The sequence below is a fragment of the Anolis carolinensis genome, chromosome 2 (genome assembly GCF_035594765.1).
Source record: "Anolis carolinensis isolate JA03-04 chromosome 2, rAnoCar3.1.pri, whole genome shotgun sequence".
Lineage (NCBI taxonomy): Eukaryota > Metazoa > Chordata > Lepidosauria > Squamata > Dactyloidae > Anolis > Anolis carolinensis.
In genome coordinates, this window is record NC_085842.1 from 104,098,454 (window position 1) to 104,170,001 (window position 71,548).

At 38.0% G+C, this 71,548-nt stretch overlaps 1 protein-coding gene across 3 annotated transcripts; it reads right to left on the reverse strand.

Annotated features, from left to right (window-relative positions):
• Positions 1–29,513: 29,513 nt before the first annotated feature.
• slc25a48 (solute carrier family 25 member 48) lies at positions 29,514–59,600 on the reverse strand. 3 transcript variants are annotated; one of them, XM_003223950.4, is made up of 8 exons: positions 59,230–59,600; positions 54,475–54,518; positions 47,686–47,757; positions 45,896–46,148; positions 42,288–42,545; positions 34,212–34,345; positions 31,299–31,425; positions 29,514–30,265 (listed from the first exon to the last, which is right to left on the reverse strand). In XM_003223950.4, the coding sequence occupies exons 1-7, from the start codon at positions 59,273–59,275 to the stop codon at positions 31,306–31,308; spliced, it is 927 nt and encodes a 308-aa protein (XP_003223998.1). In that variant the 5' UTR covers positions 59,276–59,600; the 3' UTR covers positions 29,514–30,265; positions 31,299–31,305. The 3 variants fall into 3 exon arrangements, with proteins under 3 accessions (XP_003223998.1, XP_008113728.1, XP_008113731.1); XM_008115521.3 differs by lacking the exon at positions 54,475–54,518 and having other exon boundaries at positions 59,230–59,596; XM_008115524.3 differs by lacking the exons at positions 54,475–54,518; positions 59,230–59,600 and adding an exon at positions 52,159–52,474.
• Positions 59,601–71,548: the final 11,948 nt, after the last annotated feature.

The following is a 71,548-nucleotide window of genomic DNA, read 5'->3' on the forward strand; positions in this document are numbered from 1 at the left end:
CTGGAGCTAACAGCGGCCGTTCACGCCGCTTCCCGGGTTTGAACCTGGGACCTTTCGGTCTGCAAGTTCAGCAGCTCAGCGCTTTAACACACTTCGCCACCGGGGCTCCTTAGAGCTAATAGTGTAGCTTCATGAATTTAGGTTTCTTTCTTATGCCATAATAGCAGGCAATTGCAGCTGCAAAATTCATCCTTTTCTTATAAGGTCTTTACTTTTTTGCCTCTTGCTCCCTTTCAGAAGAACTATGCTTTAGACCCACACCCACAAGTTTTGCATTTCTATGGCTATTCACACACACAGTCTATGTATAAATAGTCTATTCCTAGGCACTTCACTCTGTATATCTGAAGAAGCAGACTTAGTCTCAAAAGCTTATGCCACCAGCATTGTTCTTTCAGTTAGTCTCCAAGGTGCTACTTTGTAGATGGAGTCACAAAAATCACCGAACATGTACATTTTCATACCATCATAGTGTACAAACATGTACTCATAGCATGGACAATATCCATAGATCCAGATACTTATTACAAAATATTTACTCTACACCCACCGCTTAATGAGGTATAACATTGGTAACAAAAGACTGAATTACAATAACCATGGATCCCATATATTACTGTACCACCATGGCACAAAAAATGGATCCAAATTCTTGATTCTCACAGATTTACGTGAATTTTATCCATGTGTGATTCATAACCTACATAATTTAACATATATTTGAAGCCACAAATAATAACAAAAGTATCCTGGATACTCTACATCCACTATGTGATTGTGGCAGAAAACATGGACCCAACATGTGAATTAGATCTTTCACAGACCAAAAAAAGTGTGAAAATTCAGACTTTTAGTAATACTGAGAAGGACTAAAAAAACATATTATTGACGATATTGTCTATCTGAATCTCCATATAAAATATGCTAGCCAAAAGGTGGGAGAGGAAAAGTGATACCTTCTGCAAACGTTATGAACTAATAAGATGAAACAGGCACAATAAACACTGAAGAAACAGTCAGTAGGTATACACTTACAACAAGAAAGGAAATTCACTTTGAAGAGGTGGTAATTTCATGCTGGAAACCAATCTCAGATAGATACCTAAATCAAACTAGGACTCAAGCAGTAATTTGAGATGGGGCTTTCACATTCTGGATGTACCATACTCTCCAGTGTTTCATAGATGAAAATCAGGACACATGAAGCTGAACAACATCCAAGTGTGTGGCCTAAAAGGGGTAAACAAATTCCAAATTTCCTTTTAAAAAATTTCCATACAATTATGATTATTGTTTCAGTAAATTATTTGTTTTTACTCCCCAATTAATATAATTCTGAGATATTCGAAACCAGAGAAACTGCTTTCTATTTTAGTATTGTTTTGGCGGTGACTTTGATATATATGTAAGTACATAATTTTTGCTTTTTAGTGCTTATTTTAAATTTTGTTTAAATCTGAAGATGAATTCAGATTTGTTAGAGGACTATGATTGATATTTTGGGGTCTAAATGTAATAGTGTTTTTTATGATTTTATGAATTTAATCTAAATTGTTTTAGTCCTAATGATGTTTAATACTGTTTTAATATTTATATATTTTAAATTGTATTGTAATGCTTTTAATGTTAGCTGCTTTGATTCTCATTATGGAGAGAAAAAGTGGGATATAAATAAACATACTACTACTACTACTACCACTACCACTACCACTACTACTACTACTACTAATAATAATAATAATAATAGTAAAATACCATCACCAAAACGGATAATATTATGAGTTTCCTTTCTAGACTTTACACTTATATCCTTTCTTATTGGTTCTATTACAAAATGAAAGAACAGAGGAAATATATTTGTAGGTTTTAAATTATGTTGTATTTCCTTTACTGTAAGCTGCTTTGAATCTTTTTTAAAGGGAAAAAGCAGGATGCAAACAACAACAACAACTAGGTACTGAGATCTTTTCCATGGAAATGGAGGTGGAAAGCTTGGGAAGCCATGATTAGCATGTCTGAAAGAATAAAAGGCAAATATTTGCTGCTGTAGACTATATTTCAGAGTAAGAAACTGGCAAAATTACGTCTAAGTATTCTGTGCCTAAGGGTCCTTCTACACATGCTGTAAATCTTAGAAGTAACCAGGTTAAAAGCAGGGGGTGGCTAAATGATGTTTAGCCGAAGTGCGGAAGGGATTGGGTTAAGAGGTAAAAAGCATATGTTTAAAAGGTGTGCTTATAACCCAATTCTGGCTGAAAGATTTGACCTTTGCATGATTGTATATCCCTGCAGTTATGCAAACATGTGCTTTCCTTTCTTCCACCCTGTGTAGACTGCTTCACTGCACATGCACTCCTGAAACAGCTGATCAGCCGATTGCGCTGTCAAATGGACACACAGGTGGTTCAAAGAATGCACAAATGGAGAACAAATACAACTCTCTGAAACTCTTTCTTTTACACTTTATAATCTTAAACAGAGGTTGAATTAACAATTAGGGGAAGAGAGAGATCTGACCAAAGGTTTTTTGTTGTTGTTTTTTTAAATCCCTCTGTTATGCTCTGGGCCTCATATGTGCACATACGAATCTGCTTATATTTATATTAAGATACTTGCTGTGCCAGGCCACGCGTTGCTGTGGCAAAGTGGTGGTGGTATTGGTTAAAAATTGTTGTGGAATTTTTATTTGACATTATTTGTATTTTTAAAATTAACTTTATTGTAACTTATCTTTTTTATTTATTATATTTTATTATTTTCTTTTATTATTTTTATTTATTTTCTATTATAGTATTTTATTGTATTAATTTTTTAGTGTTTTTAATTATTTTTAGTGTTTTTATTTATTATTTTTATTGTATTATAGTAGAGTCTCATCCAACATAAACAGGCCGGCAGAACGTTGGATAAGCGATTATGTTGGATAATAAGGAAGGATTAAGGAAAAGCCTATTAAACATCAAATTAGGTTATGATTTTATAAATTAAGCACCAAAACATCATGTTATACAACAAATTTGACAGAAAAAGTAGTTCAATACGCAGTAATGCTATGTAGTAATTACTGTATTTATGAATTTAGCACCAAAATATCATGATGTATTGAAAACATTGACTACAAAATGCGTTGGATAATCCAGAAACTTGGATAAGCGAGTGTTGGATAAGTGAGACTCTACTGTATTCGTATTTATTTTTAATTCTTTTATTATTATTTGTGTTTTTTTTATTTTATTATTTGTATCTATTATATTTTATTATTTTATTATATTATTTTTATTTATGTTTTTAATTGTATTATTTTATTTGTTTTTTAATGTATCTTTTCTATTTATTTTATTATTTTTGTTTCTCTTTGTATTGGGTTGCTCTGAGTTCTGTGGTCTGCCTGGTCATGTTCCAAATGTATTCTCTCCTGATGTTTCGCCTGCGTGTATGGCAGGCATCCTCAAAGGTTGTGAAATGTGTTGTAACGAAAGGAAGTGGGGTTTATATATCTGTGGAATGACCAAGGTGGAAGAAAGAAGTGTTGTCTGCTTTAGGAAAGTGTGAATGTTGGAATTGGCACTGAATAGCCTTGTAGCTTCAAAGCCTGGATGGTTCCTGCCTGCCTGGAATGAACAAAATGTGGCTCCCAGTATTAAAAAAAATCTGTGAAATCAGGACAGTTAACTAAAGAACAGCACTGAGCAATCAGGGAATTCAAGACATGATGTATTGAGGGCCAGCTAACATCTCCCAAAAAAGGATTCCCCCTCCGAAGCAGGAAGTAAGCAGGCCTTGAAAGTGCAAGGGCATTCAATGGTAATTAAGGTGGCCAAGTGGAACGTTCACAGTCACCTCAGACAGATAAGAGTTGTCCCATCCTGGGTATCATTGCTGAGAAAGAAATAAACATCCCACTTGTCTGTTTTTAAACAGATCTCATAATCTCTGAGGATGCCTGGCATAGACATGTATGGCAGTTTGTCAGCAGATAGGGTTGTGAGGGAATGTGAGGTTTAATCGGTTTTTCCTGAATCCCTTCTTATTATCCAACATATTCAGTTATCCAACATTCTGCCGGGGTGTTTATGTTGGCTAAGTGAGACTCTACTGTATATTTATAATCATATTATCTGCTTAGAACTGGATTATATGAGGCCCCTTCTACACAGGTGGATAAAATGCACACTGAAGTGGATTATATGGCAGTGTGGACTCAAGATAATCCAGTTCAAAGCAGATAATATAAGATTATAAATGAGTTATATAGCTGTGTGGAAGGGCCTTGAGTCTACACTGCCAAATAATCCAGTAGAAATCAGATAATCTGTGGAAGAGGCCTAAGGGAGGCCTAACTCTGCCTGTCCCCTGGGCTGAGTGCATTGCTAGAAGACCACGTGGGCGGAGTTTAGCCTTCTAACTGGCAGCAATTGGATAAAAACAATTATTCCTCTCCCTCTAATTAGGACTTTATTTTTCTTTTTGTTGTCAGCACCTAGGGGCAAGGATTTTGGGTTGTTTTGCCAAGTTTTGTGTGTTTGGGTCATGTGGTTGGTTGTTGTGCATCTTTGCTAGTTTTTTCAGTTTTGTGGCTCCAGATTGTGTTTTTGTGTTGTGGTTGTGTTGTAACAACCGTGAGGCAAGGCTTTTGTGTTGTGTTGCCAAGTTTCGTATTTCTGGGGCGTTAAGTTCTGTTGTTATAGTCATGGAGCAAACAACTTTACTCTTTTATATATATAGATTCACATGTGGGCATATGCGGTCCAGCACATAATGGAGTGATTTTTTAAAAAACAAAGCAAACTTCCACCGGATGTCCCCTGTCTGCCCTCCATCTTGATCCATTTCAAAAGAAGACTCTGAGGACAGTGGGGGGCCATATCCCAGGACTGACAGGTGTATGTATGGACAAGTCCCGGGATTTTAAAACCCACTTTTAAAACACAGATTTTGGCGCTGTCTGGAAGTACCCTAAGAAAACTATGAAGTTCATAGGATCACCCTATTGTAGCGGAAGCCAGACTTCCCCTCTTCTCGGCTTCTCGTGTGTCTGTGCGGACGCAGCGGAAGTAGGAGACAGACAACTGGAGTTTTTTTTCCAAAGAAAGCAGTTTACTAAAGTTCATGCAGCTGCAGAGGTTCATCCCACGCACAACTAGATGCTGAAAAGGGAGAACCCCGCCAACAGGGTCAAGTGTCTATTTATACAATTCAATGGGTTCAGTTTACGACCGCCCACATATCAAACCATTGGTGCATATTTGTGGTGCAGTATTACATTTCTTCATTACTTTCGTTTCTCTCAAAACACATGATTTCGGGGAAATCATGTGATAACCCATCGGCTGTGTTCCTGGCCTGCTCGTACCTCCTTATATGGCCATTTCCTCCTACCCCTTCATTCCTGCCTTACTATGTTGACACACATGTGATATACAAATAGTGATTCCTTTATATTTTCTGCTGTCTCCTGCCCACTACAGTTGGATTGTCACACTCAAGGAAGCCATGTCCTTGAAGTGCAGGGTGATTGCTGAACAGAAATTTTGCAGATTTGAAAACCATTCTGTTGCTTTTGTTTCAATTTATTGAGTCTCCATAAATTGAAATTCACTTGACAACAATTAACAACAGCAATAGCACATAACTCCAGTGTGTTTGTTCTAAATATACCAAATCAGCTTTTTGATAGTTCAGTAAATTTATGATTCTGTACCTCTTTCTATGAATCCTTAAGCTATTAACTTTGAATGTATTAACTTATTGTTAAAAATTAAGAGAATACACAAACTCTAGCAACTCGAAGCCAAACTAAACATAAGGGAAATTAGCAACATTACCATGAGCTGGTGTTAAAGTGTAAGAATCTTAGAGTCAAATAAAAATTCACAGGCACAGCATGGGAAAGTTATTGTGGAAAAGGGGTACCTTGCTAAATTGTTAACATCAGTACTACCTATTAAAATTCTGTCTCTTATGAAATCTCATTTCATTTCAGATAAAATAATTCCTATTCTAAGTATGACATTTACGTAGACACTATGTCTGGATACAGCTGTTTGTGAGATTTCCTTTGCTCCAATTACCTGTTGCCACTGCTGAGTCCATCAAAGAGAGAGGAAACAGTAGCCTTGTGTTATGCTTAGATCAGTCTCCATGATCTGCTGAACCTTGTAACTTGGAAACTAGTTCCTGAGTTTCCTTCCTTCCCTCATATTCTCCTCTTTCACTTCTGTGTTACAGTTTTCAGATTGCAATCCCAAAGGAGCGTTGCCTTGTCTTTAATCTTTATAAATTGCTCTGGGATCTTTTTGTCAGAGGAATGGGCTGAAATGGTTTACATCATTATTTTATTTATTTACAGTATTTATATTCCACCCTTCTCACCCCCAAGGGGACTCAGAGTGGATCACAATGTACATATACATGGCAAACATTCAATGCCATATGGCATACAGACAGAGACAAAGACACACAGGCAATTTAACATTTTCCAGCTTCCATCTTCATGAAGGTATGCTTGATTCCAGCCACAGATGGAGCTGCTGCTTCATCATCCACTGTGACACCGAGTCCTTGATGGATTGCTTCCTCATTCCTTTCCGCATGCTGCTGGACGATTTTATGGTGTTGTAAATTAGTTAAATTAGCCTCTCTGCATAAGCGGTACCTACATTTCCTACTTGATAGATGCAACTATTATTCGGGTTGCTTAGGTCAACAACGAGCTGGGCTATTTTAAATGTTGGGCCCTCAATCCGATTTGCGCTGGCTTCGAACTCATGACCTCATGGTCAGTAGTGATTTATTGCAGCTGGCTACTAACCAGCTGCACCACAGCACTTGTATACATTTTGACATAAGATCACCTATTAAATAATTTGGGAATAGTGGGGAATTAAGGAGTCCCCCCCCCCAAAAAAAAAGGCTAGACTGGCACCAGTGCCAATCAAATAATTGGTTTTTATCAATGCCTTTCAAGCCTAATTATCTCTTTTGCACACATGCAATGTATGGTATTATTTTAAACTGTTTTCACTGGTTTTACATCGTCTTTTTTAAAAGTGTGAAATGATTTCATCTGCTTACAGACTTTAGGGTTCTTGTTCTAAATTAATTTTATTGTACACTCAGCTGAGATCCTTAGATATAGATTGGGATATACATATAGAGAGCCAACAGGGCTTAATGGTTTGAGCATTAGATCAGGACTCTGGGAGTCTCTGCTCAATCATGAAAACTCATGGGTTAATCTTGAGCAAACCATATTCTTTCAGACTCAGACAAATGTTCACAGAATAGTAATTCCCCCCCAGAAAACCTCATGATAGGTTTGCCTTAAGGCCACCATAACTTGGAAATGACTTGAAGTTGTGCAGCAACACATGAATATATAATTTGGGAAGTGCTAAAATAGAAACATGATAATCCATGGTTAAAGGAATTTCTGCATCTATTTGGCAAATTCATCCTGTACCCATTATTAATCATTTTCAGCGAATCATTGCTTATTCCTACACTGATTGAGCTAATGCCCATACACAGAAGCCTACTTACACACACCCTTGCATCCTCTCCCTTTCTTCAGTGAGAATCCATACACCCCCTTCAAGTTTCCTGTTAGTGGCTCCATGAATTTCATAGGGTTTTCTTAGGTAAGGAAGTGGTTTTGCCAGTTTCTTCTTCTGAAATCTAACCTACAGTTCCTGCTATTCTCCCATTCAAATACTTTGCTAACCAAGGCTTACCTGCTTAGCTTCCAAGATTAGTCATCATTCAGGCTAGACTCCGGCAATCAATAGACAAAATTGCATGATATTATGTTAGCTTACAAACAAGTTTTAGGTTGGTATTAATTTCTTTAAACATTGAAATGTTGGGGGTTTTTATGGTTATGACTTTCAGCTCATAGTGGGATGGAATTATCAAGGAGACAGAAGTCGTGAGATCATTAATACCTTCAAAGTAGGTTAGTATGTCAGGATTCAAGAAGGATACCTAGTACTTTGATTAGTCATAAATAGATTTCAAGGTCATGTGTAAGCAGTGGTTTTTTAGAGCAGAAGTGATTTTGTCAATCTGGTTTTCCCTGCCATTATTTATATTTGGAAAGACAATTTGTTTTCTTTAAAATTGAATCTGCAGATTCAAAAATTAGATACAGTTTATATTTAGATTTCCCAGCCAATAATGCTGTGGTCTAACTTTTAAATGCAATCAACTTTCTATTTGATTAGACCCAACCAAAGAGACAAATTGTGTTTTCAATATCAATTGAATAAATAAATTACTTGCTCAGTCATGCTGTCTATTCTTTCCTTTGATTAAAATAAACAGAGTGGACAACCTGACACTTAATCCAGAGAAAACAAGTGCACTTTGCCAGTAGAAGACAGATCGGGAATAGGGATTCAGCCCATATTCGGTGGCAAAAAGGGCATGATTATAGCTTGGATACTCTCCTCAACTCAAATCTGACCCTGGATGCTCACACGTTGACAGTGATCAGGAGTGCATTTGCACAGGTAGAACTAGCCTGCTAGCTGCAGGCATACCTTGGAATTCAAATCTGGTTACATCGCTTTCGGATTATTGCAATACATTCTATGGCCCCATCTACACTGCTCATTTAATGCAAAGAGGGGTTCGCTTTGCCATTCTCTGAGGCTGAGGCTGTGTGACTTTGGATTTCCATGGCTGAGGAAATAATCTTTAGAGTCATAGGTTATTGTTCAAACCACTATACTATGCTGGCTACTCATCCCAATATGGTTTATTGCCCTGTGGTCTCTCAAATGTTCATTTCTTCTATTGAAAAAGTTAAGATGGGTATGTCTTGCCCAAAAATTAAGATGGATTTGTCTGGCTAAAAGTGTGGAGGGGGAAGTGCCTTGGAATTCATAATCTTCTACTCTTGGACATCATATACTTGTGCTCCGGTGATGTAGAGTTGGGAGTATATTACAACAGAAACATTTCATCCCAAAAAAATGATCTTTTTAGTGGGTTGCTGTGAGTTTTCCGGGCTGTATGGCCATGTTCCAGAAGCATTCTGTCTTGACGTTTTGCCCACATCTATGGCAGGCATCCTCAGAGGTTGTGAGGTCTTTTTAGTATTTAAGAACCAGCAATGCTGCGGTAAGCCATAAGAGGGCACTATCACATTATTGATGTATATGAGCAGCCTTTCGGGGCTAGTTAGAAAACATGGTTTATTAAAACATACCATATATATATATATATATATATATATATATATATATATATATATATATATATATATATAGCGAGCCTCTGAGACAAGACTCTAAAAAACTTACTTAAGCATAACTTTTTTTTTTCAATTCTGACATAATTCATTATTCTGACAATGAGTGAAATTAATTCTTTGATTGTTTATGTACTATAGTAAAACAATTTTTCAGAGAAAGAGGGGATCTAAATAAAATATGTAAAAGTGCTGTTGAATTGTAGTTACTTTGTACAAGACAAAGATGCCATTGATATCCAGGAGATGTTGGTGTGTCTAGTGGGATGCATCTTTGGTTGGACTGGGAAATTAGATATAACACTGAGAACTCTCATAATCCATCAGCTCTTTCTCCACCAAAAAGCATACATTATCTCATAATCTTACGAAGCCAGAATAAATTCTTCTGCTAATGAATGTAGGAGAGTTATGGCATTTCTCAGTAATGTCAGATGTTAGTGGCATCTGAACTGGTAAAAACAAAATATTCCACTCTTGAGTAAAGGAACATCAAAACAGGCTGTTAAAACCTCTTGGAACTATATGATGAAATAGGCAATGCTGTTTTTTTCTCATTTCATTTTCAATTCATTTACTTTCTTCAGTCTGTTTCAAGCTATGTCTAGTATTCTGTGATGGGACCTATGCTCACATCATATGGCATCTCTGCCCCACCCCATTTGTGCAGCCTAAAATTATTTTAGGGACTTACTCAGATCTCAGGGTCATATCGAGAAAGGGTTGTGAAGGGAGAGAAGAAATTTGTTCTGTTTTGCTGGTGGCATGGACACTATTGTTTAATAACCCCCTATCTTAAAGTGATATCTCAATGAGCTTTCATTTGTGCAGACATGAGCAAGGCTGACTGCAATGATTATCATCATGGGGAAAAGATGGATATAAATAAAGGGATAAATGGATAAATGGCAGGAAATATGAATGAAATTGCCTCTGCGCCTGTCTCTGTCTCGGTTGCATTGAATGTTTGCCCTATATGTATATAATATGATCCGCCCTGAGTCCTCTTTGGGGTGAGAAGGGCGGAATATAAATACTGTAAATAAATAAATAATAAATAAATGATGGAAATGGTTATATTTTTATATTACTATTGGATGTATAAAGCCAGCATGGTGTTATGACTTGGATGTTGAACTAGGACTCCTGGGAGCAGCCATTGAAACCTATTAGATTACTTTGGGCAAGCCACACTCTCTGTGCCTCAGAGGAAGGCAAAGGCAAATTGCCAAGAAAACCCTATTATAGGTTCATCTTAAGAGTTGCCATAAGTCAGAAACTACATGATGGCACGCACTAATAACCACTGAACTATTTTTCAACAGTATGTTAACTTAAAGAACCTTGTTTTCTTGCATTCACATATATAATGCAGATGATGACAGTTCATTCTATAATATTTTGCATTAATCTTGAAAACTGATTCCGCTCAAATCAAATCCCAAAATGCACTGTTTATATGGGATTTTAGGAGCACTGCAGTCAGCTTAGTGGATTCTCATATGAAATCAATCATACTTTTTCTACTAGATAAGCAAGCCCAGCCTTAGGTTCCCAGTTTTTGGACTACGACTCTAATTGCTGACTGCAATTGGCTAGTTTGAATAAAAAGGGTTGTTGACATTATCTGGGGACTAGGGTTGGGAAAAGATTTTCAACTATGGGGGAAAAATCAGAACAAGTCTAATCAAATAGAAACTTGATTGCATTTAAAAGTTCAGATCATAGCATTATTTTTTGCAAAAACGTTGGTCTTTTCTGCCATTGTGTCTGTGTAGGTTCCCTCCAGCTCTTTTAAGTGGTCAAAAGCCTATGAAACTTTAGCCCATGAGAAGAAAATGTGGACAACATAATCACTCTTTTTCACATACTTGTTCTATACTTGGCAGGCAAAACTGCTCATGTTCACACTGACCTGGATGCAAGCCTAGAGGGTCAACTTTTGCCTCTTTTTGTCAAGTTATAATGAGTATTTTTTCATAGGAACTGAATGCTTGGAGAACTGATATATTGGATGCTTGTTTTTCTTCACATCGGAAGTTGCCTGGTATTTGGTGTCATCAGAACGTCAGTAACATGCATCTTTATCTCTTGTTTCTATATGAATATAAAGAAGCTATTACAGTTCTAAATTGGTAATGTGCTGTTGCAGATAATCACACTGATGTTTTATCTCTATGTGATAGAATTTACCCAAATTAGTAAAAAAAAAAAAAAAACAGATAAGGAAATAGGGACCCTTGGTATCACCTGGGGCTTGGTTCCAGGACCTCCTGTGGATACCAAAATCTGTGGATGCTCCAGTCTTCTGACAGCAAAATAGTGCAACTTAGATATAGTGGCAAAATCAATGTTGGCTTTTTGGATTTTAAAAATATATATATTTTCAAGATGTGGGTGGTTAAATCTGTGGGTGCAGAATATATGAAAATGGAGGACAACTGTAATGAGACTTGACAATTGACAAATTTTGATATCTATGGGAGTGCAAGGGAGAGGGAAACAAACCCCATTGTATAATTATTTTTTCTGTCATGTGTGTTTATTTCCAGATGGCTGAGGCTAGAATAGGATGTTTCTCTTCTTCTCAGTTGCTGACTTCTTAAAAAAGGCACAAGAGGTCAAAAATTATTCAGCTCCAGCATCTTCTCCAAAGCTTTTACAATCCAAGTTCAAGGTAATGTCCAAACTTCTCCAGAACACAAAATTGTTGCCTGGGTGGCTGAGATAATGACACCTTTGCTTTGTAATGATTCAGTGTACACAAATTTTCATTCATAACATTATTAAAATATTGTATAATATTACCTTCATACTATATGTGTAAGCCATATTCAAAGCTTTGATGAGTTTCATGTTTAGACTTAAGTCCTGTCTCCCAAGATCTCTTCTTGTGTCTATCTATATTTCAAAGAGCTGTTTCAAGCTATAGGGCTGTTTCAGCTAGATTCTTTTCTAGTAGTTTTCTTCTAGTAGTTTCCACCCGGTGGAAACTCAAAAATTTCCTTTTATCTCCATTTTAAAGAGAACTGATTTAATTCATACTTTCCAGATTAATGTTAAGACCAGAATGCAGTTATCTTTGAAACTTCTCTAAAACTGACAATGTAGTTCTAGATTCAAATGCATACAAAAATAATAATAGATAAATTTGTTTAAAAAGTGCAATTTACAAGGATTTTGAATTCTTTTATTAATTAGTAGAAAATCTGAAAGTTTTGTATTGATTGAATATGTGTGGAACTTACATGGACCAGAAGTAGACTGGTGTATCCACTTCTAAGTAGGACACCTTTGCTTAAATGATAATCATGGGGTGACTTTTTATTTGCTGCCAAATTGACATGTTCCACTGGGACTGTGAAGACAGTGGAGATGATAAATTGCAAAACATTTAGTAAATAGAGAGTTTAGAAATCTTCATGTATTGTAAGTTCTCTCTGTTCCTATTTTCTACATGTACACAAATATAACAGTTGAAATTATGTGGGGCATACTCACATGGCTTCGTTAGGCTTATAGGAAGGAGATATATCTGAATGACCTACTTTACAGAATCCTCATCTCTCTCGGCCCCTGGTGAGAGTGGAAATGTCACTTGTCTGATGGCAAAAGTTTGTTTTCCAGACTGTTCCCTGTTCTCTTAACCGTATAACCATATAAGGTTGACTTCTTGATCCTTTTTTGGGTTCGATTTTTGATTTCAAGTTGCAACATCTTTATGGAAATCAGTGGGTTCAGACATGGCAGTTTTGGGGAAATCATTTATGGTATGTGATGAGTCTATCCTTAAGCAGAGGTAGGTAAGAAATAAAATAGTTCATCATCATCATCTTCATCCAGGGTGAGAAAGAGGTGGCCATAGGAAGGTATTTTATGCCCTTTCAGATTCTCTCAGGTAGTGGTCAAAATCCATGAAAGCTCATACTAAAATCAATTAGTCTCAAGGATGCTGCTATTAGAATCTGGAATGTTACTTTAAACCAGGCCTGCATAACTTTGGAATAGTACCAAGCTGAAATTAAGAAAGGCTAAGTCTCTTGGGGCCGCAGATAGGGTTTTAATATCTTATTTTCCAAGTAAGTTAAGTAGGAATGTTGTTGTTGTTGTTTGCCTTCAAGTCTACAGGGAAAACCTAAGGCGACCCTGTCACAGGGTTTTCTTGTCAAGATTAATTCAAATTTACCTTAGTCTTCCTTTGAGGCTGAGAGAGTGTGACTTGCCTAAAGTCACCCAGTGGGTTCAGACCAGAGCTATAATCCGAGGTTAAAACCACTACACCACATTTTCTGAATTCTCCCTCCCTCGCTATCTGTCTATCTATCTATTTATCTTTCTTCCCTCCCCCTCCTCTCTTTTTCCTCCCTTTGTTTGTTTGTTTGTTCTCCCGCCCTCCTTCCCTGATCCATGAGGGGCAACCCAGTCTCCTCACATGTTTGTCAGAGACATGCCATTCCTACGGGAACAGCGTGAGCCTGGTGAACTGACAACAAGGTGCTTTACTTATCAAAATAAGGAATTAATTACAAATGCCTAGTTACTTATAAATAACTCTTTTCATGCTCTATTCACTATTAAATAGTGCCTTAATCAATTTAATGGAGTGTGCAGAGATACAAAGGTTAGCAGGAAAATCTTAACGCATTTAGATATGGTAAACATAAGAAGCTAAAATTCTGATTTGACAACATTTACGTTAGGGAGGGATTAACTAAGTTTATGTTAAATCACTATTTAAATTAAAATGCTTGCATTAAAAGTTTTATACTGCAGAAGATAGATTTGGCAACACATTATTCACTTTGTATCAACATTATCATAGACACAACAACAACATTTTAGCTTTTTCTGCTAAAGAGAGTTGGTTCTTCGCCAAATTACAAATCCCAGGGTTCTGTAGCTTTGAGTTATGGTAGTCAATGATGTCAAACAGTATTGATTCTACAATGTAGATGCACCCTAAGTTGGAGATTTTCTATTTCTTAATTAAATTTATTTTTAACTAAATTGACAGACTTCAGTTAAAATTTCATCATGAAGCTAATTACAGAATTAGACTGGATGAATGGTTTTTAATCTTGGACATTCTTAAAATTTTATATAATGTGTTTTTATTTTGTAATGGTATCTGTTTTATATGAACTGTTGTTTTGTAGATTGTTTTATATGAATTGCTGTTTTTACATTGTTTTAGGCATTGAATTTTTGCCTATTTACTGTAAGCCGCTTTGAGTCTCCTAGGAGAGAAAGGCGGGGTAAAAGTAATGTAAATAAATAAATAAATAAATAAATAAACTACTATTAAGAATCCTGTCCAATGATATCACACTACTGCTGGCATTCTGACACAGAAACAGAAGGGACCCATCACGCTATAGTAGGTAGTGGGAACATAGCAGGAGAGGGAGCGATTGTTTGATGCTATATTTAAAGTCTTACATAGTTTGGGTCCAGGTTTCTTTCAAGATCACCTGTCCTGTATAATCTCTTTGATACACTGAGGTCCTCTGGAGGACATTTACTTGTGAGCTAGGAGTAGGCTGACAACTGTCATTCAGAATATTTTTGTCTGCTTTCCTCAACTTGTGGAATGGCCTGCCAGAAATGATTTGATAGTAGAATATGCTGCCTGAGCTTGAAACAGCAGCATATACTAACTATATACTCATTCATGAGTCTAGAAACTTTAGTAAAAAAATCAGTCCCAAAAACTTGGGAAGAATGGATCAATGTAACCATTTATTTACTTACTTACTTACTTACGTACAGTATTTATATTCCACCCTTCTCACCATGAAGGGGGCTCAGGGCGGATCACAGAAATACATATACAGCAAACATTCAATGTCGTTTATATACAGACAAGACAGACAATTGTACATAGAATCTTGGAGGCTTGTGTTTGATTCTGGCCTGGGGGGGGGGGGGGTTGTGCTGTCACTCCATCTCCCTGCCAAAGAGCTTTGTTTGTAAAATTCTTCCTTTTTGATGAATCACTGACATTTTTTTCTGTGTGCCTTTAAAATACCTCCCCACTTTTTAAAAAGCAGTACCTATTAATGTATTCACAGTTTGCTTTTGAATCACTAGGTGGGCGAAAGCTGGGCAAAAGATCAGGAGCTCACCTTGATCTGGACTTCGAAGTGTCAAACTTTTGACTGGCAAGATTTACTGCAGCTGGTGGTTAACCTGCTATGCTAAAACCTGGCCTTGTCTCATTGACTCTTAACTTTTTTTAAAAAAATGAACCTTCCACTGCACAGAAGGTGCACCTTCCACTGCACAGAGAGAGGTGAAAAGCAAGAGCTTGGTCCATCCTGGGAGAACCTAATAGAAGCACCGACTCTCTCTGTTCTCTCTGCCATTGTGCTGCTTCTGGACTTTTACTAATGCTATGTTCTTTTAACTGGTTGTGTATTTTAATTGGCATTCTGTGTTTTAGCTGATATCTATCCTTTACTTTATTTTAATTGGTCGTTCCTCGCCTTGAACCATATAAGACCTTGTAAAACCACAACTTCCACAATTCCATCATATTGACCGATGGTAGTTAAAATGTTCTCAAACTGCATCAATTCTACTCTTAATTGATAACTTTACTAATATAGTTAGATCTTATTCTCCCCTTAATTTCTATTATGGTGACAAAATATTTGGTTTGTCTTGATTCTCGGATGTTTCATGTCTGGGCTATGCTTCCACATGAATCCTTGCTCTTAAACTCACAATTGGCACTGTTTCTGCAAATACTGTACACATAAAGCACCCACGCCTCAGATGCATTCCAAATTACCCCCAGAAATTTGCCAAATTGCATATTGTTTTGGAAACACAGTGCTTGATCAGAAGAAAGATATATTCCCTTCTGTAAGAAAAGAAAACAGCTCCAGGGGACTGACAGAAGTCAAGCTAACAGTACACTTGTAAAAAAGAAATATTAATTTTCCTTCTCTCACACTAGTATGCTCAGAGCAAAACAATGAAGAAATAATTCAGTGTCATAGAAAAATCTGGTAAAAGAAACTTTCCATTCACCAAAAAGTTCTTTATTAGCAAATAGTTCTAGTACAATTGAAGTCATTCATTTAAAAGATTCACCCATTAGGAGAGGGAGTACAAGAGAGGGAATAATGTAGATCAGTATGTCATATAATAATTGCTTTAGACTCCAGCAAAATCTTACTCTAAATAAATTCTAAAACAAGAAAGAACATTCCATCGGCCTATTTATTTAATACCCTGCCTTTCTTTCCAATTTACATCCATGCCCTCCATGTCCCTGCCCCTGTTATATCATATAACAGTCCTGGGTAAACTAGATAACAAGATATATCCAAATAATCCCTGCCTGTAAATTTGATGCACAGTGTTCATGGAGATTTAAATCTGGAGATCTTGCATGAAGTGCCTTACTAAAGACAACAACCGGCACTGAAAATATTTGAAAGGATAGACATGGAGCCAGTTTGTTTTCTGCTGCTCTGGAGACTAGAACACGAAGCAATGAATTCAAGCTACAGAAAAGGCAATTCCACCTAAACACCTGGAAGATCTTTTTGACGGTAAGTGTTGTTTGACAGTGGAATATGCCACCTCAGAGCATGATAGAGTCTCCTTTGGAGGTTTTTAAACAGAGGCTGAATGGCCATCTGTTGAGAGTGCTTTGATTTGTGTTCTTGCATAGCAGAATGGAGTTGGATTGGGTGATTGTTATGGTCTCTTCCAACTATATGTTTCTATGATTCTCTAGGATTGTTGAAAGGGAATGAAACGAGTATGGATTTATTTTTATTTGTTACTAATCTAGTTAAATGTTTTCTCTTTCTACTGCTTTTTTGTGTATGTATATATGTATGTGGATACCAAGAACCAATGTTTTGTTTCTAGAAATACATTGTTATGTAGTGTTCATCTTTTTGTTGCCAGCTGTTGCATATTTTGGTTCTGTGGATTTAAAGCCGTAATTATTTTATTCACTTTTGATTTCAAAATTGTCAGGAGATTTTGGTTTCTCATGATTTTGGTTTCTTATTTGGTGTCAGACTGCATTAATTCCAATGTAGATTCATCCAAGGACTTAGAAATCACCTAGGATGCACCTATACTGTAATCATGTATGCTGTTTTATTCAGTGTATGAAATCCTGGGATTTGTAGTTTGGTGAGTCCTCAGCCCTATTTGGCAGAGAAGGCTAAACAGCTTGTAGAACAACAACTCCCAAGATTCCATAACATTGAGCTAAGCCAATTAAAGTGGTGTCAAGCTACATTCATTTTAGAATCTGCAGCATAGTAGATTCACCCAAGGAAGCTAAGGTAGGATACACAGGATAGGGTCCTTGAGGAAAGGGTTACCTATTTATCTGGTTTTCCTTTCCGTTGCTGGAAGCTTTGATTTCCTAACACTTTGGTTTTTAAAGAAGCAATTTTAAGCACACAGTAACTGTAATGCTCATCTTTTTTCGGCCAAATTACAAAGAGTCCACTTTTTGCAGCTATCCATTACATTCACCAGAAAATAGTTTTTTTGTTTCAGAATTTTGAAAATAGAGGTGTGCGTTACATTTGATGGTGCTCTAGATTCAAGTAAATACAGTATGTTTGTGAGTGAATGATTTCCAAGACAGCTCCAACTTCCAGAGAGCACATTGACTCCTACTGACGATGGAACTGGACCATACTTGGCAGACTGCCCATGACAAACAAAAAATATTGGAGGGGTTGGGGGGGAATTGACCCTAGAATCTGGGATATATAGTTCACCCACATCCAGAGAGCATTCCAACCCCAACCAGGGATTGATCCGGATCAAACTTGGCATACATACCCAACATTCCCAGTTTTGAATACTGGTTTAATGGTGTGTTTTGGAGGGAATTGACCTCAGAAGTTGGGAAATATAGCTCACCCACATCCGCAGAGCACTTTGCTCCCAACTGATAATGCATCTTGACCAAACTTGGCACACATACCCAACATTGAATACTGTTGGAGTTTGGGGAAATGACCCACCATGGCAGAAGTTGTAGATTACCTTGCATCAAGGGAGCGATGGATCTGGACCAAACCTGGAATGCATACTCAACATACGCATCTTTGAAAACTGGTGAGGTTTGGAGGAAACTGACCTTTAATTTAGGGAGTTATAGTTCACTCTCATTCAAAGAAAGCTGTGAATCCCAATGATGATGGATCTGGACCAAACTCGGCACACAGCTCAACATGACCAACTTTGAATACAAGCAGGGTTGGAACAATGACAGATGATGATGGGAGTTGTAGTTTACCCATATTCTTATGCATTTTCTAATGGGTCCATTCTTAAATTCCAAAAGCCAACAATGAATATTTTGTATGTTTATTGTTATAAGCATTGGCGGGTACTTAAGCTTGTAATTGAATAAAACACATTTTAAAAGTCTCACGAAAGTCCAATTTCAGTCAAAAATGTGCTTTAGCAAATGTCAGTTTATTCCAGATTCATGATGAAATTGGCTCTACAAAATGCAGAGCTCCTTGTAGGCACCCATGCCTGCTGAAGGGCAGGAAATAATCCCATATGGGGAAATGCTGAAAAACACCCCTAGGGAATGGATGGACAGCAGAGGGGGTTGACTGACCCCCTGGAAGGGGTAATTAATTACCTCCACTCCACCCGTCTCTACCCTTTTTTTTTCACCCTGTGTCTCAAGTATGTTGATGCACATCTCTCCCAGAAATTTGGCCCGGGTGGGGTGGGGATGGGGACCTGAAGCCAGGTTCTGTGTTCAGTATAATAAGCTAGTACTCACTGTAGTTCTAGCTGCTATATTACGTTATGCACAATAATGAAAAAAATGTGGATTTACTTACAAGGGAAAATTGGATTTTACAGATGTTTGAATTGGTTGAAATGGACAAACTAATTTAATAAAATAGAAGTCTTTAGATACTTCTCAAAAGATTGGGAGACCTTTTATATATAAAAGGGAAAACATGAAGATGCTTATAGGATTTGAAGATTGTCATATAATAAAATTATAAGGCAGAAATTAATACTATAAGTATATTGCACAGTAGCAAGACGGTGGCTTTTTCATATAGATGTCTGGGTTGGGGAAGAAGTCAATTTTTTTCTTTTTATATGTAAGAGAAATGATAGAGTTGTGTAGTGTAGTTTGAGAGTTTGGTTTTAGGGAGGATATTAAGAACTTTGTTTAAAATATTTCTAATTGACTAGTTCTGTTTCATTGTATTAATATATTCATTTTAAAACCTTTTAAAAAAAAAGTCCCTGTCAGTGTTTTAGAAAACCTTCAATTGGCTAATTTTTTTAGAATGCACATTAATTCAATAACCTGGATCAAATCAGCAACCTTAACAATTCTTTCTTCCATCATTGGTGCATCACTTCATTTCCAAATTTGAGCAAAAAAATATACATGCTGTTATTACGATGTTTCAAACAAATAATCCATATTTACTATCCTATTCTTTACCCATAATGTCCAATAGAAACATTTCTGATCACATTACAAAATTCACATTTAAGATTTTTTTTTATTAACATAAATCTCAGACCAGTCATTTTTCACTGAAATATAATAAATAACATCAGTTTAGCACTGGGTTTAGCACTGATTACTCAAGCTGTTCCTTGCCAGCGGCCAAAGGTAGTTTTGTACTTCTTGTAAAAATTCCGTCATGTTCCCAACTGTATCATTCTTACATGTCATATTACTGGTAATGTTCTGTGGGAGAGAAAAAAATTAAAAACCAAACTCATATGAAGTCTTTCAAATGAAAACTCCAATGCCTTATATCTTTGTAGATTAGTGATTTTGGCATAAATAGTGCATAAATAGTGACGTTACAAGTTAGGAGGGCATATGTGTCAGTAATTCATGTGTTGGGTATTTTTAAAATTTTAAGTGCCGGCACACTCAAAACTGTGTTCTCCCCCTAGGTTTCTAAAATTCCAATAGTTTAATCAATTATAAAGCTGCATTGTATCTAGATGTAAAGACTAACTTTGCCTTATTCTAGCTGGATAAGACTAGTTTAGAGATTGGACCAACTGGTAGTTAAGATAAACAATCTCTTTAATTAAACAAACAATGAAAAAATATTGAAAGTTAATTAGTAGTTATTTGCCATTGTGATATGAATATATCCCCTTTAATTCAAGCAAATTAACCCCTGATTAATATGAACGTAATTCATTTTGTACACCCTTCCCCTGCAGTCTCTGGTTAGGGTTTTGCACTCTCACTATTTATGACTATGCTCACTGATACAGAGATGAAGGTAAGGAGGAAATGATATCTTCTTAATTTGGTTTGACTAATCAGCACATTTTAATACTGTTAATAAACTTTATGTCACACCCCCTCTCCCCAAAGGGACTCATAAGGAATCAGTGAGTGACTTTATTTGTAATCCTGAAAGGTTCTGTGATTCAAAACATGCATTACATTCATCAAATTTTTATCAGAAAACTTACCAGGCATTTTTTTGCTGTCATTATTGTAATCCTGGTCTTGATTGACCGGATGTTCCTAGCACAGCTGCGGTCTAACTGATTTCTGGTATCATTCATATCTTGAAATCCTTTCTGTAAGCATGGCCATTTACAAGGAGGCTGATGAATAATAAATGCTTTCTTAATCCAGTTGTAGATGTGGTTGCAGTGGTCATGTAATAGTGGTAGTTATAAAGCACACAAGACATATAACCATCCTGATAGCAAAATCCTGCCCCCCAAAATAAAAAAGACGTCTTGCATTTTTTAAACATTAGAAATTGACTTCAACCTATTGTTTATTTTAATTTTTACATTGTTCTAAATGTAAATTTTATTGTATTGTATGCCACCCTGAATTCTTTAAATAGAAGACAACGCAGGATATAAATGTATTCATAAATAAAATAAATAATCTTTGGCTTACATATTTTTGAAATTGTTTGCATATAGGATTAAACCTATCAATTCTTCTGAATGTTCTATAATATATCAACTCCTGAATTTTCCGTGTATGTCTGCAGACTGGATGAATAAACCCATGGCATAATGACCTTGACCTTGGATTGTTCCTCTACATCAGAGCTTTCCAAACATTTCATGTTGGTGACACACTTTTTAGACATACACCATTTTGTGGCACAGTTATTCAGTTTTACTTGCAAACGTTAACTTTCAGGTTTTTTTTCCAACAATAGTAGCAAAAGATAGGCTCCAGATTATACTGAATGAGATTCAGGTTTGTGATTATAGATGCAAATCATCCCAGGGCATGGTTCATACTATAACTTTATAGGGCAGTGTAGGTAGTTAGTTAACCCTTCCAGTCCTATTTTGTATATGGTTCTGGTTGCTAGATGTTGATTCTTTTAAAAAACAGGACTCGGAGAGGCTTACACGGGGACAAGCCCAATACAAATCACGTAACATCATAAAATCAAACAGTTAAAACAACAAGCATCACATTTAAAAACAAATTAAAGAGGTCATAGTTTAAAAAACATAATTGAGAGCAGGAAATATAAACAATCATCCACAGCATTAAAAGGTCCAATATAGACATAAATGGGCAAACAAACTGATAAAAAGAGTGTCTATATCAAAATAGAACATTACGTTTTGTGTTCCTATAGAGGCCTAATCCAATTGCTAATTCCAACTTGTCTGATAAATTGTTCTAAGACGTATCAACACTTGGATAGATCCCATTGATTCAATGGTATATTGTAGTTGCTCTTAGATTGAAACCATGATGTTGCTCTTGATATTGAAAACGTAGTATGAAAGGCATAGACTTTTAAATATCAATTTAAGGGCTAAATCTTTTTTTTAAATTTGAATATTATTTCAACCAAGCAAATTTTGCCCCTTTATTAAAGAGAATATTTTCATTTTTGCATACATATTTAGGCACTTCATAATAAAGACTTAAGGGAGAAAATGGACATTGATATCCTCTGTGCCTAATTACATTTGTTGTGTTTTTTCAATGGATTTCGGATTGTGTTATGGAAGTTTACCAGCCCAAACTTCTCATTGCAACCATCTGTATCATTGCTCCAGACTAAACCAACAGCATCTAAAGCTGATACTGAACAAACTGGGAAAGAACCTCGAGGAATACAAAAAATTCAGTCTTCCAGTTGTACTCATTGTGGTGGCTGACAAATACCATCATCCATTCTCCTCCCTCCCCAAAAGTAGCTGGACTATTTTCTTACCCATGTAGTAGGAAGAACTCTCAAATTTGCCTGAAAAGAAACAAAACAAAAATAAAACACATGTACACTCAGTATGGCTATTTGAAATGTAGAAACACATGTTAAAAGAGTAGTTCACTTACAATGTCTCCGCTAACACACTTGTTGTTCGTCCTCTAAAATGATAACGTTGGAAGAATTGTATAACAATGACCAGTTAGTTTGAAAACAGTTTTCAAAATAAAAACAAAATCTAAGCTTCTTTATACATCTTATACTTACAAGCTTTTCTACCAATGTACTGAGCTCGTTTGTACGGCATTGTCCTTTGACCTGTGCTAAGATGAAACAGCAGAAGGTGAGGTAAGCCAGCATCATGGCGTTCGAGAGCTACTTTCTTTGATACTGCCAAATTGCTCAGCAGACTCCTTTAAATGGAGAAATCTATAGACTTATCTTGTTCATGGGAAGGGGAAAAAGCTGGTCACAGTATCAATACTAAGTGCCCACTGTTTTCCTCTCTTCCAAGGTTGGGGTTCATTTTAATGCTAGGAAATGCAGAGGTGCACCATCTATGTTGTGGTTTCCCTCAAGATAAAATGCATAGATCTTTAAACAAGGTGATTAATTTAATCATTACTGAGTGAAACCACAATAGGAAACAATCAATGTATACTTTTCTACGAGAGCATGGCTGTTTTTGCAATCTTGGTTGATTCTTTCCGTTAAAACTTTCCCCACATTCATAGTATTCTATGTTTTTGTACAGTTACATCCTGAAGATACAGAATTCCCCTTGATTCCCACATGTACAGCAAACAACATGGGGTTTTCTTTGGAACCTAAGTTGGAAAATATGTCTATGTTGATGATTCCACTTGGCAGAACTGCACTATTGAGAATTAATGTATCTGAAACTTGCAAGTGCTGTCTTGAAAAAAGGTAGATCAGATAGTCTGTTCCTCTTATCTCTTCATTTATACCAATGCGAGTATCAAGGTGAAATCAATGTATATTATAAGCCCGAGGGCAGGGAATTGTTGTTCTTTCACTTGTATGGCGCCATGTGCAGTGATGATGGTATATAAACTAACAACAACGATGATATGGGCTATCAGACTCATATGATAAGAGTTTTATTTAGACAGTCCACCTCCTATAGTAATAAAGGAGAGAAGTAAACATGAGCCAATGCTAAGTTCATAAGGATGCAGTGATTCTCTTTGCTAAAAGGTACTTCACCTGTCAACCTACATGTCTGGGTTATCCAAATTATTATTTTCAGTTAAAAACATGATATATAACATATGCATTTAAAAATATATTAAAATTGAACTTATCAATTTATAGAGTTATACAAATATTGAGTGAAAAATAAATTAATCAAATAAAAAAATTCAGTTTTTTCACAGCTGGAAGAAAATTGCTCAGATAATTCATGAATTCCTTCAAAAATAAAATTAGTGAAGATTTATAGCCTTATTGGAGTGGTGTCAATTAAATTGAGAAGAGGGATATTTATTTATTTATTTATTTACAGTACAGTGTTCCCTCACTTATTTTGGGGGTTATGTTCCAGGACCACCCGCAATAAGTGAAAATCCGCAAAGTAGGGACACTATATTTATTTTAATATTTATACATTATTTTAGTAGTTATACACTATTTTAAGTCTTTATCAACCAATCGTGTGTTGATAAATCGCCTCCTTCTCCTTCCGTTGTCGCTTGGGCTCCCTTTCTCTCCCTTTGGTATGTCCTTCCTCCCTTCCTTAGGCTGTAAATTGTAATTTTTTAATGATTTATAATATTATTTTAGAGTTTATTGAAAAACCGCGAAACAGCGAATCCGGGAAAAAAACCACAAAGTAGTGAGGGAACACTGTATTTATATTCCACCCTTCTCACCCCGAAGGGACTCAGGGCAGATCACAATGTACACATACAAGGCAAATATTCAATGCCATATGAACATAGAGACAGAGACAGACACAGAGGGAATTTAATCTTCTCCAGCTTCCAGCTTCCTGAGGGTATGATCGATTCTGGCCACAGGGGGAACAGCTGCTTCATCATCCACTGTGACATTGACTTCCTCATTCCAAACGGCAGCTGGATGATTTTTTATGGTGTCGTAAATTAGTTAAATTAGCCTCCCCATATATAAGTGGTATCTAAATTTCCTATTTGATAGATGCAACAATCTTTCAGGTTGCTTAGGTCAACAACGAGCAGGGCTATTTTTTATTTTAATGGTCGGGTGCTCACTCCGCCACGGGCTGGTCTCTAACTCATGACCTCTTGGTCATAGTGATTTATTGCAGCTGGCTACTAACCAGCCTGTGCCACAGCCCGGCCCTTTATTCAGGTTGTTCTGAATCCAAACTCCTAACTAACCCTAACCCCACACTGCCACTCCCTGCACCACAGCATCACTGGCTTTTCCGTGCTCTGCCAAAGATAAGCCTGGTCTTTTTTCTGTGAATCTAGCTTCAAACAATTCTAAGTAAGCAAAAAAGATGATTCATGAATTTTGTGGTAATATTGCACAGCAGTGTACAAAATCACACTACTTCTTTATTTGAATCTGAAGGGTAGTATTATCTTGACATCTTTTGGGTTTTTGCTGACTGGAGGAGGGGGCTTGCCTAATGAATGAGAAACACAGAGGGCCAACTGTATAAGATCTTTGCTTGCATTCATCATGGAAGAGATCAGATTTCAAAAATAAATATTGTTGAGGGAAAATCTCTGCAGAGTAAAGCTATGAAATATTTTGCATGAGTTTATCATACATCACTATCAAGATAATGCAGAGAAGTAACCACAAGGAAGAGATGATGGTGCTGAAGATGCAGTAGAAAATAACCACAAAAAGCAGAGAATGGAGCTGCATGGTGGTTGTTGTTTTTTATGACTTGATATTTTTTCCCTTTCCAGAGATAAAGCTTTCTGGCTCACAAGAAGAAAACTTAAGTCACAACATTTTGTTTCAGGGATAAAAGAAAAACAGCTAAAGGAAACTATCTGATCCTCCACATCTGCGTCATCACTGTTGGAGTGCATAGAGTTTATCTTTATCTAGTTATCCAGCCAGCCCTCCCAAATTTACAGATCTGATGAATATATTTTTTATAGGAAGTTGGCCTATAGAGGACTTAAAAATTCCAAGAGATAACACTTTTCTAGGTATTTGTAGATCATCTAGTTCAGCCTCTAGAGTTGTGTTAATGGGTCTAGGAATTCCAAGAAAAGTGTTTTCTCAGATAAGAAATCGTTTTTTCCAAATTTGCAGTGGTCTTCTGCGTCTAATCCTAGTAAATGTGGAGGGCTGACAGTATTTCTTAGATTTGTGGATATACGTGCTTGACTACGTTGGATCAGTGCAGGAGCAGCAATGAATATAAAAGCACGATTATGATGATGTCACTGAAATCTGCATATTATTTCTTTTTTAAATTTCTTCATAGCTATGTATCCAAATAGTTTATGCTCACAAAATATGACAAAGTTTGGAGTGTTATCCTATACCACTCTGTATATCAGGCTTTCTCAACCTGGTGCCATTAGATAACATTGATTTTCCATCATGCCCAGACAGAGTAGCCCATTAGTTCTGTGGATGATAGGATATACCAGGTATGGGAGGAATTAAGTCAGGGATCCAAAGTGTCATATTCATTCCTTCTTTCTTGCACAAAAGCATTTCAATTTCTCACCACTGAGCAAAATTTATGTGAAAAGAAGCCTAATGAAACATTAAAGGCTCCAGCAAAAATGGCTATCAAATAAAAGCTACTCAGAATATTTCACACTTGCTGCACCATTCAGAAGCAGCACAAATGGTCATCAGTTTACTGCAAGAGTTGGTAACATGTGGTATTTCAGATTTTGTTAGACTTAAACATCCATCAGTCTTAGCTACCATAAGCATTGGTGAGAACTAAGGGCAATTCCAATTCAAATGCATTCAGAGGATCATGATGTACTCAGCCCTAGTTTAAGAAGACAGCCTTGAGACACACATACTGATGGCACAAGTCATATAGATGAAACCATTCTAATAAATGTGCCATGAACCTCATGGACTTTCTAAGTCAGGGGTTGACAAAACGCAGGCCACAGATTTCATGTGGCCCCACAAGGCTGGGTTTGTTTTTGGTATTTTTGCTCAAATATACATCAATAAATCAATAAATGTCTGTGTTTATCTTATAATTAGGGTGGGTGAATAGCTTTTTTGCCATGTTTTAGTCCTCTTCAGCCCTGCAGGAATTAAAAAGGGTTTTAAAAAAAATTCTTTACCCTTGAATGCTCCAAATAGTTCACTAGGTACATTATCTCCCACATTTTGCAGGGCCCCTAGAGAATTTCGGCACACAGGAAGTTTTTGGGAGGGGGGACCTCAAAGCACGGTGGAAAAACTCCAATATCCACTGGAGCACTGCTTCTTAAAATGTGGATCTGTAACCCAAATAAAGTCCCCTTGGCTCAGTGCTGGGCTCTTTAAAAACTGGCAACAGAATATGCCACCCATTTACACAAATCTGTTATCAGCAACATGCTGTGATTACAGGGGACTCTTCAGAAAATACTTCAACTATGGTCCATAGTAAATGTTTGATTTGTATACCTGTTTTATGTACCCTGGGTCATGCAACAATTTCTTAGGCAGGTGGAAAAGGTCACAGAAATTTTCTTGTTCAGAAAGGGGAAACAAATGGAAAAGAAGCCCTGCACTAAAGATGTTTGAGGACAATATTTTTTTGGTCTTTATTTCTGTGGAAGCTGGCATGACCCCTCTCACTTTGCTATAGGCTAATACAGCACTTCTCAAAGTATGCTCTGTGGAGCCCTTGGGGCTCCGTGAAGCATACTGAGGGGCTCCGCACGTCCCTCCTCCTTCAAGCTTTTCCTCCTCTTTTCTGCTCCTTCCCCTGCCTCCCTCACCACCAAAAACCTTTTCAACCTGTATCTGGACATAGAATAATAGCTTAATTGGGATTCTCAGGTCAGTAGCCCTTTTCTCATATGTCTCATTTCCACCTGCAGATCTGACAAGTTAAAACAAAGTACTATTCATAAGCCATCCATGTGATAGTTCCATATGCCCACACCCCCACCCACATGTTCTCCCTTAGGCTTGAAACTTCAGTAATGTCAAAAGGAACAGAAGGATGGCAGTAGAGTAATCACCCACTTAAAAAAAAAAAACTTAAGCAACCTACAAAATGGAAATACAAGTTGCCAGGGAGAGTGCATATTTGTTAGAAAAAAATTCACCAGGCTGCATCACAGAAACATAGAGCTGGAAAACATCAGACGATTCATCCAAGCCAACTCCATTTTGCCATGCAAGATTACAGTATCAAAGCCCTCCCCATAATGGCCATCCAGCCTCTGTTTAAAAACCTTTAGAGAAGGAGATTCCACTACACTCTGAGGTAGCATATTCCCTTGTTGAAACATTTCTTAACATAAGGAGGTTTCTTCTAAAGCTTAAGTGAAATCTCTTTTTCTGTAGTTTACTCTGTGTCCTAATCTCTGGAGCAGCAGAAAGTTGTCCCAATCTTGAATATGACACCCTTTCAAATATTTAAACATGCCTAACATATTGCCTCTTAACCTTCTCTTCTCTAAGCTGAAAATACCCAGCTCCCTAAGTCGTTCCTCATGGGGATTCATGTCTGATCTTTTACCATGTTGGTTGCCCTTCTCTGGACACATTCCAGCTTGTCAGTATCCTTCCTGAATTGTGGTACCCTGAACTGCACATTATATTCCTCCTCTGCTCTGCAACCTCCTCCCATTCTTTTCTTTCCTTTCCTGCTCCCTCCCTCCTATCCCCTTCTCCCCACAACCAACTAAGTGAGAGAATGTGCTCAGAGATATTTGTGGCTTTTCAACTTAATGCTGGTCTTGTGCCCCTACTCCCCATGATGCTTGAGAGCTGACTGTCATCATTTAATGCCCAAAAAATGATGTTGAGCACCTATCAGTTTGCTCCCCCCTCCAGTTTGAGAACCACCTACTAAGCAATACATTTTCATGCCATTGTTATAGATGGAATACGGGCATTGATTTATAAATGAAGAAATCAGCCTTCGTTTTTAAGCTAATCTATTTTGCATGAAGAAAGACCACACAAATCTGATGAGCAGGTAATATTCTATAGAATAGTAAGAAATGTGTCATCTTCACAGCTACTCTTCTCTCATATTAGGTTGTAGACCTTATTTCTTGCTATGTTTTACCTATATTTTTGGACATTTGTATTTTCAGTGTTCTGTTCATTATAATTTCAATTTTTGTTTTCTTTTTCCTTAAATGCATTGTGACAGTATACTCTTTCTCTATTTTTACATTCTGTCATTATTTTCCAAGTACTGTGAGGAGTGACAGATTTCTTGAACTCCTGATCAAATTACTCCTGTTCATCCTTTTGTTACTTGGCATTTTGAGGTGTCTGGTCTTCGATATATTCAGGGGTAAACAAGAAAAGTCACACATTTTAACAGCATGCTTTGAACCTATGTTTTTAAAATACTTCACATAAAGAAGTATTTATATAGTTGAAACATTACATCGTTAAAAACAACTGTGTGCATGATATTGTGCAAAAAGGTCAAGCAGCTGATATTGCCATGGTTGATGGACACTTAAGGGGTTCATTGGCGGGTGGAACCAGTTTGGTATTCATTCCACTCACCTCAAAATGGCTCTTTAGATTTGTTGCTGTGCTTGCACTGCTAGACTAAATAAAAAGTAGTGGCCTAGGCTGATTCTTATACAACTATGGTTGCAGAATTAATGCAGTTCAACTCGACTTTAAGTGCCATGGCTCAGTGTTATGGAATCCTGAGAGTTGTATCTTTACAGAGGCTTTAGCCTTCTCTGCCAAGGAGTACTGGTGTCTACAAATCCCAGGACTCCATAGCATGGGAGTTAAAGTGGTATCAAACTGGATTCACTCTTCAGTGTAAATGCACCCTATTTGCTGGCTGTTTTCTGAGACGAGCCAAATAAGTATTGAGAATATCTGGAGATCTGTGGCCATATAGATTGCTGATAAATAGTGATTTTCCTTTATTAATTTATCAATATTGTCTTACATTTGGTTTATCATTCAGTGTAATATACCATTCTCTATAAAAAACACACACACTTTGGATTAGGAAACAGCAACTGTGAGGGGGAAAAACATAATGACACATTGGGTCACACTTATGATATGGAAAAATCAATGGATTAGACTGGCCATTAAGCACTTGACGCCTTGAAGACATTATACAATTCATCCTTGTATTTCAATTCAGAAGACATCTAATCATAAAAAGACAAGGGATGAGAAGACAGTTACAATGTATTAGAAGCTATTTCATTGTATTGTTCTAGATCAATGGTTCTCAACCTGTAGGTCCCCAGATGTTTTGGCCTTCAACTCCCAGAAATCCTAACAGCTGCTAAACTGGCGGAGATTTGGAGTTGTAGACAAAGCACCTGGGAACCCACAGGTTGAGTAACACTGTTCTAGGTACAGGACCCCAATTAACCACTAATATCTGATGCTAGAAAGTGAATAGCTGGGTCTTAAGATTGTATTGTGGAAAAGTTTGGATGAAATTTTTTGATTGCAGCCTTTGCCTCAGAATTGAATTGACTTCAGTCATTCATATGTTGGATCAGCCATTACTGTTCACAAATAGCAAGTTATCTGGCATGAGTGGGTGTTTTTTCAAGGCAGTTTCCACATCCTGCATTGATTCCGTGCTGTTGAATTGGCTCAGAAAATAGCAATGATGAGGAGCAGACTCCTTAGGAAGAAAACAGAAATCCGTAAGAAATGCAAGGTTATAAGCTGCATACAGATAAAAGAATTTTAGAGACTGTTGTACTATAAAACTTTTCCTATCTATTGCACACATTAATTTTTGGCACCCTAGCACCAGAGGTTTTGCAATATTTTTATTTTTACTGCTTCCAGAATTTCAGGCTACTCCTGTGAATAGTCAAAACTTTATTCCAGAATCATAGCCATTAATAAGCAGCAGCCTCCTGCTGAGCCAGCTTCTCCCAACACTGCATGACCAGAATAGTTTTAGAATATATGTAACTTTTTCAAAAGGTGACTATATACGCAATTGACAGTGTCATGTAGCTCTTTAAAAAGAACATTGCGCAAGTTAGTTATCTTCACCATACAAGTTAAATAATACATTTTGTCATCTAGCAGTGGGCACTTAAACATGACCAAGAGAGGAATCAAATGAGCATCACCATTTCCCATGGAAATTAACAGCAATGTTCATTTTTCTTCCAATGGGAACAATTATGTGTAGATAATGAATGCAAACCCTGTATCCAGGACACTTGGTTTCACTTACCCAAGTCTGAAAAAATATGTTTTTTCCAGACATTTTCTAGGCCCCCAGCATGATTCTATGGTATTATTTTGCTGAAAGCTGACAATAGAGTTACACTGGAGGATCTATAAATGATGAAGAAATGTTCTCTCTGTGAATATTCTAGGTCCTCCAGTGAAATTCTATAGTATGCTTCCACTTTAAGTCATTCATTTCGGTAGGGTTTGTTATTTTCCATGGCTTCGTGTTTCTTTGGTAAATCCATTGACAAATTGCAGCCTTGGTTGGTTCCACATTGATTTCAATGAGCATTTGAGCACTTCTGTGCTGACCTGGCCCATTATACTGAAGAATGTTCTGCTGCTTTCAGTGGAAGTTTCCTTTAGATAAATGTTTTTGAGATCACTGTCTATTCTGATGTTATATTGCCTAGATTTATAGATGGAGACATTACGGCATCACTCAACGTAGTTATAAAACTGACCTGACTGTCAAGAATTTGCCTCTGCTTGCTTTCTGAGGGCTCTGAGTGAAAGTTCATATCCAAGAAACATGGCAGCACTCATTGGGAATCCACGCACGGCATTCACTGTAAAGCCTCTGAAAAAGACCTGGTCAGAACAAGACAGAAAAGGTGAGCCCAAAAGAGCAATATAATAGAGCAATATAATAAGTCAAATAAGGAAGGAAATGTAAAAACAGTAGCTTCTTGCTATATTCTGTAGAATTTATTGTTATGGCTTAGATAATGAAGATCAATTTGTTGATATCTCTTTTGTCCACAGGATAACACTTTGGGATATAGAAGTTAATATAAACTGAGTATTCTTTATCCTAAATGCTTGGAATCAGAAGAGTTTTGGATTTTGACCTTTTTTCCAGATTTTTGAATATTTGCATATGGGATTATCTTGGAGAGGAGACCCAAGTCTAAATACAAAATGAAGCAATATTTCATATATTCTTAAATGTAATTTTAATTATTTTGTACATGTCTGCATTGAACGACCAGGGAGCAAAGATGTCACTCCGCACCCATGTGGATAGTTTTGGATTTTGATGTATATCTGACTTCAAAATCCAAGACAATGGATACTTAACCTGCAATGTCCTATCAATACCTTGTAGCACACATAGCATGAATTAAAATAAGCTGAGAGAGCAAGAATTGCTTAAGGCTGCCCAGGATTTTTTTTTACAGTATGTTCTTGTATTTATGACTGTAGTTTTTAGGATTGCAACCAGATGGTATTTCTGTTGTTCCAGACTATTGTTGCCGGTTCCTGGTGCCAGCAGAAATGTTTCATTCCAACTAAGATATATCACAGGTCATCCAGAGTTCCTTGGCTACTCTTCCTCCTAACACTTGTGGCAAAGGTGGTGGTTATGACCGGGATCAGGATAGGTTTTGGTGGCAGATAGTAGTTTAATGAATAGATGTCATCATTCCTCTGTTCTGACAAACTGCAGGTGGGAAAGAGGTAATCACTAGCCCCTTTCTCTTACACCCCATGCTGGCTTTATAGCCAAAGCAAAGCCTTGCAGAACTTGCTGAATTGCTCTGGCTGTCGGTAGGCAAGGAATCAGCAACAGCCAGACAAGCAAGCAGTTCAATTGTAAAAATTGTTGCTTCTTTGTACCAGTGTGTGTACTTCTATATATGTACATTATGAGATATCTTGGAGATGGGACATTTATTTTTCATGTACACATAGCTTGAAAGTAATTTTATACAATATTTTTAATATTTTTTATATAAAACAAAAGTTTATGTGCATTGAATCATTAGAAAACAACAGTATCACTGTCTCAAATGCCCCAGTGAACAGTTTTGGATTTCAGAATTCTGGGTATGGAATGATCTACCTTTAACCTATCCTTTCCTGTTCTGTTTATCAAAGGGCTTTTTGCGTGTGTGTGATTCACTGTATGTATATCTAAAAGTTAACTCTGTGTTGAACGTTTTCCACCCTCTCCAATGAGCTGGGTTTTCAATGTTGTAAATGAATGTGGGGAGGTGTTCCATTAAATGCTGAAGCTGTGTTATTTTGGACAAATAACCTATCATGTACTGAACTGGGATTTAGCTTAGGGGAAAATGGCTATTTTCCATTGAGAATCATGAATGAAATGCATTGTCACAGCTGTCAGTGGCTTTAGGCAAAGAGAAGTTGGAAACATTTGTAGTAGCTTGATAAGACTGAGGCAACTGAGAAAAAAGGGTGATCGTTTAGATAAATGTGAAAACATACAACTGAAATTGCCTTGAAGTAAGGGATGTTGTACATCAAATCTCAAAATGTGTACTTGTCACACACAAAGTTAGTATATAATAAATCCAATTCAGGACATGTGTAGGAACTCTGCAGATTTCAAGGGGCAACTTTAAATTTAAGAAGTAGGAATTGCATAGAAAAAAGAGCTGAATAATTTTCTCCTGTTTCTAATTTTGAAGCTAGACTTAAAGCTAGTATTTTCCTTGAGAACAAGACTTCTGAATGAAATTTCAACTCAGAATTCTATACAGTAGAGTCTCACTTATCCAACACTCACTTATCCAACATTCTGGATTATCCAACGCATTTTTGTAGTCAATGTTTTCAATACATCGTGATATTTTGGTGCTAAATTCATAAATACAGTAATTACTACATAGCATTACTGCGTATTGAACTACTTTTTCTGTCAAATTTGTTGTATAACATATGTTTTGGTCTTTAATTTGTAAAATCATAACCTAATTTGATGTTTAATAAGTTTTTCCTTAATCCCTCCTTATTATCCAACATATTTGCTTATCCAACATTCTGCCGGCCCGTTTATGTGGATAAGTGAGACTCTACTGTAGTTGGTTTTCAAGTGAAGAGAAGCAGTTCTGGTCAAATTCATCTGAGTAATATGTACTACACTACTGAAATGCTTCTGTGAGGCCTATTGATGGCCTGTTAATTCCAATTAGTTATCCTGGATCATAGCTAATTATAAAATTACCCTAATTGGTTTCATTAATCATTCTTTAAGACATACTACCCCAGTGGCAAAATCTTTGTTAAAATATTGAATTGTTCTATTGAAATTGTTCATCTCCATTTGTAACTGTGACATTTGACAGCTATATTATTCTATTATTTAAGGAAAACTAAGAGTCCTGTGGGATCTTTAAGACTAACAAGTTTCTTATGGCCTATATTTTTGTGGTCTACATTCCCCTCCTTCAGATGCGTGAACTGTTATCCAGAATTTCAGGAGTTTATTCATATACATGCACACATAACACACCAAACATATGTTGGAGTGGGTTGTGGACAACAAAGGGAAGAGGAAATTATATTAGTTCACATTTGTTAAGTGAAATTAGCTCATTGTATCGAGAAGATATTATTTTGGTAGTGCTTACTTTTAGACCCTCATTGTGGTAGCTTTGGGAGATACAGTCAATGACTCCTCTGTATTTATTTAAATAAACCCCATCTGCTTGAAGTCGACTCTTCACAACATCCATGGGTGTAGCAGTTCCCCAAGATATTGCTCCTAGGAAATAAGAGGAACATTGTTTGGGTGCATGTGTGAATGCGTCGATGCGTAAGAAGATAGAAGAATGCAAACAATCTTCTGAATTCATGCATTAAAGAGAATGAGAGAAGGCTTAAGGAATCGGACTATTAAAGGTTAACAGAAGTTGAAGAATAAATCGGCAATGTTTTAATATACAGTTCAATGGAATTTGGTTGCTGGCTACTTGGATTGTTTGGGGAACTGGATTTTCCAGTTTAACCTACAGCACCTTATAAAATTGAAATGACGAATGTTAACCTGGAGTAATAAATCACAAACAAATCCCTTCTGAAACAGCTCCAGCTTGCCATTTGATGTCACCTCATCTGCTTGAGGCAAGCTTGTTGAAAGCTAAAGTGGGGCAAGCATAACACTTTAGTAGCTATATATTAGACTCTTTGAAGAATCATTTCTCCATCTCCTTCTCTGGACTGGAAATACTTTTTAAAATCAAATGCTTAAAAGTGAGTGATACCTCAGTTAACAAACTTCCTGCCGGTGATACTTCTTTTTACAAAGTATTTTTATGCCCATAAGGAAGGATACTTTGAGATGGGTTACCTGAGAGGTGAACAACAAAGAAGGAAGAAATGATAGAAGGGAGGATATAGAAGCAAGAGCAAGAGAAAGAAAACTGGGAAGAGAAGAAGAGTAGAAAAAGCAAAGATATACTAATGAACAGAATAAAGGAAATGGATGCAGCAGGGTCAGGGATAGTGGGTGTGCCACACAAAGAAGGTTGACTAGAGAAAAGAGTTTTATAGGAAATATACGGGTCAATTAGCCAAAATATAATATAAAAGCAGCTCTTGGGCTCAGTACAATGAAGCAAGAGGTAAAGCATGCGCAATTCATGAGACTTTTTTTCTGTATGTGCCCTGGAGGCAGCAGTATCAGGCCTGAAAAAAACCTCTCCCTGACATATGTGCTGTAGGCAAGACCACACATAGCTGTAATACCATGTGGAAATGGTAGAAACTTCTTTGAATACAGGGTGCATTTTGCTGCCTGACCAGTCTTTAAAATTGTTTCCTGCCCCTTCCTTTTGTTAGTCATGCTTCCTGTTTTTCTTCTTTTTAAAGTTTTATTCATATCCTGTGCCCATTTATCCTGATCCATCACATCAATTTCCATAGTTAGATGATCCAGGAAAAGTTCTGACATGTCACATTTTGGTGCTGTTACCACTGATTGGCACACACACTGATCCCAGATGTTAGCCATGACATCTCAAGGAATGGGATGCAGTTGACCCGGCAGCTGTAATTTCCAAGTCCTTGAGTAATAGCATTCATATTTCATTGAATATGAACTTAATTCTGTTCAACAAAAATACAAGTTAACATTTAAGGTGTTGAATCTTAAAATTTCTTTTTGCTGCTGCTGCTGTTATTATTGTTATTGTTAATGTTTCAGAGCATCATCAAATAGTATTCCCAGATCTTTGGCCGTGGGCTCTGCTAAGTTTACAGAAAGGGGGAAAAATCTTGTGGAGAGGCAATGGCCTTGAAAAGCTTGTGTGTGTATATTGCTCATTTGTTGTATCTGGTCTTACTGATTTGACTGGCACAATCTGAACAACAGTGGTTGATGCTTAATGTAGCATCCTTATCAAGGGCTTCTTCTTGTAACACTAACTCTGTAATATCACCTAGGTCAGTCCTCTATGACATCACAAGTCTTTTATTATCAGGTTTGGATCCTGAAATATCAGGGCAAGGAGTAGTGCTGTCATGGCAATGCTGCATCAATATGGTTTGTACGTTACACTTGAATTTGTGACATTTCTCATTAGTCCTTGTGTTTACTTAGCTTAGAGGATTACATTTAGGATGATCCCAGTGTTATGAAATTCTAGAGGACCTATTCATGTTAAACAATAACTACTGTATTTTGTTTTCAAGAGCATCTATGCTAACTTGCCAAAATCATTGCCTTGATTAAACTGACTGTCTTAACTGGACTTTTGCCCTTCATTAAAAGTAAATCAGCAGTGAGAAAGGTTAAGAGAAAATAGCTTTTTGTTATGAACTTAGGTACTATTCAACTGATTTCCAGTAAAAGTTGCATAACCATTCAAACAAATAATTTTATACATGAATAATATAGTTCTATATCTGAGTGTAGTTGACCAGAAGGCAACATGATACACTGGTATGAGCATTGGACTTGTAATCCGGGGAGCAGGTTCAAAACCCTGCTTCATTATGGAAAGCCCCTAGGTGACCTTGGGTGTTTTGTTTTTACACACTTTCTGCTCTAAAAAACCCCATTATAGGTTTTGCCTTAGGGTTGCCATAAGTTGGAAATTGCTTAATGGTACATAACATTTAGCTGTCACATGGCAGCACTTGTTGTAGTCTGGCAAGCTTCAGAGGATTTTTCTGAATGTTCAAAGAATGAAGGGAAGGATGGGTTCTAAAATGAGGAGTCTGTTCAGGAGGAATTGCAGACAGATGAGGCTGATGTTTAGAATTCTACAGATTGTTCCCAGGCAACAGGGGGAAATGAAAGTACCATTTACCTTGAGAAAAGACCTTGGGAAGATGAGGAAGTTTCAAGGGAGTGTAAATTAGACCTAAGAATGCAGGGTGTGAAAAGCAGGCAAACTAGGGGAGCTTCCACATAGCGGAAAAGTCGGCTGCGACCCAGGTTTTAAAAACTTAGGTCAGTGCAGACTGTAGTCTGCACACCAGCTGCCAAAGCCTGTGCTTTTGCAGCTGGGTGTGCAGATGTACTCCCCATACCTTCCGGGAGAACAACCAGGCACCCTAACCCCCTCCCCAAACCCCTTTAAAAAGCAACAAAAAATGAAATAACTTACCTGGCCGGCATTTCCATTCTCTCTCCTGGCTGGTAGGAATAACATGCCAGGTGAGCCATGGGGGGGGGGGGGGGGCTGACTGCAGTCCAGACAGCAAAAATAGTGGGTTTATTCCACACTTTCCTGGTTTATGGTGAATTAATTCGTGTTTTCCAAAGACGTCATTTAGACAGCCCCTTTTTTTGTGGCAGGAAGTCCCACATGCACCCTAGATGTTCCCAGAGGATTTGAGATAAGATCTTGAAGTTCAGGTGTGTTAGACATGATGTCATGAGTGCCTGGACAGGCTTAAATTAAGTGGCTTGGCTTCAGGTTTTTCAGAGGAAACAACATTGCTAATGGGGATCAGTCTCTTGTTCAAGATTCCAAGTTCATGGTTCCTGTATTGTCAAGATTTCTGTTTTATGTTCCTGTTTATGTTCCTGTTTCATGTTCATTGTTTTCAATACATCGTGATTTTCATGTTCACTGATATAACTTTGGATTTATTCTGTGATTCTAGATTCCTTGGGTTTGGTGTTTAATCTGGCATTTTTGGATTATTGCTACTGAACTTTGACTTTTGTTTATTACATTTTATATCCTGACTGTTTTTTTTGGATTTGCGCTTTTCCCCTTTTTATACACTTTCTTCAATAAACATTTTATTACTGGATAACTGGACTCTGGTGTGGTGCTGAATCATAGAATCATAGAATCATAGAATAGTAGAGTTGGAAGAGACATCATGGGCCATCCAGTCCAACCCCCTGCCAAGAAGCAGGAAATCGCATTCAAAGCACCCCCGACAGATGGCCATCCAGCCTCTGCTTAAAAGCCTCCAAGGAAGGAGCCTCCACCACAGCCCGGGGGAGAGAGTTCCACTGTCGAACAGCCTTCACAGTGAGGAAGTTCTTCCTGAAGTACTGAGTGAAAGAGTACTTCAGTGCTAGGGTACAACAGCACTATACAAAGAATTCTAGGGACCTACAAGCATTCGAGAATAAGGCAAATAAAATATACATCATTTTTCTGTAATTGAATGACACCAGCAAGAATCACAGAACTGAATGGACTGCTAATATGAAACTGAAGTCCAAGGTAAACAGATTTAGGGATTAGTACAGCAATTCTTTGCACAATCCAGAGTGGCTGGTGGATCCATCATTGCCTCTCTCCCAAATAGGACCAAGAGTGGCTTACAGCATTAATTAAAACAGTTATATGAACTAAAACTTAATCATGCAAAGTTTAAAAAACAAAGAAAATACCATACTAAAACACCAATATTTTAAGACGTTATAAAATCATTTTCCATGCCTGACATTTTCCATACTCACCACACATTCTCCATTAAAGATATTTGATGCATAATCATCAAATTTGACCTGGATGCCAAACGCCTGCTCACTTTACGTGCCAGCAGCAAGAGAACAGGGAAGGGTGTGAAGTTTTGTGTGATAAAGAGCTTTACAGCCTTGGAACAGCTAAGGTTCTCTTTTGTGTCATCACCAACCATACCTGGTGGACTGGGACCAAGAGAAAGCCCCCTTTCCAAGATCTTGAGCAGGCTCACATAGTGAGAAAGGGACTCTTGCTTTTTACCATAGCTGCTCTGAGATCCTATCCCATCACATATTTGCCTCTGGAATAATTTGGACAGGATGCACAAGGAGAAGCAGTAAAATCAAGCATGAATTTGCTATCCCTGCACCAATGAACCCATTACCTGTCTCTGGTACTACCATGTAGTTGAAGAGAGATATAATATGGTGTGCTAAGGCTTAATTTGCTTACTGTGGGGCCCTGCCAATTACTATTAAAATGTATGGAGATCAGAGGTCTCTTGGGAAGAGGTCTAGAAAGTTCTGCCATTATTTCCTTGCAGAAAATGGCTGTTCCTTTACACCTAATTCATGAGATTAGACTACATAATTTGTTAAAGAAATATATGAAACTAAAATACTGTTTGGAACTAGTGTGATTTTCTATGTTTTCAGTCGATTGCCTTTTTATTCCCTCTCAATGATGTAAAATGCAATCAATTTGTTCCTTTTGGAGCTGAATCATTCACACATACATACACACACACATACATATAGCTACAAATATAGGTGTAATGCAATTCACTTTAATGGGTTCTTGTAAACTTGTGCAGCTTGGCAACATTGAGTATGTGACTTTATCTCCACCTACTGGTTAACCCGATCAACCTATTTAGGAATAAAATAAAAATCTGAGCATAATGCCATTGCCATAATTTGTGATTTCTCTTGCAGCTGTTTTATTTAGTCCCTCATGAAGATGTGCCAAGTGGTTTGGTACATGCTGTTAAAATAATCTGACTTTATTTCATAACTTGAACAATTAAAATAAACACCATCCTGTCCATTTAAGCTTTACATATGACTCAGGAATATATGGAGTATCTTAAATTTCTTTCCAAGTAAAGAATATGATAAAAATAGGAGTCTTTACCCATTAGTGCAGGCTAAAACAACTTTTGAAGGGTTACAAGCTAAATGCCTTTAATATGCTTTGACTGCAATCAAATTGCTGGTCATGTTGACTGTAATTCATGGAAATTGGGGATACTAATTGGGATGATGTCTCTGAATTTATAAATGTCCATACAATGAGACTTCTTAAAGAGAAAAATACAATCACCTGTACAAGTGAGAACATCTATATACTCTATGTTATCTTTGAAAGTACAGTATGGGGAAAATTTTCAGCTGAAGAAAAGCAAAACTGGTTTTGCATTTTTTAAAAGATAATTTAGCTACATCGAGCAATTGCAAGATCCTATTGTAGGAAACTTTCCAGTCAGTTCAAAGAATATTTTCAGGCTGGTTTGCACGTGCTACTACAAGATAAAAGTAAGGGAAGGGTAGTTGCCAAATATGTAAATCAAAGTCAGGTCAAAGCAGCCATTGGTTGTATTCTGTGTGCATTATTGTCAAAACTGAACTCTGTTTTTGCCTATTTTTGCCCCAAGCATGTAGGACTAGGAAATCTCAAAGTATGGCCTTTAAAGGTGGAGAAAAACCCAGCTCCTGAGCTACCCAACTCAAGAAAGCCCTAAGGGCTTTGGATAAAGAGCAGAATGTATGCAATCCCTGAGTTTGCTTGACCAAACCTGAACTGAGTTGAGCTAAAGTCAGGAAACCTTTCCTAAGCTTTCTGTATATTCTGCTTACAGCACTGTGGGAAAAAGACGAGGGCTGAAACGTGCCTTAAGGAATTGTTTATGATATTCTTATTTACTGATGCCTTGTTCTGGTCTATCCAGCTCACATTCTAGAGGTAAACAGGTTCCCACCTCCCAGTGTTCCACAGTTTATTTCCCTTTCCTTTCTTCTTGTACAGAATCCAAGGTGGTTTGCAAGCAAAAACTAGAAAGAGTATGTGTATATATATATATATATATATATATATATATATATATATATATATGAGCCCCGGTGGCGGAGTGTGTAAAAGCACTGAGCTGGAGACCGAAAGGTCCCAGATTCAAACCCCGGAAGCGGCGGGAGCGGCCGCTGTTAGCTCCAGCTTCTACCAACCTAGCAGTTCGAAAACATGCCAATGTGAGTAGATCAATAGGTACCGTTCTGGTGGGAAGGTAACGGCGCTCCATGCAGTCATGCCGGCCACATGACCTTGGAGGTGTCTATGGACAATGCCGGCTCTTCGGCATAGAAATGGAGATGAGCACCAACCCCCAGAGTCAGACATGACTGGACTTAACATCAGGGGAAAACCTTTACCTATATATATGTGTGTGTGTGTGTGTGTGTGTGTATGAAAGTTAAAAATCAACTAAATTGTTAGGTTAAAAACACAAAATTATAAAACAATATAAAACATAATTAAAACATAGCAAAGCTCCACTGAAAGACCTGACATATGAATTATAAGCCCAAGACCTGCCTGAATAAAAAGAGAAAGGAGAACAGGGAGGGGGAAAGTTGAACCTACTGGGAGAAAGGCCCTCTCCTTTGTCCTAGCTAAAGATGCCTGGGGTGGTGGTGGGACTGAGAAAAATTCTTCTCTCAAAATATCTTAAAGCTTGGGCATGCTCATGCAGGGAGATATGGCCTTGTGGATAGTTTGGAACCAAGACGTGTGAATCTTTATGGGTCACTTTGAATTGTGCCCAGAAATGGAGCAGGGGCTGGGGTGTTGTTTATATGATCCCTGTAACAAAGTGGTTCTCAACCTGTGGGTCCCCAGGTGTTTTGGCCTACAACTCCCAGAAATCCCAGCCAGTTTACCAGCTGTTAGGAATTTTGGGAGTTGAAGGCCAAAACATCTGGGGACCCACAGGTTAAGAACCACTCCTGTAACAAGTCCCAATCAGTAGCCTAAGCATAGTTTTGAATGAGGTTTACAATTAAAATCGTAACTGTTTTGTTCCATTTCCTTTCCTCCATATATTTTCCCAGTCCAAATAGAAGGATCCTTTGAGATGAGGCATCTGAGAGTTGGACAATAAAGCAGGAAGAAATGATAGGAGTGAGGGAGGATATGGAAATGAGAGCAAGAGAATGAAAACTGGGAAGAGAAGAGGGATAAAAAAGCAAAGAAAAAGCTAATGAGCAGAAGAAAGGAAAAGGAGGCAGCAGGGTCAGGAAAAGTGACTACATCACAAAAGGAAGGTTGACTACATAAAAAGAGAGTTTTATAGGAAGAATATGGGCAAAGCTGCTTAAATGTAATATAAAAGCATCTCCTTCTAGTGAAGGAAAGTTTTGACCTCCCCACATTATCTTAATTCTCCGTTGTAGGACATTTCCTCTACACAGCTTGCATGGAGCCTGCCAGATCTCATCCCTAGTTCCAGTGGGGCTCCATACTGGCTGTATCAAGGAAGGGTGGTAGGAGGGCGAAACCTGAACATGGAAGACTCCTCTTAGTCAGATTAGGAATCATTGGGATAATGCGGGATCACGGTGGAAAGCATAGTGATGGGTAAGCAGGTGGTACGGGCAATGTGAGGTGCTGGGTGACAGATTTGCCTCACTGCCCCACGATTTGCCCCACTGCCTTATGTCCCCCCCCCTGCTATTCCTCGCATCAAGGACCTCAATGTGATTATGTCTTTCGTCATACCTGCAATGCCCCCAGCCATCCATACAGAAAAGGGACTAGGAGAATGACATCCCTCTGGAGTGATCCATCCACAAAGAAATGTGTAAGGGATGAAGTAGAGGCAATATCCAGGAATGTCACGCAGAATCATTGCAGAAGAACCTCGGTATAATCCCGCTAAACCCTCCTGTTGGAGGATAGAGCCAACACAGTGAACTGGACCTCTGTAGGCAGTCTGTAGTGAGAATCCCGTTGTCCTTTGCTTTAACCCTAGGTTGGCTGTAGAATCAAATAAAAACAAGCTCAAAATTCAGATTCATAGAATCATAGAATCATAGAATAGTAGAGTTGGAAGAGACCTCATGGGCCATCCAGTCCAACCCCCTGCCAAGAAGCAGGAAATCGCATTTAAAGCACCCCCGACAGATGGCCATCCAGCCTCTGTTTAAAAGCCTCCAAAGAAGTTAAAGAGTCCAAGAATAATTTAAAATCCTTTAAAATGTTACTGTCTCTGTGTGTTTCATTTTTGTGTGCTGCATAATATGAAACAGAAAACAAGTCTAGTCATGTTCACTGAAATTCTCTCCCCCCCCCTTCTCTTCCAGTATCAAAATGTTCAAACTCTGTTTGACCTCATTGGCTGGGAAGCACGACCAAAGTGGTCCAGAGGGGAGACTGCTGTCCGGGCTGGTGTTGGTGGTGTTATCTAGGAATCATCTCTGTTTTGTCACAACTTTTGGAAAGTGGTTGACATGGGTTCTGGATCTGGAATATTAAATGCCAGTGCTCCATCTAAGTATTGGCAAGTATGGGGATTACCTTAAACCACTTGGGTGTTTGCCAAAGAAGGCTTGGCACACCATTTGGTTCTCCCTGTGGACAGTGGATGACTATGCAGGGGCATCTGGCCACATGATTTATCTCCTGTCATCTCAAGGGTTTCCACCTGTGGGCCAGAATATTGGTTCATTATGGACCACATCACATGGAGGCCTTTGATGCAAAGGACAGCGGAGGAATCCGTAGGGCAGTGGGGCAAATCCGTCACTCAATGTCCTGCATTGCCTGCATCACCTACTTGCCCATCACACCCTGGAAAGCATACCTTTCTGGCTTGCTCCCATTCCATTCCCAGCATTTTCTGTCTGAACACGGGCAATCTCCCATATTCAGAGTTCCCTGTCACAGAACACTTTGCTTATGCAGCCATTATGGGTCCACACTGGAAGTAGCTGTGCGTCATGTGATGAGATCCGGCAGGTTCTGTGCTGACTGCATCAGCAAAGTGTTATATGATGGGGAAATTTGCCAATCTGATGAGGTCGTAAGTGGAAGAGATTCACCCGTGAACAATAATTGCAGGGAGGAAGGGGGAATACAAAGAACTGCTTGAATTGTATTGTATGTTGAATTAACATTCTGGCTATGAGGTTCTATATTACCCAACTAAAACATTTATTTTTGTTTATGCAGTAGCATACTAGTTGGTCACTATGAAGAAATAGTGGCAGAATTAGGTGAATTATTGGTATAGACAAGCACAGTTCTATTTATGTTCTTATGTGGCATCACTGGGGGCTCAAAATTTGTCAACTTAAATATTGTTTTGATTAAAAGGTTGAATGGTATATAAAACCCTGTTTCAAAATGACGTGCAATCTAAATCAAATATGGGAACTCTCAAACAGATTGTGATAACTGTGTTAAAAAGTGTGTGTGTGTGTGTGTGTGTGTGTGTGTCTGTGTGCGTGCGTGCTGCTTTTAAATAATGGGGTAGCTGAACCAAATAAATGATTTCCCTGATGGATAATTGTAACTGTGTTAGTCTGCTTTTACATAATAGCTGTTATTTTTGGTGTAATCACCAAAATTTAATACTCGCAGGCATGGGTTTGAATAACCCTATGGAATCCAGTGAAGATGGCTCAGACCACTGAAGATAGAAAATGAGTTTTCAGATAGATGTTCAATGGGCACTCCTAAAAGAGGAATACAAAAGCGAGTGGGAAGCTACAAAGGTTAGAGCTCTTACCTTGATTTCTTCCATTGAAAAATCATATATTGAATCAAGCACAAAGGACACAAGTCCCAGGCTATATATAGGCAGCTACCAGATTGCGCGTTTCTGCAATTTTTTTCTCTAAGAAGCCGTATTCCTATCCATAAAATGAGAATTAACCATGATCTATGTCATTATTATATGTGAGAACATTGTGAAGCTGTTTAAATATAAATGTTATGTATTTATTTATTTAAATATAAATGTTACATTCACTTTGAAAGCCTTTTTTGTCCCTCTCTCCAGAAAGTCTTAAATCTATGGAACATCAAAGCAGGATAGCAATGTGTCTTCTGCTAAAATTAATAAGTCAATGCTCTGTCAAGATTAGATCATTCCAAAAAGTTCAAAACAGTATCATCGTTCTACCAAGATGAAATTTTTTTTCCCCTTCAATAATTGGCTTGAGGCAAGATTGGCTACATTGCTTAGAGGTTAGCTATATCTAGATGTTCATTGTTAAAAGAAAGAAGAGGCCTTCAAGGATACAGACAGGCACTGTGATTGACACACAAGCTATTTTCAGCAAAACAAACTAGCGCACACACAAAACAAACAAAGCTCCCGCAAAACAAGACACTTTAGTAATAACATTGTTAATGGAAACATCATTGTACTTGTTGGAGGATATAGGGCCGGTATTTTTTGTGGCAATATACCAACAATTATGTACAGAGCTATGTGTTGGTTGATCACTTACCTCAGCATTGCCATGATGGCATTATGAAACAGAAGATCAAAATAAGAATCAAAAGTTTAGAAGTGGATTGTGACTTGTGCTGATTTTTTCCTTTCTCTTTTTATACTAAAACAGATTAACTGCTGAATGTGCCTACCTTGTTTGGGACAAGTCTGCCCATGCAAAGCAGGTGAGCATAACATTGAATGAAACATGCAGAATAGTCACAGGATGTCTCAAATCTACACCTGTTGATAAAATCTACAAGCTAGCTGCCATCCCCCCCCCTCCCCCGATGTGCAAGTGGAAGTTGCTGCTAACTGTGGGAGAAATAAGGCTGAACACTGTGAAAGCCATCCACTGCATGGCTATCAGCCTTCTCCCAGTAGACACAAATCAAGGAAAAGCTGGATGAGAACCACCACTTTTCTTAAAGTTCCCCCAGCAACACCAAGAGTCTCCCTCTGGGCAACTAAACCAGGAAATCCTGATTGGATGGCCCCCCACAAGGGTCTACTTCCAGGAGCATACCAAGAACAGGCAACTTGGAAGTCCCTGAACAGATTCAGAAGTGGAGTGGGCAGATCAAAAGACAACCTGGGAAAATGGCACTACCTTAAATAATCCTCTATCTTGTGTGACTGTGGAACAGAACAGACAACTCCGTATCTGTATGCTTGTCTGCAATGCCCTGCCTCATGTACAGATGAAGAATTGTTTGAGGCTACAGACAAGGCGGTCACTGTTGCCCGTTTTTGGTCAAAAGATATTTAGCTGCTTGTGCTCCTATTTTTATCAGTTTTATATTAATTTATGCAGTGCTTTTTGATACAAAATACATAAATAAACAAATTAAAACAGTTACCTTTAACAAAAATGGTAGAATCTTACCTGCAAGAAATGTTTGAGTCTGCATCTGTAGTCTTATCTTTACCAGGTCAACTGGTCCACCAATTCCTACTGAAACTGCTCCTGTTGCCATGCTTGCTAAAGCCAGGTCTGCAAGTGCTGGTGGATGATTAGGATTTGCATAGCGATATTGGCTAATGAGCCTTTGGGCATTGCTGAAGATACCAAATACCACTGAATTGTAGACAGCAATGCTAACTAGTGGGAAAGACATTCCTTTGAAGAAACCAGCAATCTACAGATGAAATAGAATAAACTATTAATAAAAATGGGTTGGATTATTCCTTTAAGAAGGCATTTTCTTTTCTTTTCATACTTTAATCTTACATTTCCAGGTACATTTATGTTCAGTACACTACATTTCTCTCACGTATTTATTAGAACACATTTTCTCTCAGTCCTTGAATGGAAAAAAGTTTGTCTCTATAAGGTTGTAGTCATTTTAAAATTACCAAAATAGAAGGAAGGCAGTGATTGGTTGGGACACATACTTTGTTTAAGACCAGGTAATTCATTCACCAGGTAATAATTACTACTAAAACAATTGCTAATGGTGAAAGTTAAATGGTTCTTGCAGGTGCATCTCATTGAGGAAAGGATGTACTTCAGAAAATGAGATATCTGACCTCTAATAATTTGGTACTGCCAGAATGGCCTTTGATAGCTGTACAGGTATCATACATGGAAAGCTTGCTGATTCTGAGAAGTACCTGATGTTCCTACCACAAAATGTATCAAATATCTTTTACTACCCATTCCATTACATGCATACACACAGTAATGCCTCTGGGGCCCCTTCTACACTGCCATATAAAATCTAGGTTATTTGATTTGAACTGGATTATATGTCAGTGTGGACTCATAATCCAGTTCAAAGCAAATAATGTGGATTATCTGCTTTGATAATCTGGATCATATGGCAGTGTAGAAGGGGCCTAAATATACAGGCCAATTCTTATTCTAATAGAAGTTCAAGCCTGCCTAAAACCAGAATATTACACTGGTAGCATTTTACTGCAAGGAAATCCATACATTTCAGCATTCTAATGCTTGATTCTATGTTTTGAAAAACCTTGTTTCAAAATCCCAGATATGAAGATGCCTGTAGTTACCGTATGATGAGAGAAATTCAGTTTGTAACTGCTGTGTCTAAGGTGGTAGGATGTAATTGATTAAGTATAAAACTGGAACTGGGGAAAACCAGGTCTAAATATTCACTCAGTAAAAAAGCTGATGATTTATGTTTTTGTGGACGATTGATATTTTGGGTTATATGACTGTGTGGAAGGGCCATAAGAATGTTCTTTCAATTAGAGGTGTATTTTATTGAATTCAATAAACATCTGGTGCCAAGGCACAAACCAACTTGCAATTGCAAACTTTCCCAAATCCAGCACATACCTGATACTGTTTGTTGGCATATATAACTGAAATATCTTTTATAAAAAAGATGATGATGAAATAGGTCCCCTTCCACACAGCTGTATCAAATACACATTGAACTGGATTATATGGCAGTATGGACTCAGATAATACAGTTCAAAGCAGATATTGTGGATTATCTGTCTTGATATTCTGGGTCATATGGCTGTGTAGAAAGGCCCTAGAAGTGTTCTTACAGAAACTTTACTAGTTTAAAGAAATCCCACATCCAAATCAAAACTACTTGATGGTTAAAGACAAAACCACAAAAGTTAACTAATCAATGCTCATATTTAAATCTTTCTTCTTTTTCTGTCTTGGTATTCTGTCAGACAAAATAATGTACTTACAGATTCATTTTTGTATACAGTGAGGACGCAGTTAAAAGTGGTGCCATAGCCTTGTCCAGCTTGTAAACGGGTCTGCAGAAAAACACCATTATGAAATATAATTAAAACTGTATGTTTCAAATTGAATAAGAGCCCATGCTTTACAAACAATGCATACTTTTATTTTACTATAATTTTTGCTTTGTTCTTTAAAAATGTTCAAGGCAAGAGGACAAAAGACATATTGTACATTCTTTTCTGTGTTTGCATTGCCAGAGACAGATCTGAACCACACTATGGTTTCATTATCATCAACATGTTTTACATATAGAAAATAAGATACTTCTGCAGGATGCCGGTTTAGACCAGTAGCTCCTGATTTGTTATTGATAGTTCCCAAATCTTCTTTTGCAATCCTATGAACTAAATCTAAAGTAATTCTGTCAAGATTTATGAAATGAGCAGAATTTTTTACTTTCTTCTAAATTAATCTCACTGAGTCCAGTGGTGCTATTTTTAGGATTTGCTCATAATCAATTTTAATGTTTTAATATTTAAAGTTTCAACATTATAAATTATTTAGTTGCTTTTTATATACTTTTATACTTTTATTAATGATTTTGTAGAGCTTTGAATTTGAATTGTTTTCCATAAAATTGGGCTCCCATTGTTAGGAGAAAGATGAGATAGATATAAGCCAATCAGATATCTTCTTGATGTAATCTAGGTTTCTAGTAATAAGCCAAACTGACAAAGAGGAATGTGAAAAGGCATTATCTGTAGCCATTATTTGATGTCATTATTTGATGACAAATGAAAAACAAAAGTAAAAGATTATAAAAATATATTCAGAAACTAGAATGCAACTGTTCAATGACTTGTGCACAGAAACAACGTGAACTACAATAATAATCAATGCAGAGAAATTAAAGAATACAACAATGAAAGAGAACCGAGAGTGAGTTGCTACACAAAAATTTGCAGAGTACTTCACATGTCAAAGTGCAAAAAAGAAATAATGGGAACGATACACTAGTGGAACTAAACAAAGGAGATGAAAGGATGACAATTTTAGAAAATGAGGGAGAAGCTGCACTCAGAGTACTTGAGAAAATAAAACACCAGGATTCAATGCTGTAATAAAAGCAGCTTGTTCTTTATACATTACAGCAATGTCTTTGACTGTATAAATAATGTATATAGACTACTCTTAAAGAAATGTCTGTGCCACAGTATTTGATTGTCCTGATGAATAACCTATAGGACAAGAGATTATTGTTAGAACAAAATACAAAGAAACAGAATAGTTTCCAATTGGCAAGATGATCAGGCAAGGCTGCACGTTATCCTATTTGTTTAACTTGTATGCAGAACATATATGTAAAGCAGGATTAGACTTGAAGGAAGGAGCTATGAACATTGAAATAAGATATCAACAATTTAAAATATGCAAATGACAAACAGAACACTACAGGTCAGCTGTTGCCAACAGTACTATGGATTTTGAAAAGGCATGAATAGAGGGAGAAAGGGAGAAATTTTGATAGTTCATGCCAATTCAGAATAGGTCTCTGCAGTCACTTACAGTCCCATTGCCAAGATTCTACCCTTAGAAGACAATCATACTCAGCCATGAGTGACAGTCTATCATGTGAATAGGTAAAGGTTTCCCCTAGACATTAAGTCTAGTCAGGTCCAGCTCTGGGGGGTGGTGCTCATCTTCATTTCTAAACGGCAGAGCCGATGTTGTCCATAGACACCTCCTAGGTCATGTGGCCAGCATGACTGCATGGAGTGCCGTTACCTTCCTGCCGAAGTGGCACCTATTGAACTTCTCACATTTGCATGTTTTTGAACTGCTAGATTGGCAGAAGCTGGGGCTAGCAATGGGAGCTCACCCTGTCCCGCGGATTCAAACCACTGACCTTCTGGTCAGTAAGTTCTGCAGCTTAGTGGTTTAACCTGTTATGCCACTGCACCCCCTACATGAGGAAAGATGAGGAACAGAAAATAACAAAAGCTTGGAGTAATTATTGAAGAAAGTCAAGGAAGAAGGGATAAAGGCAAGTTGACCGTTAAACATTAATGACTTCAGCCAATTTACATAACTTTAAAACAGACAATGAAAACATTAAATTCTTCAAGATTTTCCATGCCTTGGTTCAGTCATTCATTAAAATGGAATCAAGAAATCAGAAGACTCAGACTAGAGTAAGGCTAGAATGGTAATTATGAAAGAACTTAGCAATGTCTTTAAATTTAGGATTGTCCACACCATATAATTTCTGAATTCTGTGATTTAGAACAGTGGAAGCTGGACAGTGAAAAAGGCTGATGGGAAGAAAATAAACTCCTTTGAAAGAGAAGAGTTCTATGGATATTGTGGAGTACTGAAAGGACAAATACATGACTCCTTGAGCAAATAAAGCCTGAACTGTCTGTAGAAGCCAAGATGACTAAACTGAGATTGTCATAGTTTGGACATATAATGAGAAGACATGACTCACTAGAAAAGACAATAATACATGGTGAGGTGGAAAGCAATAGGAAAGGAGGAGGACCACATTACAAATGGATAGAGTCACTCAAGGAAGCCACAGCCCTGAGTCTACAAGACCTAAGCAGGGCCAGAATTATGGTGTTCTGAATTGTTCAGCTTATGTTTTAATGTTAGGATTACCTCAGTGGCTGGAGGTGTAGAGTTTTGTAAACTAACAGTGATATATGTGTTTTATGCTTATTTATATTTTTGGAATTTGGGTTTATACAATGTGTGTTTTATTGTTCATATGTTGGGTTGTGGGATAAGTGGTTCTGTATTATGTACTGGTTGCGGTCTTATGTACGCCGCTTTGAGTCCCATTTGTGGGAGAAAAGCAGGATAAAAGTATTATTATTATTATTATTATTATTATTATTATTATTATTATTATTATATTGTATGACATAGCAAACAAGATAGATATGCTGGATTTTGTATCACAAAATCACAAGTCAAACACTTCCCAAGTGTTTAGGACTGTGTGATGTATTTTTGGATGATGTGTTCAGATCCCAGTAAGGTGGCCTTTTGCAGTTGACAGATTGTAATTTTGTCAATGTTTATTGTTTCCAAATGCCGGCTGAGATCTTTTGGCACAGCACCCAGTGTGCCAATTACCACGGGGACCACCTGTACTGGTTTCTGCCAGAGTCTTTGAAGTTCGATCTTGAGGTCCTGATAACGGCTGAGTTTTTCCTGTTGTTTTTCATCAATCTGACTGTCCCCTGGTATGGCGACAGCTTTTTATTTTCCACGACTGTGATGTCTAGTGTGTTGTGTTCCAGAACTTAGTCAGTCTGGATTCGAAAGTCCCACAGTATCTTTGTGTGTTCATTTTCCATTACCTTTGCAGGTTTGTCGGGATCACCACCTCCCATAGGTGCCACCTTGTTGTGCTGGTGGTAATGTAACTACCGGTAGGTCCAACCAAGCCAGAGAGGTCTCAGCTGAAGAGTGGAACTAAGAGCACCTAACCCATTAGAATTATGGAGAAACAAACCAAAACGAAGTCTATACTGGCTCGGTCGTCGCCCAGGATAAAAAGGTGGATGCTGCTGATTCTGGACATCCATCGACAAGTGGGCTACAGAATCAATATACAAATGAACAGCCACAGAAGTGGCAGAAATATACAATGCCAGAAAACCGCATTATTATTATTATTATTATTATTATTATTATTATTATTATTATTATTATTATTATTATTATTATACTTGCTACCAAATATCTGTTTAGGTAATTCCTGAATTACAGTTGTACTATTTCTGTTACTGTAGAAGCCAGTCAGTTTTACAGAATTTGAGGAATCAAAACATTCCTGTATACCTTTTTACACTAGTAGCTAATTGTATTAGATATTTACTTCAGAAATGCATTTACTTCTGTTGTAATGTAAACAAATGACAGCCTGAGTTGAAAGATATGCAATTACTGTATACGGATTCCATATATCATGTGACATCTTCATAAATGTCACCTCCACTCTAGTCTGCATTCCCTCATGTTTACCTCAAACAAATAATTATTATCCTTCACATTATATTAACATAACTTCAATGTATTCAACCCACCAGTATTGTTAGAAAATACCATTTTACCTCTGTGTCAACCTTTGCCTCCAGCCGTAATGTAACCAGTCATTTAGCAAATTACTTTATGAGCTGTTGAATGTCAGGATAAAGTATCACATTGTTTTTCAAGATGAATAATGTATATCTATGCTAAGTGTTATGTGAAAACCTATGGTTAAACATCCACAGATGTAAACCATAAGAGTAATCTAGTTCAGCTACATTAAAATCCAGGACATGTTTACGTCACCTTTCAAATTCCTCTTGCTCACTGACCATCATATTCCTGTTTCATTCACTGAAATCGGCACTGGCCGAACTCTTGCTGGGCTCAAAGTTTGCAAAGTGACTGAAGTACACAATTTAAGCATGGCTTACATGGTTTACTTGTTGGTTTGAAGAAACCTGCTGTACTGGAACAGAATTCACCAACAATGCGATCAGCTATTCAGCACTGTTCTCCATTCTTACTCCCTTATTCCTCAGGATGCGCTTTTACTATGTTCATCAGTAAGTACTGAATAACTGTATGACTCCACTTCTTAATGCACTGCTTGAGACCTTTCCCCCTTCCCCCTACTGATTTGGACATGTAACAAAGCTGCCTGGTTGCTATTCCCCCGCTGCCTCCAGGTCCAAGGGCAAAGAAAGTGCCAGCTTGACAGTTGTCTTTTAAGTACTGAAAGATGTGTCGCCCGTTTCTTGGCAGTGCTCAGGCAAATGTAGAAAACGTAGCAAAAATGTTCCCAGAAGATCCATTGTTGCCTCATAGCACGCACCACCAGCAATGACAGTAAAACTATCCATTTGCCAGAACTGGGAGGCACATATTCCTTTGGAGCTTCCAGAGAAATTCACGGATAGCACAGAAAATTCTAAATACACAAATGCGATTAGTACTTTGGCACAGTTAGTACAGGAAGAAGATGCATTCAACCAAACACTGTACTTGGGTGTTTCTTTTAACTTTAAGATCACTAGGTACCCACGGCCACATCCCCGTTCATGGGAACCCAGCAAGTGTTATACTGGATCAGTCTTCTGCCATATCCTGCCTCTGACAATAGGCAACAGCTTATGCACTGCAAAAGTCACAATGCCAAAACTAAGGGCTTCTTTCATGGAGCACAAATGTATTAGTTTGATATCCCTTTGACTGCAGTGGCTGTATTCAATGAATCCTGAGATGTGTAGTTTAGTGAGGCACTAGAGCTCTCAGGCAGAAAATTCAGAATACCTCACAAAACCATAAAATGCAAGGATTCCTTAAAATAGAATAGATAGTCTAATGGCATCAAAGTGTTGTAATTGTGTAGAGAGAAAAGAAATGACTCCAAATTTACTTTTGGAAACTTTTTCTAAATCTGGAGCTAGGTTCAGGTACATTTTTGTTCTTTTCTTCATTGTGCCCTGAAACTCCTCAAAATGAGTACTCCTCATTTTAGTGGGACTTCAGCATGGCTAACCTGACCTAAGTACATTTTTAAATGACTCAAGCAACATACAGGCATTTTTCAAGTCATCTCCATCTAAATCTACATCATTTCATCAAGGTTGTTATCTTACATGTATTTTTGAAGATACTTAAAGAGATATGGATCTGATCAGTGACAGCATAACACCTGAGAATGTTAATAATACAAAGTTGTAATAAATTTTAGTGAATTATATATTAAGTTATAATAAACAAGAAGTTATATATTAGTTACGCTTTACATCATCAGTGTACTATATTAGCATTCCATAATATATTGAGAATATACTACACTATTAATACACTAATTGTTCTGCAGAGCCAGTGTGGTGATCTGATTGTTGGAATATGGACCTCATCACATTGATGAGGTCCAGCATTTGGATTTTCCAGCCTCCATGGTAAATGCGGGGGGGGGGGGGGCAGCGGGCCAATGCCGGTGCTCCGCTCTCCTCCTTGAAGGGAAATGCAAACACCATCTGGACCAATTTTGCCAAGAAAACCCTTTGATATGAAGTCACACAATCATTACAATTGCTCTTTACATCAGGCACTAATACTCACTTCTCCTTATGGCAGGTCTTTTTATCATTTATTATTTCTTCAATGTCTCTCCTGCAGGTGTTTAAAAATGGTAATGGGCAAAATTGGTACCCACAATAGCAAAATGGAGTGGACTGTGTAAAGTCCATTGATGACATTCATCTGCTGTTTTTATAACCCTTATTGGGAGATGGGTGACAAAAGCTAAAAAAACCTTCCATACAATGTATTATTAAGTAGTCTCAAAATTCCTTCCAAGTAACTCTAAATTACTGATAGTGTAAAACTGATCTACAGAAAAAGAGTAACTTTCCTGTCCCTTTAAGTTTAAAGTTGTGAGAACTCTCCTGTTAGACCAGATGTGAGCAAAGTATGGTCCCCCAGATGTCTTCAGACTATAACTCCCAAGTACTTCTCATTATGGGCTATGTTAGCTAGGGCTTGCAGCAATATCTCAAGGGCCACTTTTGCAAAATCCTATGATACACCAAAGATTAATCTCATGAATATTTAAAGGTCCATTTAAATGTCACTAGAATAAAACTGATTTTTTTTCTGGGCTCCATCATTTATTAAATATATTTCACTACAACTAGTCCAATGGAGTGCTATAAAAACAAACTGTTATTAATATGTGTATATATTAAACCAAATTTCTTATATACAATGTTATTTACCTTTACTGTATCCAGAGGATGTCCCACAATTACAGCTGCAGCTCCTGAAGATTAAAATAAATTCACTGCATAAAAGCAAACAATTCCAAAATAAAATATTTTGCTCCTAACTTCATGGAAAATCTGCCATCTCAGCTAACTACATCTTTGGCAAAAAGGAGGAAATAGTGTGACTCAAAAGTTCACTGCTAGAGCACACAGTGGGAATTGCATGTCAACACAAAACAATTGTTTCTGTAGACTGTCTCATGAAGATGAAGGATGGAGAAGATGGTATTCCCTAGGAAGCTTCAGATATTGTTGGACCCCAATTACATCGGCCCATCTGGCATTAGGAGCAACGTAGAGCTTCATTTCAGCAGTAGGTTCCACACACTGATACAGACAAAGGATTCAGAATGAAGCTTGGAACTGTTTTTCAATATGGGACCTCACATTGGTAATTTTGCCTACATTTAAGTCCTTGCAGCAGGAGGCATCATCATTGAAGAATCCAAAGTCTTTTGGAAGGACAATATGTATGTGTTCAGTATAGCTTACTCCCAAGTAAATGTGGACTTAATAGATTAAAGTCTGTCTTTATTATTCCTTGGAGGGCTGAACAACCATAGTTATCTTAATATTTATTCATGTTTCTGATTGATCATTCCTGAGGAAAGCAAGGGTCTCAGTGGTCCAATTTTGCCAGATCAGCCCCAGGCCAGTCTCAGGATGGGATGCAGAATCGAGCCACTCTGGCGTCCAGGGATTTAAGAAAGAATTTTCAATCAACCTGTACTGAGCTCTTAAGAACATTCCTAGATTGATTTTATTAAAATAACATATAATGTTAGCTAAGTGGTTACAGAAGCCTATGTATCTGACATCTATGCTGTTTAGAAATATGTACACATACAGTAGGTTCCCCATATTCATGGAACAGAACCCATAGTTTAAGTTATGCAAGTCTGAAAAAAAATGTAATCTCTAGGCATTTGCTGGGTCCTCCAGCACAATTCTACCTGAAGCTGACCATACAGTTGTGCTGGAGAAACTAGAAACACTAGAGAGGTATTCTCTCTAGGCATTTTTGTGGTCCTCCAGTGCAATTCTATGGTATGCTTCTACCAGGAGTAGTTAGGAGTAGGAGCCCCCGGTGGAGTAGTGGGTTAAAGCCTTGTGACTTGAAGGTTGGGTTGCTGACCTGAAGGCTGCCAGGTTCGAATCCCACCCAGGGAGAGCATGGATGAGCTCCCTCTATCAGCTCCAGCTCCATGCGGGGACATGAGAAAAGCCTCCCACAAAAAGCCTCTGTGTTGTAGAAATACATTGTCTTAGCTTTTCTTTCTTCCAGAAGAATAAATAAAAACTTAGATCCTGCATGAGCTTTATCTCTGGTTTCCTGCCAAATACTATATCGTAGTGTTAAAATAACTATAACCTCTAAGATGGAGAAAAGCAGCTCACAGGTAGTGACAAGTAAAGTCCACTCATACACACTGATGTCCACTTAATGTCACTTTTGCAATTACTGCAAAAATCATAGGAGATTTGGCGTAGAGATAATTAGAAGGTGAAGTCAGTTGGTTCTTTGTAGTCAGTCCTTACTAGCAATAAGTTAAAGCAGCCATTCTCAAAGTGTGCTCCACGGAACCCTTGGAGCACTCCGCTTTCCTCCTCCTCCTCCCCTCCAAGGTTTCCCTCCTCTTTCCTGCTCCTCTCCCAGTCTCTCCTGCCACCAAAAGCCTTTTTTCCTCATCTCCCTCACTGCCAAAAGCCTTTCCCCTGCCTCCCCTGTGGTCAAAAGCCTTTCCCTCGTCTCCCTCACTGCTAAAAGCCCTTTTTTTTGCTGCTCTTAACTGCCCAAATCCTTTCCTCCTCGCCTTGCTTGCTTCCAAAACCCTGTTTCCCTCCAACTGCTCATGAAGTGCTTTAATTGTGCTTGTCCTGCATGATAGAACTGAATGGCCCCTGGGGTTTCTATTATTATTATTAGTAGTAGTAGTAGTAGTAGTATTAGTATTGCAAAGGCTTGGGTGGCCACCTGTTTGCTTTGATTGTGCTTTTACTGAATGACAGATGGGGGTTGGACTGGATTACCCCTGGGGTTGCTCTTATTCCTGTTGTTGTTGTTGTTGTTAATAATAATAATAATAATAATACAAAAGCTGGATGGCCATCTGTTGTGGTGCTTTGATTGTGCCTTTCCTGCATGGCAGGAAGGGTTTTTTTCAGTTAGTTCACACACATTTTGTTGTTGTTGTTGTTGTTGTTGTTGTTGTTGTTGTTGTTGTTGTTATTTTCTTTATTTATACCCCGCCTTTCTCCCCATGGGAACTCAAAGCGGCTAACGCTCCACATTAGACAAGTTTGAAAGATGCAGTACAAAAGTTTAAAAGCAATTAAATAGTAAAAGTGCGGTAAAACAAAATTAAAATACAGTAAATACACTAAAATGGCTTTTAAAACTCACAGCACCCCCTGAATTACCCCTTGAGATCAAGAGAAGGGCCTCTCCCGAAGGTCTCATGGCCTGGGAAGGTTCATACAAGCAAATGCAGTCAGCCAAGGAACATTCTTCATTCATCTGCCATTGGCCCGCATCAAAATGTTTGCCCATGCCTGATATATATACATTATATATAATATATTATAATATATAAACATTTCTTGAGGCTCCATGAGCAACTTGCTTCAAAAAAGACTCTGGAGCTGAAAACATGTGAGAACCTCTGAGTTAAAGTGAAGGAAGCATTTGATTTTTGATATCCCCCCCCCCATACCTCATTTTTTCTAATCTGAAATTTCTCAATGATTATTTTTAAATTAAAAATGGCTTACTTTTCATATTTCTCTCTTTTCTGTATATGTTGGCAGAGAAGTAAACTGATTCAGTTAGCAACACTGAGGACAACCCATTGGGGGTATAGATGGATTAAATGGGTAAAGATGAACCAGTTAGCTGACAACTGCATATTCTTCAGACAAATCTTGCATCAAGGTCCTGCCCTGTGTTCTTAAAATTAAATCCTTAAACTGACTTGTTTACAAGAGTGAACTGGCATTCAAATTAAACCATGATTCAAGGTTTGCTCATCTTGGGAAAAGCAGAACATTTGGTCCACTCTAAGCTCTACTGATGGACAGGGAGGGGACTTGATAAATCTCAGATAAAAAATATAGAAACACAAGGAAAGAGTAGACATCACTCTTAATGGAAATATTCCATTAGAATTCATAATGAAATCTCATGGCTCATTTTAATTTATGTTTAATTATTCCCTTGAACTATTGGATGCCTACAAATGATTTGGCCTAAATATCTTATAAAGTTTTGTTTTTCTCATGTCAGGAGTGACTTCAGAATCTACAAGTTGATTCTGGTGTGAGAGAATTGGCCGTCTGCAAGGACGTTGCCCAAGGGATGCCCGGATGTTTTGATGTTTTTACCATCCTTGTGGGAGGCTTCTCTCATGTCCCCGCATGGAACTGGAGCTGACAGACGGGAGGTCATCTGCACTCTCCTCAGGTTGGATTCGAACCAGCAACCTTCAGGTCAGCAATCCAGCCTTTAAGTCAGCAGTCCTGCCAGCACAAGGGTTTAACCCACTGCCCACTGAGGGCTCCAAAACTTTTTATGTGATTTACAGTTTTAAACCAAAATAAGTATTATATTTATTATAATATTCATAATTTTATCTATTCTTTGGACAGTTATTGTAATAAACCTGAATTAGATCTGGGTCAAGAATATTTTTTCACCCCAAATATAGAAACAAAAATTAAGTATGAAATATGTGATTCCTGTGTAGTTGAAAGGCTTGTCTACACTGTAGAATTAGCTGCCATATGGAATCATGAGAGTTGCAGTTTGGTAAGGCACCAGGACTCTGTCAGCAAAGGCTAAAGATGACATAAAACTACAACTCTCATGGTTCTATAGCAGTGAGCCATGACAGTTAAAGTATCAAACTGCAACAATTCTATAATATAGATGCACCCTGAGTGTTTCATTAGAAATTCTCAGAAAACACATGAGAATTTCTGGAAAATGTGCTGAAAAGATTTGTGAAAATTGAGCTCAATCACTGTATAATGTTGTATAATTCCACCATAAGTCAGAAGGCCATTTGAAGACATACACATAGAGCAGCAGGTAGAAAAGAGGCAAATATTCCTCTTTCTGTTTGTGAGAAGGGAGAGCACCCTGCTCTGTGACTGAATCTGACAGGATGAACTGTCTGAAAATATGCAAGATGATAAAATCAATCAAGAGTGCTGGCAGTGACCCATAGTTCCTTATCAGGCTCTCGTTCATGAAGGGAGTGGCTGGATCGTGCATTTTGACTGGCCAGTGTAATGTTCCAGCTGTTTAAACATCTGTGTTTGTCTCCACAATCAAAGTATCTGGGGAGTTTTTTTAAAAAACTAAATCACAATACGGAGACATGGGAAATATTGTAGAATAATATGAGCAATCTTAGTTAATACATTTCCCTCCTTGAACCAATTGTTCCCTGGGATATAGTATTTTTGATATCCACAGGGCTGTATACCCATAGCAAGGAGATCTAATGTTATACAGTTGCAATTACGGCTTAATTTTGAAGAAACTGTTTCCACATTACACACATGATACACACACAGGGTGGAGAAATGCATAGGACGTCCTGTGTGCTGTCAGATAAGATCATAAAGCTTATTCAACTCTACATGTATCCACTTTATAAGTATTCCTCTGCTTTCCTTGCAACCTACCCAGCAAGGGTTACTTACCTCCTACCCATCCAGCTACAAAATCATCCAACTGAAGGCTGCCCATATTATTGTGATTGTGATTGTTATTTCAAGCAGTTCTTTATTCTTGGGCAGCTTGCAGATCACATTCAGCTCCTTCAGCACCAAGCAAAGCAACACAAGAGAATCTGAATATGTCTCTTTCACTCTGTTTTTTTCCACATCCCACAGTGTCCCAGAGTGACTGCAGAGTAGTAGTTTGCTTCTTTGACAACTATCAAAAACTTCAAAACTTTCAAGAGTTTCAAAACTGAGCCAGCTCTTGCATCTTCTCTCTCTCTCTCTCTCTCTTTCAAAAGTGCCTTCAAAACTCATAATGACATCATGCTCACAGAGCTTAAAGGAACAGTGCAACGAGAACCCAAGGGTGCTGGCATAGTCCTGGTATGTTACAAATTAATACAAATAGCTCTCTCTTTGTCTCTCTCTCTCCCTCTCTGCAAAAAGGGAGGTTGATAGGTGATCAAAGTGCAGTGTCTATGTGTGTTTGGTCGGCAACTAAAAAGTAAAAATGTATATATGGAAATAGATTTGACCAGACAAGAGTGCAAGCACCCTGTACAGTCATGCATATTTTGCGGGGGGGGGGGGGGGTGCTTAGGGGTGGGGGAAAAACTAGATTTGTAGAGCAATAGTCTCCGTTCTTCAGGAGGTTTATTCTTGGGATGAAGATTATTAAACTATGAGAAAATGTGAGAGACTTTAGTCTTAAAAGTGCTTGGCAGGTTGTCACTTTTCTGAAAATGATTGTCTGGATAGAGCTGACAAGAAGACATTTTGGGTTAAATAGCAACAAGGTGGATCCAAATTGCAGTCAATTGATTTCACCCTCAATGAAATCAATGTTATAGTCACAGCTAACTTTTCACATTTATTTTGTTGTTTTTGTTGAGTCTCCTGGTTGTTTTTGACTTGTGATGACTCTAAGGCAGCGCTATCACTTGGCAAGATTTCTTCAGAGCGGGTTTATTGCTGCCTTCATCTGAGGCTGAGAGAATGTCATTTGCCCAAGGTCAACCAGGAGATTTCCATTGCTGAGCAGGGATTTGAATCCTGGTCTCCCAGAATCCAAGTCCAGCACTCAAATCAGCACACCATGTTGGCTCTCCACACATAGATCTTAATAGAATTTAAGTTCAATTTGCCTTAGTCTGGATTTAATGCATTGCATCATTAAGATGTGTGTTTCCTCCTTAATGCTCAATTAAATAAAAGTCAGTTTATACAGATAAAAAATGATCATGCAAAACAATATTAAATTTTAGTTATAAAATGTATAATTATGTATACAACTACTTACATTGTCTTCTTATTCTATTACTACAGTGGAGAAAAGTAGAGGTGTTGTGTCATAATTACCCTTCACCCTGACACAGATCTTTTTCTTTTTGTTGCAACAACTTAATTCATGTATTTCCAGAAATACATGTTTTAAATCAGGGCAGACGACTGCATGAAGTATATGGGTCATTCTTTGCCCCCAAGATACCCCTGCTAAATGAACCGGTGCATCTTGAATGATATCATGTGACTTCTATTTTCATTTTTCAGCTCAAAACATTTTTTGACTTTGGGCTGGGGGCTTGCAGATTTGTTAGGGGAAAGAGCCCAAATGATCATTTTTCCTCAATGGATTTATAATGGTTTGAGACATTAGTTGATTTTTGTTTTCTACATGTAATTTTTAGGCTGAAAATGGCCATATGTAGCTCAACTGATGCTCTAAGAAACTAATAATACATTAATTTAACATCCTATTCACCCACTCACTGTTTGCAGTCTAAGCAGACTGACAACCCCTAGCATAAAAATGGCATAAAAATGTTGGTTCCAAGCCACATGGCATCCATACCAAGCTCCTTCAATTTTTTTCTAAATTTTATTTCAGAATCTTTCAAGAAATTGACATTAAAATGATTAATGCTGAATGCTGAAATTCCTAAATTATATCTGAATAGTTCTTCAAGAAGTTTACATTGATAGGATTAATACCTTGCATGTGTGAAAAGTCTTGGACTATGTATGTGTACGTTCTGACTTTGAGATGGAGTTCCAGACCTCCAAAAGTTACAATCTGATTTGCTGCTGATCCCAAACCAGTAGAAATGTACTGAGTTAACATGCCTAGCAACACAAATTTAAATTTGCTGGCTCTTCACTCTTGTATGTAATTCACGCTTGGAGTAGAATTACATACACCGAGCAAAATAGTTGACTGGATGTACAGTATGTATCTAAAATTAAAATGCAGGGGTTTGGTCTTTGCTGTCCAATGGCAACACAGATGACAAGCAGGAAATATCTGAGAGGAGGAAAAGTGCCAAGGGATAGTACTCAGCAATGAGATTAATTCATTACATCAACAGAGTAACAGTTTTTCTTGTTTCATCTAGAAATAGATGGTGGAGCAAGCTAAATAAGTTTTTATGTTTTGGACCTCTTTTTCTTTATGTTTAAACAGAAAAATTGCAAGTCTCAAGGATTTCAGTGTAAAAATGCTACACATGCTACACCAAATAAATATACAACAGCATAGAACACATAAAAACACAGCAATTACTTTAAAATCTGACCGCAAATATAGCATATGCAGAGGGTGACTAGTGCAGAACTCTAAGCAGGGTTCGTGGGAAGTACAGGGACAATAAGGATAGGTGCAAGAAGAGCGATCTCATAATTACTGAAATTTTTATTCTACTTTCAACGGCATTCAGTTTCATGAAAACATCTCTGTTTTGTAGAAAATAGAAAATAAATACAAAACCTGCTTCTCCGAGCGAAAGTGTAAATCTTCAATGCTTTGTATCTGTCTGCCACTTCACTTCAAAGATAATATCCGGGAAAATAAACCTTACCTTTAACATGACAGACTTGTGTTTAGCACTTTTTAAAGTTTTACTTTAAAAAAAGATTAATACAATGACATGCTGAAACCACCAGTAATTGAGCAGTGGCCAAGAACTTTTCTGGGATCCAAGGGTTTCTGCATGTGTTAATTCTTAAAAGTAGCCTCCTAAATTATGCCATCATTATAGGTTTTGAAGAATTTGCCAGCATTCTTAAAATATTAATCTACACACTTCCTATCTGTTCTGTGTGATGACTTGATCAGCCACTCAAATCAAATAACAAGAATGGAAAAACTGCTAGTGCACTGCCACCTGCTGACTGCAATTATATCTTGATTTGTTGTATGTCTGGCCATGTTCCAGAAGTATTCTCTCTTGACGTTTCGCCCACATCTATGGCAGGCATCCTCAGAGGTTGTGAGATATGGATATCCATACCTCACAACCTCTGAGGATGCCTGCCATAGATGTGGGCGAAACGTCAGGAGAGAATACTTCTGGAACATGGCCACACAGCCCGAAAGACATACAACAACCCTGTGATCCCAGCCATGTAAGTCTTCAACAACATATATCTTGATTTCTCCCCCCTTTTATGAACACCAACAGTGTTTTGAAAGCTGAGATAGTGCCCATTGTAGTTGCCATTTTGAAGGAAAAGTGGAAGGCAAAGAATATATTGGGGGAAAGGTTTATGTTTATGTGTATGTGTATGTGTGTGCATACATTTGGTAGGACCTTGAAAGCAATGTGGAGAAATTTTATCCCAAAACTGCACTGAAATCTTAGTTTAGAGCAGAGGTTCCCAAAGTGTGTTCTGCAGAGCCCTTGGGCTCCGCAAAGCATACTGAGGGGCTCTGTGGTTCCCCCTCCCTCCTCCCCCTCCCATCCAAGCTTTCCCTTCCCTTTGCTACTCCTCCCCCTCCCCTGCTTGACTTGCTGCCAAAAGCCCTTTTCCCTTGCCTTTCTTGCTTCCAAAACCCTATTTCACTCACACCATTCAGGGGTGCATTGGTTGTTTCTTCCTGCATGGCAGAAGGGTGTTGGACTGGTTGGCCCCTGTGATTTATGCTATTACTACTACTACTACTACTACTACTATTACAAAGGCTGGGTGGTCATCAGTGGGCGTGCTTTAGTTATGCTTTTCCTACATGGTAGAAGGGGGTTGGACTGACTGGTCCCTGGGGTCTTTCACTGAAATACTGTTAAGTTTATGTTGGTTAAAATTGTTATTCATTTAAATATTGTATTGTTCTTTCTTTCTTTCCCATTTTTTGCACTACAAACAAGATATGTTCAGTTGGCATAGGAATTTGTTCATTTTTTTCAATTAGTTCACACAGACACTCTCCATTCATCTGCCACTGGCCTGGCCCATCTGTCAAATTTTAAAACACAATGCGTCAAAAAGTTTGCCCATGCCTGACATATATATATATATATATATATATATATATATATATATATATATATATATATATTATAATAGCATTTATTGGGGTGCCACAAGAAACTTTTGCTTCAAAAAGGGCTCTGCAGCTGAAAAAGTTTGAGAACAAGGGGCGGTCATCAGCATACTCCCCACTCCAGCTGTAATGGGATGTTTGCTGAATAAGAAGTCCAGGACTATCATAACATATCATAACAAATCATAACATTCAAAATAGATATGTGGGACTCAGATCCTTCATTAACCCTACGGCTATCATTTTGTGGTAGGAAAAACAGAGGCAAAGTTTTCTCCTCCCCACTTAATTTTGATATAACAGGAACTGGGGAAGAGGAACAATTCAATAAGGAAATATGAAGAAAAATAGGGCATGTACTTTCCCTCAGTGCTTCTGCAACCTTCAAAACAGTTGTAACAAAGAATCGGTTATCTGATCAGAAATGTTCCATGCCCTGTCTGTTCCTATTTTTTTTCTGCAGATGACAGGCAAGACACTCAGAAATATTCAACAGAAGATAATTTCACTATCATGTCAATTCATGCTTGAATCTGGCTATTTCTCCAGTACTAACTTGTTAAAAGTTTTGAGGTGAGGCAAAGTATCACATCAACAATATAAAGACTGTAACCCCCTCCAACTCCATATTTATAATGACACATTGATGTATAATATAGAATGGCAGGGATAAAGGATGTTAGGGATGCAATCTCTGACACTTACAGCTCAAGGAACATCCTAAATTGGTTATATACCCTGTTTCCCTGAAAATAAGACCTAGTAGAGGTTTTGTTGAATTGCTAAATATAAGGCCTCCCCCGAAAGTAAGACCTAGCAAAGCTTTTGTTTGGAAGCATGCCTGGCACCCGCCAAAGAAAACACCATAGCATGCAGGATTGGTAAATGTACATACCACTTGTATATGGAAATAATGGTAGTAACAAGAAATTCTTGACAGGAGTCACAGTTTGTCTGGTTTAGTTATGTTGGTTTGTGATGACAACTACAGTACAGTATAGAATAAATGTTCATTTTTTTGTTCAACAATAAATGTGAATTCTTCTTCATGGAAAAATAAGACACCCCCTGAAAATAAGACCTAGAGCATCTTTGGGAGTAAAAATATAAAATAAGACACTGTCTTATTTTTGGGGAAACACGGTAGAATTTGCACAATATTATTGCTTTTACATAAAGAAACAAAAAGAACAGATTATTCAGGTGGTGCCAAATTATTTGGGGTGTTTTGTCTCTGAGGCAAGACAATGGAAATTTACTCTGACCACAGTGGGAACTTGCTGGATAACACCTTTAAAACTCAGATTAAAACATAGAGCAAATTAACTACCCAAGTGTCATGGGAGCTATGAACTGGGCAGTTGGTAATTGCTGGGCAACAGCTCCCTCAGATGCCATGTTGTTGGCCTTACAGATGTAGCATCCATAATCTCCCATCATTACCTATACTGGTTAGTGTTGCTGGGAATTACAATCCAGCAACAACTGATGACTACAAATTTCTCATTCTGAAGACCCCATCATATTGCACCATTATAGTGCTATAATTGCCCATTAACTGTCATGACAACACTCTATGGAATTCTGAGATCTATAGTTTAGGGAGAGGTGTTCAGCATTCTCATCTGGAAAGTTATTTTATTGCCTCAGACCAGACTACACACTCCAGGATTCCATATGATGTTCCCATGGCAATTAAAGTGGAATACAATGCCAAATTCAAAATTGGCTAGGTTGAGTAGTGATGTATTCTCAAAAAAGTGACTTCTTGTAGCAGTCCGGATTATGAGAGACTAAACTAGTGCAGGAATTTTAGCAGCCGTGTAAGCTACAGTCCTACAGTTTTACTTCTGCTTTGAACACAAGGCATTTACTTTCATTGCTAATTCTTCCACTTCAGTGGAGCAGATGTTCTAAAAAAAATCAAGTTAGTCACCCATTGAGAATACTGAAGAATCTGGAGATGGAGGACAGGGAAAGGAAAGACATCTGGATGCCATCAAGACCTCCAGGCCACTTATGCCTGAATAATTCATGTGTGCACCTGCTTTAATGCAACGAAACCATTTGACTCCCATAGAAATATTCACTAGCTTCATAGCATTCTTCCATTAAAAAGTGCCGGGTATCTTTCATGCTGTAACATCTGGGTAGAGCTTCCTTCCCTGTATATACAGACTCCACATACAAATAGTACATCATTTTTGTCCCAAGTGTAATTCTGAGGCATTTTTCTTTCTAATAAGAAACACAGAAATAAAAAACAGAGATACAGAATTAGCACATTCTCATTTCTGAGACTTTAGCACATAATACTGTAATGTTACCCAACATTAAAGGAAAGGTTGCTTTCCAAAGTATTTGCAAAATGTGTCTTTTAGCTTGTATGTCCAAGACATTACGTTTTGCTCTAATACCAAGTATTCTGTGTAGGAAGATAAACATGTGTATTTTATTGAGCAAAATCCTAGTTATTGGATGCAGGCTGTATAGAGCTGCATTATGGTACAGTGGAGTGGTTTCACCATTATTTGCACATACAGAATGGAAATGTTCAAAACCTAGTGCTTTGCTTACATGCTAGGAAACTATATATGGGGCTAGCTGTGAGAGTGTTGCTTAAGATATTCACTGGAGCAGGCCTGGGCAACAGCACAGTTGTCAGAAATTGCCACTCGTACAATAATACCACAGCCTTCACTGGCGCATCCAGGCACACTTAAATGGGATGCTACAGTGATGTCAAGGCACCATCTTGGACTGGATTTCAGAGTTGGTGGGAGACAAACTTAACCACTGTATCTGTTGATAGTTTTTTAAAAAGTTGGAAAACTTACTGAAAATTGGTCTACAGGTTTTGGTTTTTTTTAAAAAAAAGTTGGGCTGCTATGGGATTTCATCATGGGCTTTTGGAAAATATAAAAGTGCAATTTGAGGACTGTATATGGCCCAATAATATTCTCTATCCTGGTGGTATTAACTTAGTGCTTCTTCTTCATCATCATCTTTATTATTATTTTATTATGACACAGCAAACAAGATAGATATGCTGGATTTCATATCACAAAATCACAAGTCGAACACTTCCCAAGTGTCTAGGACTGTGTGATGTATTTTCAGAGAATGCGCGCAGATCCCAGCAGGGTGGCCTTTTGCAGTTGGCAGATGTAGCATCTATTATTATCATTATCATTATCATTATCATTATTATTATTATTGACACAACAACATTGTATGACACAGCAAACAAGATAGATATGCTGGATTTTGTATCACAAAATCACAAGTCAAACACTTCCCAAGTGTTTAGGACTGTGTGATGTATTTTCGGATGATGTGTGCAGATCCCAGTAGGGTGGCCTTTTGCAGTTGGCAGATTGTGATTTTGTCAATGTCTATTGTTTGCAAATGCCGGCTGTGATCTTTTGGCACAACACACAATGTGCCAATCACCACCGGGACCACCTGCACTGGTTTCTGCCAGAGTCTTTGAAGTTTAATCTTGAGGTACTGATAGCGGCTGAGTTTTTCCTGTTGTTTTTCATCAATGCGACTGTTACCTGGGATGGCAACATCAATGATCCAAACCTTTTTTTCTTTTCCACAACTGTGATGTCTGGTGTGTTGTGTTACAGAACTTTGTCAGTCTGGATTCGGAAGTCCCACAGTATCTTTGCGTGCTCTTTTCCAATACTTTTGCAGGTTTGTGATCCCACCAGTTCTTTACTGCTGGGAGGTGGTACTTGAGGCATAAGTTCCAATGAATCATTTGGACCACATAGTTGTGCCTCTGTTTGTAGTCTGTCTGTGCGATTTTCTTACAGCAACTGAGGATATGATCAATGGTTTCATCGGTTTCCTTGCACAGTCTGCATTTTGGGTCATCAGCTGATTTTTTGATCTTGGCCTTAATTGCATTTGTCCTGATGGCTTGCTCCTGGGCTGCAAGGATCAGGCCTTCTGTTTCCTTCTTCAGGGTCCCATTCGTGAGCCATAGCCAGGTCTTCTTATCAGCTTTTCCTTCAATTTTGTCAAGGAACTTTCCATGCAATATTATTATTATTATTATTATTATTATTATTATTATTATTATTATTATTATTATTGATTTCTCCCCATGGGGACTCTTCTGTCAGTTAATTCTGGGCTCCTCCAGATTGTGAGTTCTTGTACTACAGTGAGATATAATGGGGTTATAGGATTTTGCTGGTACAGGTTGAGCATAACTTATCCTGAATCCTAAATCAAGAATGCTCCAAAATTCCAAATCGCCCATGTGGTGATAGAAACACCTTTGCTTTCTGAAGGTTCAATGTATACCAACCTTGTTTAATGCACAAAATTATTGAAAATATTGTGTATAAAATCACTTTCAGGTTATGTGTATAAAGTATATATGAAACATACATGAATTTTATATTTGAATTTGGGTTACCTTTTTTTAAAAAAAGGAAGAGATTTTTGTTTTGTTTTGTTTTAGTGTATCAGAATTAAAAAGAAACCCACTTGGATATATTGGGAGAGGGGACTACAGCAAGAAATACCTCTATCACCCCACATTAACCTTCAGCAACCTTCTGTCACATTTGTCCTATCTGGGTACATCCTCTGTCTGTACCACTCACGATTTGTTAGCTCTGAAGGGAACGAATAGAAATTGGGTTCTGTCTCTCAATCTGGCAAATCTAGATAGCTAAATATAGCTCTTTGCCTATGTGCCAGGCATTCTTCCACCCTTCTTGTTCTGTTCTTTACTTTCTGTGGATGCAATTGTTCTAATGCCAACATTTGGCTCAGTGGCAGTCTGATTGGTCATGGGTGACAAAAGAGAAACAGTCTTGTTTTAAAACCAAATATTTTTGTTTACCCACAGATACATTGTTAAGCAATAATTGGGGACGGGGGAGCAAAATAGTACAAAGACATTGCAAATATTTCCAAACTACTCATGGGCCAGCCTAATTAGAGCTGGTCAATTTTAGTAGGCAAAGGAAATGTAGATGTAAATAGAGGGCATTTCTACTGGGGGAAGAAGACTTATATTATTTTATTCTTATTTATTTTCTCATATATGACCCCAATTCTACCCTCTATGCTCTGTTTCATCCCCTTACTTCTCAAAGGAAGGGCTGCACACATTCCACATTTTCCTACATCTACAGCTTTAAATTTAGTAAAGGGGGGTTGGGGAATACAGGCATTTAGGGCAAGTAACTGCTGGCCAGATAGTTTAGGCAGTATTTTAAAAACTGAGATTACATTCATTATGATCATTGGCCATTTTCCTCCTGAGTTCACGAGCAGTGTACACAACCACGTGTATGTAACATTAGTGAAAACTGCAGGAAGAAATAAACAGAAGTAGAAACTATTATTTCTGTTGGGGATGCTTTGAATGTGATTTTTGGGGATTTGTCGGGGATGCTTTGAATGCGATTTTCCTGCTTCTTGGTGGGGGGTTGGACTGGCTGGCCCACGAGGTCTCTTCCAACTCTGTGATTCAATGATTCTATGTGGAAGTGGCTGTAATCACACAGTTTGTGACAGAATCAAGCCTCTCTTTGTTCACACTATTATTCCTCAGTACCTCTATGCCTTCTGTGCTGACTCAGGTAGAAATCAGAGGATACAGAAAATATGAGACTGAGAGAGTGTGAACGGTTGGTAGCTGAGGGGCTAGAGACAGTTGTGACTAGCAGCTTCCACGTCAGTGCTGTGGACAATCCATCCTGGGAATTAGTTTGAATTTAAAAATATTGTCTTGTCCTGAACCTACCACTGAACCTATTTTGTGGATATGGCTCAGCATTTTCTTAAAAGTGTTTTTCTTCAGTAGAATTCCAAGACTGGTGCCTTTTCCTCTTGGCTGGAATGATGAGAGTTGTGATCCAATCTAGAGAGTAACAGGTCTGCATGAATTACTTATTGGAAAGGTTACATGAGGTTGCAAATCCACTCTTTGATAGGTGATGGTTGCTTTCTTGCCTCTACCCTATGTGTATATTTACAAACAGGAGACGGCATGGTGTAGTACAAATGTGTCAATCTCAAGGGCTACAGGCTAAATCTGGCCCATTTTATGTAGCATGGAAGGTGTGGGCCCTTCCTGTTCACCCCTTCTGCCAAGCATTGGCAATGGCTACACCCTATGTGTTTCAAACACAGGAAGAACCCAGTCTTGAGGGAGCCTGTTCTCAACGAGAGACCACTTCTCTCCTTGCAGTGTCTGGTGTCTTGGAGACTGCAAAACAACAACTGGAGGAAGTGCTGCAGCTTTGGCTGTGCTGTGAGGATGCTAAACTTGGGTTGTCTCTTGCAGTCAGGACTAAAATATCTGGGTGAAGCTTGCATAGCAAGTGATGGACTCTTCCTTCTTGCCCCCAGGTCACCTTTCCTCTGAGGTGCTGGAGCCGAGGCTGGGGTTTTAAAATGCATGCACATGTCTGGTTCATTCCTCTCGTAGCTTTGCCAGAACACAGTGGCCCATCAGTGTGTTGCACAGCTTAGGAAGGGGATTTTGAAGGAAGCCAACTCCCCCTACTTGGCTATTTCTCACAGAGGGTCTGGGGATAATGGGATACATAAGATTTGAAATAGTTTTGGTAATCAGTGGGTGACTTTCATGTGGAAGGTGTTTCAGGCTTTCAGTACAAGAGCAACATAATTTCATGATTTATTTATTTATTTATATAGCGCCATGTATTAGGCAATATATTAAGACATTTATGCAGTCTTAAATTACAAACAGCATTTTGAAGGCAACCACAAGGCTGATGTAGGCCCTGGAAAAAATAAGTTTGACATCCGTGATGTAGTGGTTTGATCACTGAATTCAGTACCGGATTTAGGACAAATGAGATACTGTGCTCTTAAGTTATGAGGCTCCTTCCTTGGGCCCTAAAGGAGGTAGGGCTATTAGGTCTACGCTGCCTGCTTTGTGGCACACTCCCATAGACTATCAACTCTATCTTTATGTCTGGAATCATTCCAAAACAGAATTTGCCTTCAAATTTGAAATTGCACCACAGAAGCAAAATTTATTTTTAAAAAGGGGGTGGCAGGAATATGGCCCCCGCTGGCCAACGGCGCTCTTTGCTTAATTATATCTAAGCACAATGGTAAATCCAGCACTTATTGCACTATGTCTCTGGAGAGCTGGGGTTAATTCTTACTTGACCATAAAACCTATTGGGCAAGTCACAGTATTCCAGACTCATAGGAAGGCAATGGTAAACCTCTTGAACAAAACATGCTAAGAAAAACCCATGTCAGTGTATCCTTAGGGTCGCCATGTGTTGGACGCAACTTTAAGGCTAATGTTTTATTGGAAGAGGACTGGTTGATAAAGCTTTATAACCTTGCATAAATTCATAAGCTGATGGTTTTGATTAAAGATAAATTATTATTATTATTTAAAAGACTGGGATGTAGTAATTGCTTATCTGAAACAATTCATAGAGAAGAAGAAGTAAGCATGCTGTCCTGGAGACTAGGATGTGGAACAATGGCTTCAAATTATAGGAATGGAGATTCCACCTGAAGATTAGAAAGAACTTCCTCACTGTGAGAGCTGTTCAGCAGTGGAACTCTCTGTGCTGGAGTGTAATGGAGGCTCCTTCTTTGAAGGCATGTAAACAGAGGCTGGATGGCTATCTATCGGGTGTGCTTTGAATGTGATTTTCCTGCTTCTTGGCAGGGAGTTGGACTGGATGGGCCATAATGTCTCTTCCAACTCTATGATTCTATGGCTAACAAAAAAATGCACATTGCTAATGCCTAGCAGTTGTTGGTGGTTAATATAGTATCTTGCTTAGGAGGTTGATGATGCTTCAAAAGATATGGAAGGGCTTAATCTCCCTCCTGGTTCTAAAGGTCAGAGTTTCTGTAAGAACTAACAAGCAGCAATGATCAGGAAAGGGGCCTGCGGAGATAGGATGCAGCTGCAATGAGCTGCATAAAAAGAGCCTGGTTGGAGGTGGC

Excerpts from the sequence above, each read along its gene's own strand:
- slc25a48 (XM_003223950.4), bottom strand. The coding sequence starts at position 59,275 with ATGGGCAGCCTTCAGTTGGATGATTTTGTAGCTGGATGGGTAGGAG. Across the intron at positions 42,546-45,895 it reads GACTCAAACATTTCTTGCAG|CCAACCTAGGGTTAAAGCAA; the intron begins GTAAGATTCTAC and ends TTGATTCTACAG. Across the intron at positions 31,426-34,211 it reads ACCACAATGAGGGTCTAAAA|GTCTTTTTCAGAGGCTTTAC; the intron begins GTAAGCACTACC and ends TGTTCTGACCAG.